The 72,089-nt window shown below is 35.4% G+C and overlaps 1 protein-coding gene across 1 annotated transcript; it reads left to right on the top strand.

Moving 5' to 3' along the window:
- Positions 1 to 20,747: 20,747 nt before the first annotated feature.
- On the top strand, positions 20,748 to 54,151 carry LOC131806800 (uncharacterized). Its single transcript, XM_059131486.1, has 3 exons — positions 20,748 to 20,907; positions 43,993 to 44,115; positions 51,288 to 54,151. The coding sequence occupies exon 3, from the start codon at positions 51,941 to 51,943 to the stop codon at positions 53,705 to 53,707; it is 1,767 nt and encodes a 588-aa protein (XP_058987469.1). The 5' UTR covers positions 20,748 to 20,907; positions 43,993 to 44,115; positions 51,288 to 51,940; the 3' UTR covers positions 53,708 to 54,151.
- Positions 54,152 to 72,089: the final 17,938 nt, after the last annotated feature.

Below are 72,089 nucleotides of genomic sequence, written 5' to 3'. Positions count from 1 at the left end.
GTGGACGGATCATTCCACAATCTCGTCAAGATTTTGCTGCAGATATGAGTGTGGGTGGATCATGTGCACATTTCCTGCTGATATAATGCAAATTTATTTTGAATCCCAAGTCACAAGTAAATAGCTTGTGGTTAGAATAAAACTTGGCTTGAGATAAGTGTAGTATTTTTATGAGCTACATTGCTGAGGGATGGGGGGTATTCTCTCTTCAAATAGAAATAGTTCAACCACATTTTTCAACATTGGTTATAATTGTTGGTTTCGAGGTTTTCATTTCACTTTTTGTGGTTTTTACCGAAAAACTTCAGAGCCACGAAAGGGGGCATTTGCGCAAAACGAATTTTTTGAGGCAGCAATTTCAATATTTCTAAGAATCCTATTTTGCACATAAACAAATTTAGGATTGATATTTGGTGAACTCTTTGAAAATAATGTAGTTACAGGGTGAGATGAAAAAAACTGCAACCAACTTCAGACTGCTGTTAAAATTATTTCAATGACAGCTCATTACATTGTTTACAAGCGTACAAAAGTATTTTGGTGAGAATTTTCCAAAAAAAAAAAAGTTATTCGTGATGGAATTCAAGCGTGATAGAGTGATTTCTTTTTATTTGGCTGGAAAACCACAAGTGGCTATCGTTAGAGCACTCCAGCATTTAAATGTGAATAAATCTTTCGCTCGTTACCGTGATACTGGTAGCGCAACCCGACGTCAAGGAAGCAGCGTTCGAAAATAAACAGTACACTAACATAGTGTACTGTACCGGTACAGTATCACTAAAAAAATTTTAGCGGTAGTGTACCGGTACACTACCACTAAAAAATATTTAGTGATACTGTACCGGAACACAACGATAATCGTACTGTACCGCAGTCGGAGCACTAAAAAATCGTAGTGTACCGCAGTCGGAGCACTAAAAAATCGTAGTGTTCCGGAGTCGGAGCACTAAAAAACGTAGTGTTCCGCAATCGGAGCACTAAAAAATCGTAGTGTACCACATTAAAAAAATGTACTGGCATCAATACGCTTTTTTATGATTTGGGAAAATAATATTAAAGGTTTGATTTTTTAGTATGTAGCATTGCAAATGAATAAAATGATTATAATAAAATAAATTAAAGATTATCCAACCTTGCAAAATTACACAAAATTCGATATTAGTATCACTCTTTGTATAAGTGGAAATTAAAGAACAAATAAAACAACGTACTGTCATATGTCAATGAAACATACTTAATACTGATTTATTTATAAGTATTTAATTGTTATTACATAAATGTATTTTTTAATAAAAATTGAATTAATTAAACAAGTTAAATATAATAAACATAATATAAATAGAAAGTAAAAAAGGAAATGTAATAAACTAAAAATATAAGTACACCAGTAAGAACATTAATCTGATCCCAATTGGTAATTAAAAATCCCATTGGCTTTTACCATTAATATATGCTCCAAATTTAACGGTGACAATCGATTGCGCTGATCGGATAACATATATTTCATAGCTGAAAATAAGCGTTCCACGCTTACTTGTGTTGATGGTATTGCCAGTAAAATATTCGCAATGCCACTAATAATGTTTGAAGAGTCCCAATATTGTAAAACATTTGCATTTAGTGGCAATCTAGATTTTCTTTCATAAGTGGATAGATCGGATTCAAAATTATCAATGTTTGAAGAACTCTGTGTAGGCGTGGTAGGATCTAAAGTTTGCAGGTAATCGGAAAAGGATTTCGGTGTGCATGCATTACTTGTTGATGGAGTTTCTTCCAGTATTGTGCAGGCCGTATTGTCTGTTGTAGAATCTGAAGAAATAAGGGTAATAGTTAAAAACATATGTATGTATTTTTGGTATTAATATAGCAAACGTACCTTCTTTTGAGTATATTCGCTTATATAACGACACTATGTACATCTGCGCTCTAGTTTTCTGTTCGCTTGTCATACAGACTGTAATACGTGGATCCAAATACACGGCTGCGTTGAAAAGTTCGTTATCAAAAAGTTTATCCATTCTTGTCTTCAATGATTCTTTCAGTATCACTTTCATTTCGGTATTTGGTAAAGCATCTATTTGGAATGTAATATCCATTATTACAACATATATATATCGCTATAACACAGCTGTTCAGTTTGTAGTTTCATTGTAGCTGTGTAAATAGGTTTAAATATTCCAACAAATTCACTTGCGAAAGACCAGTCAGCAGAACTAATGAATAATTTCGAATTATCCTTGCTTAATGTAGTTACAACTTCTCTTATTTCCTGCAGTCTTTCAATCATATTGTATGTTGAATTCCATCTTGTTATACAGTCAATTATAGGTTTCTTGTGGAGCCCATTTTTAAAAATACTCATATACGTTTTACTTCGAAGTTTTTTCACTACGAGTCTTAGGTTTTCAGTTTTTTCTTTTATTGTAGGCTGTTTTAGGACATCATTTACACACAGCTGCAGCGTATGGGCACCACAACGAATGTTAGTAATATGGTTTGAGGATATATTAAAGTCGATTGACTCAATTTTATAAATCGATATTTCACAATCAACTTCTTCTTCGCTATCCTGAGATTCCTCTTCCATAAGCATTTGTAACTCCGAATTCAGCACTTTTACCGTTTTTAACATGTTAGATCCATTGTCGGTTGTAATGGTAAAAATGTTGCGTACATCAACACCATATTCTCTTAGAACTTCCAATATAATAGATTTTATATATTCACCGGTATGACTTGATTTCAGCTCTTTTACTGCCAATGTTTTAACAATGATTTTACCATTTTTGATGTATTGAACATTTATACCGAGCATGCTCAAATCCCACCTGGTTGCTACATCAATCTTAAGAGAAAACAATGTCCCTTTTAAATCATTAGATATTTCCGTTTTAATATTTGTGGAAAATGCGATAATTCGCTCCATTATATTATGCTCATTGACTGTTATTCCGAGCAAACTTAAAACTGGTTCCATAAGAATTTTGAAGGCCCTATCTTCGGCCATATGCAGAGGGCGTCCATTTTTGGTGAATAGTTCCACTATTGCTAGTTCGATGTTCCTCGGATTTACATTTCTTCGCAGTAATACTTCGTTAACACAATTTTGTAATTTCATTGCACGTTTTTGTTCAATATAGTTTGCATATTGCTCAGGATGTGATCTCTTTAAGTGTCTTTCTATATTTCCGGAATGTACACTTAAAATCTTGTTCTTACAACTTTGCAAATTACACACAACTTCGTTTGATTCATTTGTATTGAACATATCTAAAAGAATAATATTTTTAGGTCGCGGCATTTTTGTAATTATTTGCTGAACGTTTGAGAAGAACTAAACAGCAGGATATCGGCTTTTTGCATATATTGTAACAAATATTGTTCTTAATAATAAAAGACTACCTGTACTCCGATGCGAAATTGTGGCAAACTATATTCTGGATATCAGCACATATTTTGATGTGGTACCTGTACAATGTTTGGTTTTATTTAAAGCTAAATCATAAAACTGATTTTAAACCCTCAGCCATACTTTAAAAAATATTTAATTTTTTGCACCTAAATTCACGGATAATTCGGTACCACAAAGTAACAGGTACATAATCTGCATAAAAAACATTCATTGATTTCATTTCATATATAACGCAATAGGCCGAATTTCAGGCGTATCCATAAAGACTTGTGGCAACCACTAAAATACCCTTTTTCACGGAGAATTTAAATTTTCAATTTAATTTTCCTTTTTATCCTTTCTACCTAATCTCATATTTTTATACTTTCTTCAATTTCGCAAAGAAAATAAATCCAGCAATTATTTTCATAATATTGAATTGTATTATTTATATTTACATTATAAAAAACATCAAACATTCAATTTTTCCCAAATCGTAAACAACACACATGTGGTACACTACCGGTACATTATTTTTTTAATGTTCCGCAATGTGGTACACTACGATTTTGTAGTGCTCCGACTGCGGAACACTACGATTTTGTAGTGCTCCGACTGCGGAACACTACGTTTTTTAGTGCTCCGACTGCGGTACAGTACGATTATCGTTGTGCTCCGGTACAGTATCACTAAAATATTTTTTAAGGGTTGTGTTCCGGTACGGTACACTATCGTAGTGTACCACTCCACCTCGGTACGGTACAGAACACTATGGTACTGTACCATAATGTTTATTTTCGAACGCTGCAAGGAAGTGGACGTAAGAAAACAGCAGAAATGGTTCCAAAAGTAAAGAAGCGACTTGATCGAAACCCGCATCGCAGTGGCCGAAAAATGGGTCGTGAACTGAACATATCACAATATAAAATTCGGCAAATATTGAAAAATGAGCTTGAGGTAAAGCCATTGAAATTCCAATAAGTGGAAGAACTTACACCACAACAGAAAGAAAATAGACTCAAAAAAGCTAAAGAGTTGCTTCGTTTGGCCGAAAGTGGTGAACTGCCGAATTTGATTTTTTCCGTTGCGAAAACATTCGTTGTCGAGCAGTTTGTAAACAAACAAAATGATCGTGTTTACGTGCCAAAGAGTTCAGCCGGCCATAGTGATAGTGTGGGCCGCCGTAACAGCCGACGGTCGCTCTCCGCTCGTATTAATCGTTCTGGAGGGTTGATTAAAGCCTTGGGCACGCAAACATTTTGTCCGCAGACCTTGGACATTCCAACCAAGAATGGTTAAAAAATGAGGTTCCTCGCTTCATTTCCAGCACACAATGGCCACCAAAATCTCCGGATACCAATCCGTTGGACTATTGTGTCTGGAGTATTTTGGAAAGCAAGGTTGGCACTAAAAAATACCAAAGTGTCGATCACCTCAAGCAAGCGCTTCGCCGGGAATGGGCCAAAATACCTCAGAGAAACATTCGGGCAGCGTGTGACGGTTTCATTGGCCGTTTGAAGGCCATCATTCGAGCCAAAGGTGACCAATTCGTACAAATCATAACTTATTCTAAAATTTGATGCTATTTCCGTCATTTTTTGCTTTCATTCAATAAAATTAAAAAAAAAAAAATGTAAAAATTATGGCGTTTGACTTTGGTGCAGTTTTTCTTATCTCACTCAAAATTGTCTATTCAGGTCCAGGTTTTCGTATAGCCCCCATATAACGGTACGTCCCTACATTCGGTATTTTGATGATTTTTTTCTATAATATTCACCGGATTTTTTTCATGTTTCGTATTTGAATATTGTAATTGCTTATGACTTCGTATAAACACGAATATAACGGCTATATTCGTTATTTTTGTTAAAATTTTCCAAGTTCGTTTCAAGTGGTGAAGGGTATTCAAAGTTCGATCCGGCCGAAATTACTACTTTTTTAGTTGTTTTTTTTTTTGAGTCAGCAATTTCTAATATTTCTACGAATCTTACATCACACATAAATAAGTTCATGACTGGTGAATTCTTTGAAAATAATAATTTTAATTCGGAAAGTCAAATTTCAAACTATAACTTGAAATGCATTTATCTCTAAACAGAATTTTTTGAGATGCGACTCTTTTTTAACGGATGTCGTCTATCTACTTCAACATTGCAATTATATCTTTTTCTTTTATCGAATTCTTTATTGCATCAATGCTATTACATATTTTCCACCTTTATATGTTTGTTTTCTTAATTGTCATCGTTCGAGGCATGTTTGCGATGTAATCAAATTTATCTCTCCTATCGGATGCATTGTTTGCTGTTCGATATCTTGTAACAACAAAACACCCCAGCTGTGTTGCAATGATAAAAAAAATCATTTACTTTAACATTTTGAGGTGGCAATGAATACGCTTACTTTGGGGGCGTGAACAATTCGTCTAACGTTGGTGTACATTCAATAGGTCCTAAGCATGATTGCTAAACAAACAACGATTCCAATGATATACTCAGTTTTGGGTAAAGCCAAGAATGGATATAGAATTGGTATGCGCCGAGGAGAGAAAGTCTGAATCATGGTAGCAGATACAAACAAACGTATTCCCAAAAAAAGGATATCCTAAAAGAAGGCAGCTAGTTTCGGTGGGCCCAACTTTTAATATCCTTTTACCATTTCGAGGGAATTTGAAAAATTTCAAAAAATTCCGAAAAATACCGTTTAAATTATGATTTTTATACGGGCGCTGTACCAAGACGTGGACCTGCATAAGTCATTTTTTGCCACAAGCTGTAGTACCCATTAAGATATTCAAATACGACATTTGAAACCATTCTGGCGAATAATGTCGCTAAAATCATCAAAATGCTGAATAAAGGGACGTACCGTTATATATGGGGGCTATAGGAAGACGAGAAACTGCATACGAAATATTTAAGCATAGGCTGTAGTACCCATTACGAACTTCTAATACGAAATTTGAAACAATTCTGGTGAATAATGTCGCTAAAATTATCAAAATAGCGAATATCAGGAGGTACCGTTATATGGGGGCTATACGAAGACGTGATCCTCCATACGAAATATTTAAGTATAGGCTGTAGTACCCGTTACGAACTTCTAATACGAAATTTGAAACATCTGCAGTGAGTAGTGTCCTTAAAATCGTCAAAAAATCGAATATAGGATGTACCGTTGTATGTGGTGTATCGTGGACCTATCTATTTCTCTTCCAGCGGGTAAAGTGCTTAGAAATAATTTTTAGTATGGATTTTAAGACAATCCCTTTGAAAAATGTAGCTAAAATCATCAAAATACCGAATATAGGGAGGTACCTTGATCTGGGGGATATACGATATCGTGGACCTATATAGACAATACTCTTCCAGGGGGTAAAGTAATCAGAAGGAAATCCTTCTGTGAATTTTCAGGCAATTTCATTGAAAAATTTGGATACATCATTAAAATACTGAATATCGGGGGGTACCGTTATATATGGGCTATCGTGGACCGATATAAGAGAAAAAAGACAGATAAGTGCAAAAGTTTAGTCTCCTATCTTCATTTGTTTTGACTCTAGCATGATTACAACAGATGGACGTGCGGACAAGGCTAAATCGTCTTATCGAGAATATATATACTTTGTTAGGTCTAAAATTATTATTTCGATGAGTTACAACCGGAATGACGATCTTAATATTCCCCCAAATACTAAGTATGGTGGAGTGTATGAAAACGAAGTTCAGTTCGCTCGGGCCGAATATTTAATACTCTTAAAATCCCTAAAATTTGGAAGTAAAGTAATATGGGAGCTATTCATATATTGAATATTTTTTGAAAGGTGTTTCTTCACCACCCCACAAAGATCGCAATATATAAAACTAACAAGCAACTGCTACTTCGTTGGCAAAAAGTCCACCTTAAAATTTTAGATTCATTCCAACAGTACGTGTTAGAACTTTGCAGTTCTCAAAATACAAAATTTGTTTATGTGTTTGTTTTCTCTTTCGAGACGAGCTTAATGATCTGAAATTTGCAGTGAAAAGGAAAGCCAGATAGACACTATCACACACTCACCACTATGCGACGCGTTTCGCCGTTGGTTAAGCGGCTCATCAGGCATATTTGGTGTGGATGATGGCTTACAAGGGCCGTTCTCTGGAAAGTAGTATATATTTCGAACTTATTGCAAATTAGCATATGCGAATTATACACTAGAAACTCTCCAGGTTCGACTCAAGTTCTATTGGCAGATTTTTTTCACAGCAAAGTTTTGTTTTTGTAGTGATGGATTTTTTGTCCACAACAACTACATTGCTTCCAATGCATACACTTGTTTTAGTGCTGCTTTAGGAAGACGGGTTAATGGCTCTGAACGTAGAGACGGCAACTTCTAGTTGACCTTTTCACTGCAAATTTCAGATCATTAAGCTCGTCTCGAAAGAGAAAACAGACCATAAATCATAAAACATATGATCTTCGCCTTAACAAGGCAAAACTCAAAATTTGTTTAGTTTAAAAAATATTTTTAATCAAAACTTCATACATCATGCTAAATTTGAAAATTTTCAAAGTTTTATATATTATTCAAGAATTTCCTTCTTCAGAAAGAATAATAGGAAAATTACCAAAAAGAAAAACCATTACACAAAGGACCCACAACCAATTTTTCTGACCAAAACTTTACCTACGTCTCCAAATGTAAACCCTAGAAACCAACAGTGACATCAATATTAAATTTTATCCCTTCACCCAATATCAAAGTTAGCACGCATATCCAAAACAACCTACACTTCTCCATCATAGATACCAACATTTATCCAAAATTGGTACCATTTAGTACTTTTCGAACAATTATAGTAAGCATTTCCAAAGCCACCTCCATATCTCAATTTCAGATACCAACAGAGACCTCAATATCAAATTTAAGGATTCCTAGGCAAGGCCCTTTCCCCTGTAACAAATTTAGTACCATTAAGTACTTTTCGTTCAAATATAGGACTCACTTTTTTCAAACTGCCGCCAAATCTTAAATACAGATACCATAAGTAATCTAAGTATCAAATTTCAGAATTTTATCTCTATATCTTCACCTAATACGAAATAAAGTATCATCCAGTATTTTTCATACGACTACAGTACACAATTCTGAAACCACCCCCATATGTTCAGGCTACACATGATCAGCGTCCCCAATACCAAATTTCAGATTTCAAGCACTATTTGTTCACCCACTGCCAAATTGTACCAAATATAGTACTATTTGTGTACTTTTCGTGAACGTTTCCAAAGCACCTCTTTATCACAAACCTACCGCCAATTTGGGACTCCACTACAATTTTTTTTAATTTCAGTTTCATCCGCTCACCCTAAAGCAAACTTTTCCAAATTTAGTACCATTTAGAACAGTTGGCACACTTAGTACACATTCCAAAACCACCTTCATATTTCAAACGTACTTTCCAATCTTGATACTCATATCAAATTTCAAGTTTTTAGCTCTATCTCTTCACATAATACTAAATGGTACCAAGTTTAGTACCATTTCAGAACTTTTCATAACCTTGGAATTGGAATTTCCCAAAAAGAATTTATTCTGCATTCCATCAGTGTCTCTCATTTCAAATTTCTGAATTCCATTCTCAATACAAAGTTTTAAATTTTTAGTACATTTTTCGTACTTTTTTAGTATGGATTTCCAAAAACACACTCGCCTATGCACGAAGACTGACCCGCGTGCACAATTTCAAGATTCTAGCTTTAGACGTTTCATATGGACCATGTACGGTATATATCATTTGATGCGACCGAAACGTGCCTCACCGAAATAACGGGTTTAGACACATTTGGAGTCGATTTAGCGATGTTCGTCCGTCCATCCCTCTGTCTGTCTGGCTGGTGCGCACGATTACTCTCGAGGGTAGTATCCGATTTGGTCCAAACTTAATACATCGTAATATTATTGTCAAACTCAGATCAAGTTCGGAAATGGCAAAAATCGGTCCACTTCGTCTGGTACCTCCCCCACAAAAAATATATTTTACTACACAGAAAGAGGAAGGATAATTCGATTTTGCTTCAACTTTGCAATTCCCAATATTTGCATCAGTGCTAGGTCAGGTGCGGAAATGACAATGTCGGTCCCATCCATCAAGTACCTACTCCACAAAGGGTCAAAATTTTTAATAATTAAAACTCTTATAAAATTTGATGTAAGAGTCCGATTGTCTTCAAATAACACACACATCACATATTTTAAGGTCTGGTGTGAAGATGGAATATATCGGTCCACTCCTTCTGGTACCTTCCCCACAAAGGGTCAAAATTTTGAATACCCATGAAGCGAAATTAACATCCGACTCCATTCAGACTTGACAAACCTCAATATTACTACCAACACAAGATCTGTTATAAAGATGGTAGAGATCGGGCCATTCCTTCTGGTAACTCTCAACAACGGAACTTACTCAATAGAGGGTCAACAATTTGAATAATCATAACACAAGTTAAAATATTTTTAAATAATCGAAAATTGGCTGAGGGTTTAATATAACTTGTCTAACCATATTTTGAAAAGAAAAAAACGGTTCCATGTAATATTGCGGGTAATAAAATTAATGCAGGATTAGTTTTTTCTCTCCTGCAAATTAAAGGGGGGAAAATTTGGTTTTTATTGCAAAGGTGCATAATATCCTTCAAACTGCCGACCTCTAGTTGATTGGCATATAAAAATACCAGTAAAGAAGGTCTTAAAGTCGGGCGGGGCCGACTTTATGATACCCTACACCACTTTGCTAATTTAGTAGAGCTCCGCATAACAATAAAAAGTTTTTATGAGAGAATTCACTCATACACGCTATGATTATAATTATAATTTAAAGTTCAAAGCACTAAATATGCCGAAGCATTTGTATCTTTTAAACTCGGACTTGTATTGCCCATTTGGTGCACATTTAATTTGAAATCGGATAAAGATATATATGGGAGCTATATCCAAATCGGAACCGATCTCGATAAAATTTGGCAAAGATATTTCTGAGCTGTATTTGATATATTTCCCTGAATAACGTTGTTACGAAGTGCATATTATGGCTGTGGGTAACAAATATAACAAATAGGATGAACAGTATATAAGGGAGCTATAGCTATATCTGAACCGATCTTCACCAAATTTGACATACTAGCTTCAACTTTCAATTCGGTTGTAAGTGCCAAATTTCATCCCATTTGGACAAATATCAGACGTTTCGTGCACAATAAAAGGTAAATCGGACGAAGTTATATATGGGAGCTATACCCAAATCTGAACCGATCTCGATAAAATTTAGCAAATGTATTTCTGAGCTGTATCTAATATATTTCCCCAAATATTGTTGTTACAGAGTGCATATTACGGCTGCGGGGGGACAAAAATAACAAATCGGATGAACAATATATATGGGTGCTATACCTATATCTGAACCGATTCCGATCAAATTTGGCATACTTATTTTTAAGCCTAATTTGGTTGTATGTGCAAAATTCCATACTATTCGGGCTGATATTGCACGTTTGGTGGCTAATTAAAGGCAAATCGGACGAAGATATATATGGGAGCTATATCTAAATTTTGACCGATTATCTCCAATTTCAATAGGGTTCGTCCTTGGGCCAAACAAATGATTTGTACAAAATTTCATCTGGATAGGGCAATAAATGCGAACTGTACTTTGTTTACAAAAATACATGGACAGACGGACGGACAGACATGCATAAATCGACTCAGAATGTGATTCTATGCAGATCATCAAAAGGAACTATGGGTCTATCTCGTTTCCTTTTGCCTGTTACAAACAAATGCACAAAGACATAACACCCTTACCACTATGTGGTGTAGGGTATAATAAGCCATTCCAATACCCCTAAGTTTTTTCTCACATATTTTCATTTATCTCTGACAGACATGCCATATATTTTGAAGTGCCAGTTATCGGTAGCTGCAATCAAAAGTATTTGTTTAAGACTTAACCTAAAACACTTTCGCTAGTCGTAGTAAAACTTATTGCATAGTTTGTTGATGGCAATAAATTTTTGATAAGATAGGTACGCAAATGTAAATATTTAATTAAAACATTTCGTCATTTCTTTAAAGATAATTACAATTTAAAAAAAAAAAATATTGACAAACTATGATTTTTATTGAAAAACTAAATTTAGAATTTTGTTTATGGCAATGCTAACATCCATGGGATGGCAGAATTTCGTTGTGATTTTACCAGAAACACCCAAGTCATTTCAAAACGACACAAATATAAACTTAAATTGAAATGTAACAATTAACAAATAAATATTGTCTGTAATGCATGCAAAAGCCGTAAACGTCATATTAAAACAAGAAAAAAAACATTAAGTTCGGCCGTTCGGCAATCTTTTAATACCATCCACCTTAGGGTAAAGGAATCTTTAGAAAAAATGTGGCAAAAACCATTAAAATGCCGAATATCGGGAGGTACCTTTATATGGGGGCTATACCAAAACGTGGACCTATACATGCAATGTCTCGCTACCGGAGCTGGAACCCGTTATGACCTACAAATACCAATTTTCAGACAAATCCGTCATCTCATCTCATTTTCAAAACCAACCATCCTAGCCATAATACAAATTGCTTTGCTAAATTTTGGCGCACTACGTCAAATAATGTGGGCTGTATCGTGATTTCAACAGACAGACGACAGACAGATGGACATCGTTAAATCCACATAGAATTTTATGCTGATTATGAATATATATACTTAATGGGGTCTACGACGAATATTTAAGGTGGAGGGTATAAAAATATATTGGAAGGGGGAGTTTGAAATATTATCTTATGTTCCAACGTAGAAAATTTTGCAACAACTGCAGAACGTGTGGCAATATCTCGGTATAATGCGTTTTTCTTTGTTAATCCGTATCAGACGAATAATAAATTACAGTAAAGGAATATCTAATTACAAAGCAACGAGTTGAAAAGTATCAGTCGATTTTCCCCACAGATGTATACCCTCATCCAGTGTTCGATGATTTAAATATGTTTTGAATTCTGTTATGATTATTCAAATTGTTGACCCTATATGGAGTGGGTTCCGAAGGAATGGTCCAATATTGTCCATTTCGCATCGGACCTAAATAAATATGATATAAATATTTTTCACGTACCAGGTTCGGACATATTGGTTACTTCCTTCACTATGAATGAGATATAAAATGATTTTCAGAAAATGTTAAAATATGCGTTAAAAATATGCGCACGAGAGGCATTCCATTTTCAAACTGCGTATAATACAGATAAAAATATTGTATGGTCAAAATTACAAGAAAATGGAACATTTATATCCAATCATAAATTCCATATTCATCTCAGGTTACTGGAAATGAAATTGTTGGTTATGAAATTGTTATTGAAAATTGGGACCCTTTTTGGAAGAGGTATCAGAAGGGGATCGCAGATATATATCATTAGTAAAAATGTTTGTGTGTGTGAAATTTAAAGAGTGTTGTATGCTCATTTTGATTTCTTCGAGCGTTTTGTTTTAAAATTTTGAACCCTATGTGGGCGAGGTACCAGAAGAAATGGTCCGATCTCTACCATCTTTATACCAAATCTTGTGTTGATGGAAATATTGAGATGTACTAATTCTGGATGGAATCGGATGTTAATTTCACGCATTATGAGTTTCATGGTTACTCAAAATTTTGACCCTTTGTGAGGAAAGTACCAGAAGGAGTGCGCCGATAAATTCCAATTTCACACCGGACCTTGAGTTAATAAAAATATTGTAATGTGTGTAATTTCCAAAGAAAAGTATGCAAAACTTTGACTTTTTGTGGGGGATTTGCCAGAAGGAATGGTCCGATCTGTACCATCTTTATAACAGATCTTCTGTTTATGGAAATATTGAGATGTGCCAAGTCTGAATGGAATCGGATGTTAATTTTATATTTAAAATTTTGACCATTTGTGGGGGAGGTACTAGAAGGAACGGACCGATATATTTCATCTTCACACCACACCTTAGCTTAATAAAAATATTGTGATGTGTGTCAATTAAAGACAATCGGAATCTCTATTCACATTTCATAATTATTCATTATACTTGATGGAGTGGACCGATATTGTCCATTTTGGCACCTGACCTAGAACTGATGCAAATATTAGGATTTGCAAATTTGGAGCAAAATCTGATTATCCTTTTTCTTTTAGTGCTTATAAATATATATATTTTTTGAAAATGTCCACCCTTTTTGGGGGAGGTACCAGAAGGAGTGGGCCGATATTGCCCATCTCCGAATTCGATTTAAATATGATAATAATATTACGATGTACCAAGTTTGGACCAAATCGGATATTCCCTTCGAGAGTTAACATTTTATCTTTGCATATATTACACTACTCAGCGTGTTATATATTTGATATATATTTGATTATACAATCCATTTTGTTTTCAATGTCAGGTAGCATCGACTTAATTACCCACAATTATTTATTTAGTACCACTTTTTCCGTTCCCACCTACCAACCCGTCAAATGGGCAATTGCTGCAACGTTAAGCGGTTGCTTATGTTATTCGTGCCTTTGTTTTGTTTATTCTATTTATTAATATGTCTATTTAAGTGATAACAAATTATAGCTGTCAAATTATATCTACCATCTTTGACACCGCGCTGTGTGTGTAATCGTATGTCAGAGTTAGACAGCCGCTATGGGGCGCGAAACAAATTGTTGTTGATTTCAAAAAGCATTTTTTTAGGAAAGAAGTCAATTTTTCTATGCAATCTGGATTAGTAATAGTAAATCAAATATTTGTTGTCAATTATCGGATGGGCGGAGCATGAAAGAAGTCCGATGCTCACTTCTCGTTTTGTAAGCTTTATGTTTATTTAAAATTGGGGAGACACCAGGGGGAGTAGACCGTTCTTTCCGATCTTCATGTCAGATCTTGTGTTGGTTGAAACATTGAAATGTAAATCAGACACTTATTTCATACTTTACAAGGGTTATAATAATTCATGTTTTTTTCCTTTCTATGTGTGGAGGGTACTTGATGGCATGGGCTGGTAATGTCAATTTTCGCACCTGAAAAAACTGTTAGGACTTGTATTTGGTTCAAATAGATGTAGGGTCTAAAATCTAGAATTTCGATGAGGCACGTTTTGGCTGTATCAAATTATATATCCTTTGTAACTATATGGCTGAGGGTATAATAAAATGTTTACTTAGCACTAGAACTTATAAAGATTCTCATTGATAACATTCGGTCCAAAAAGTGGACCGACATGACCCATTTTTATACCCTGAGCTATATGGTAGGGAGGATATACATAATTTGATCCGACCAAAAAGTGCCTTATCGAAATAACGGTTTTAGACCTTTATTTTGGATTAAATCTGTTTTAGGACATTTGGAGTCGATCTAACGATGCCCATGCATGAGTATCTGATTTGATTCAAACTTGGTACATCGTAATATTATTGTCAAACTTAGATAGAGTTCGGAGATGGGCAATTTCGATCCACGCCTTCTGGTGCCTCCCCCACAAAATGTCGACATTTTCAAAGAAAATAATTTACTGCACATAAAGAGAAAGAATAATCTGATTTTTCTCAAACTTTACAAATCCTAATATTTGTATTAGTGATAGGTCAGGTGCGAAAATAGACAATATCAGTCCACTCCATCAATTTCCTCCCAAAGGGTCAAAATGTTGAATAATAATAACTCTTATAAAATGTGATGTAAGTGTCCGATTGTCTTCAAATTTCACACATCCCAATAATTTTATTAACGCAAGGTTTGGTGCTAAGGTGGAATACATCGGTCCACTCCTTATGGTACCTTCCGCACAAAAGGTCGAAATTTTCAAAAGAAAAAAAAAAAAAAAAAAAAAAAAACAAAAACAAATATTTTCTGCACAGAAACAGAAGTAATAATCCGATTTTGATCCAACTTTGGGAATCCTAGTATTTGCGTCAGTTCTAGGTCAGTTGCAAAAATGGGTAATATCGGTCCACTCCATCAAGGGCAAAAATTTTTAATAATTATAACTCTTATAAAATGTGATGTAATAATCCGATTGTCTTAAAATTGCACACATCCCAATAATTTTAAAAACCCAAGATCTGGTGTTAAAATGGAATATATCGGTAATCTCTTCTGTTACCTCTGCCACAAAAGGTCAAAATTTGCAAAAAAAAAAAAAAAAAAAATTGCATCAATGCTACGTCAGATGCGAAAATGGGCGCACTTTATCCAGTACTTCCCCCACAGAGGGTCAAAATTTTTCATAATTATAACTCTTATAAACATCACAAGTGTCCGATTTTTCTTCAAATTACGCACATCACAATATTTTTATTAACCCAAGGTCTGGTGTGAGGATATATCGGTCCACTCCTTCTGGTACCTCCCCCACAAAAGGTCAAAGTTTTGATGTCCGTCAAGATAAATTTAAATTTAATTAGCAAAGACACAAACCAAGGTTATTTTTTCTCCGGTTCGCAAAGGGTAAATAAAGAGAGAGAGGGAGAAAGAGAAAGAGAGAGAGGGAGAGATAGAGATAGGGAGAGGGTGTCGGTGTCGAGGCTGGACACAAATGAAAGGTCTCGAGGAGTACTTTCCGAATCTGTAGACCTTATAGTCAAAAAAAATTTCAGACTTAGGAATTTTTTGCATTTTCTGAAGAATTATCGCTCCATTTTAGGGAAATTGCAGATAAAAGCGTCGACAGAACAGAAACTAAAAATGAAGCGTTGTCGAGGCTGGGCACAAATGAAAGGTCTCGAGGATAACTTTCCGAATCTGTGTACCTTATAGTCAAAAAGAATTTCAGACTTAGGAATTGTTTGCATTTTCTGAAGAATTATGGCTCAATTTTAGGGATATTGCAGATAAAAGCGTCCACAGAACATAAACTAAAAATGAAGCGGAGTCGAATTTCAGACTTAGGAATTGTTTGCATTTTCTGAAGAATTATGGCTCAATTTTAGGGAAATTGCAGATAAAAGCGTCCACAGAACAAAAACTAAAAATGAAGCGGTTCGAGGCTGGGCACAAATGAAAGGTCTCGAGGAGTACTTTTTGAATCTGTTGACCTTATAGTCAAAAAGAATTTCAGACTTAGGAATTTTTTGCATTTTCTGAAGAATTATCGCTCAATTTTAGGGAAATTGCAGATAAAAGGGTCCACAGAACATGCACATTTTTACATTTTCTAAAAATTATCACATATCTCATATAAAGTGAAGGTCCTACACGAAATGGACCATATTTGTACATTCGATCGGAACCTACTCCATAGAGGGTCAAATATTTGAATAATCATAACAAAAGTCAAAATATTGTTAAATAATCGAACATTGGATGAGAGTACACATCTGTCGGCAAAACCGACTGATACTTTTTAACTTGTTAAACCAAAAAGTAATTCAAAACTCCATATTCTTCTATAAGATGGAATTGTTTTTTTTTTGAAATGTGTTCAGTACTTTAATTCAGGGTAAAATATATTTCTGAGTATAAAATATATTCACTTACCGCATTCATTTTTAATACGAGGATATTCCAAGCACACACCCATAAGTTGTCGTGGGGGTGATTTCGAGACCAGTGTTAAAATTTTCCAGGCACTTCATTCATAAAAATAAAATAAAACCAAAAAAAACTGTTAATATTTACATAAAATATGGCATGCCACAGGAACATAATGCATTTGTGGATATGTCCCGCCAAAACTAAAAACAACAACGAAAAGCAGAGAACAAAGTCCTTACATTTAGATTTATGAAGTAGACGAAGGAGGAGAGAGCTGCAGGGGTGGTTGGATGGAAGTAGCAAACAAAGCTCATAAAATACAATTTCTGTTTCCACCCAAAGGCCTGAAATTTAAATGCGTGTGCGTGACTGGTTTTCAAAAATTATGATTTGTCGTTTGTTCAGTCATTCATTCAGTTACATACATATTTATTGGTGTGTGCAAGTGTATGTATGTATGCAGCTACATAGTGTGTCATAAAAGTGTGCACACTTCTGTTGATTGTTTTCGAATAATTTTTTTTATTACAAATTTCGTGGACGAGTTGCAGTTTTTTTTATTTATTTTGAATCATTTAACATATGTCCTTTAGCCTTGATGTTTAGCTTCGAGTTCAGAAAGAAAAACTGTGCAACAACCTTTGGAATTATTAAAAGATGGGACCGTTTACGTTTGAGCCATATTTAACCGCTGATTTTGTGAAATTTGGTATAATTACCTGAGAATATAGGATAACGGTGTTTATCTACTGTAGATAGAGTAGATGAGCTAAAATACTTATATTTTAATATAGATGAACTCATAGACCATCCTTCGTAGAGTAGATGAGAAATTCTTTAAAAACCTGCTACATGGAGCTCCAAAAAGTTTATTATTTAAAAACCTACGCCTTAGGCAGCAGAAAAATCCTACAAAAATTGTTTGAAAATCTACGTCACGGAAGGAGGAAGCGGCCTACAAAAATTCTTAAAAAATTCATGCCTTTGCCAGGGGAAGAGGTCTTTAAAAAATCTTTAAAAATCCATGCCTTGGCCAGAGGAAGAGGCCTTCAAAAATTCTTTAAAAATTCATGCCTTGGCCAGAGAAAGACGCCTTCAAAAATTATTTTAAAAACCCATGCCTTGGCCAGAGAAAGGCGCCTTCAAAAATTCTTTAAAAATCCACAACTTGGGCTGATGAGGAGGCCTCCAAAAATTCTATAAAAATCCACGCCTTTGCTGATGAAGAGGTCTTCAACAATTCTTTAAAAAACCACGCCTTGGCCAGAGGAAGAGGTCCCCAAAAATTTTTTAAAAATCCACGACTTGGCCTGATGAGGGCGCCTCCAAAAGAAGGAGGAGTGATATTCCCCATCTTCAGAGCAGATCTTGTGTTAGTAGAAATAATGGGATTTGTGAAATATTAAGGGAACCACATGCTTATTTCGGATTTGTTATCATTTTGGTTATTCAAAATGTTGACTCTTTGTGGGTGAGGTTCCAGAAGGAGTGGACCATTTTCATACTAGACCGTGGGTTAATAAGAATATTGTGATCTGTGTAATTTAAAGACAATATAATTATTCATAATGTTTACCCTCTGTGGGGAATTACTTGATGGAGTGGACCGATACTATCCATTTTAGCACCAGATCTAGAACTGACGCAAATATTAGGATTTGCAATGTTGGAGCACAATCGGATTATCGCTTTTTCTTCTGTGCAGTAAAAAAATAATTTTTTTTTTAAATTGCGACCTTTTTGAGGGTGTTATCAGAAGGAGTGGATCGATATATTCCATCTAAACGCCAAACCTTGGGTTAATAAAAATATTGGGATGTGTGAAATTTGAAGACAATCGGACTCTAACATCACATTTTATAAAAGTTATAATTATTGTACTTGACGGGGTGGAACAATATTGTCCGTTTTCGCACCTGGCCTAGCACTGGCGCAAATATTAGGATTTGCAAAGTTGGAGCAAAATCTGATTATCGTTTCTGTTTCTGTGCTGAAATATATTTTTTGAAAATTTCGACCATTTGTGGGGGACCGATGTTTCCTATCTCCGAACTCGATATAAGTTGGACAAAAATATTACGATGTACCAAGTTTGGACCAAATATTACGATGTACCAAGTTTGGACCAAACACCAGCCAGACCGACTCCAAATGTCCTGCAACGGATTTGGTCCAAAGAGACCTAGGGTCTAAAACCGTTATTTCGACTATGCACATTTTGATCGTATCAAATGGTATATACCCCTCTAGCCATATGGTTGAGGGTATAAAAATCTACGCATACTGTAGAGTAAACTGATCCCTGCTTTCATCTACTGTGGAGTAGATGAGCTCTGTGGTCATCTACTATGGAGTAGATGAGCTCTGTGGTCATCTACTGTGGAGTAGATGAGCTCTGTGGTCATCTACTGTGGAGTAGATGAGCTCTGTGGTCATCTACTGTGGAGTAGATGAGCTCTGTGGTCATCTACTGTGGAGTAGATGAGCTCTGTGGTCATCTACTGTGGAGTAGATGAGCTCTGTGGTCATTTACTGTGGAGTAGATGAGCTCTGTGGTCATCTACTGTGGAGTAGATGAGCTCTGTGGTCATCTACTCTGGAGTAAATGAGCTCTGCGGTCATCTACTGTGGAGTAGATGAGCTCTGTGGTCATCTACTGTGGAGTAGATGAGCCGATGTCATTTGTATAGATCACTGGTTTAACAACCATAATCTCCAAATAAAATTTTAATCTTTATATTAAAAAATAATGATTTGAACAATACCAACCCGCATTTCTTCAATCCCCAAAATACTTTGATAAAATTCCAATGCAAGTATGACATTAAATGCAGAATAAAAGACCTCCACCATGGATTAAAGAACAACGCTATCATAACGGTCTTCATACATCTTTCTGTTCATTTCTATTGAATTGAGCGAAGAATTATTTTATGTAGTGTTGAAAAGAAGCAGTGACTACCATAATATGGTATTATTCTGCAGTGATAAATCCCCTCATTCTGCTGATAGCGGAAAAGGAGAATAAGGTGGCGGGACACAATTTCCATTTTTGTTCGTGCATTACTTGGTGGATATATATGGCTGGGCTTGTTTGTTTGTTGCTTTTCTTTTCATTTAGACTTTAATGTGGGGTCTGTCGCCCACAACATATTCACCGTCATAGTCTGACAGTGTTTGCTTGATACACAAACAAACAGACAGACAAACAGTCAGACAGACTGTGTGACTACCATTATGGTCTGTCTAGCGGTTAGCCACCCCATGTTTGTTCTGTAAGTCGGAACAAATTAGGCATGAGGCGCGTGCCATTTTTAATAATTTGCCAAAAAAAAAAAATGAAAACAAAAACAAAACAAATTACCCATTGTAATTAAAATTATTATTTTTTTTTCATTGAGGCAGGTGTACGGTTTATAGGGGCATTTATTAGCTCAGAGATTGGGGATTTATTTCTCAATTTTATTTTCATATAGAAAATGTTTTCTTAACATGATAATATTTTTTTTAGTTTGTTTTGGGTAAAAGACTAAATGAATTTTAAAGAAACTACGCGATGACATTTACTGCCAGAATTCATTCATTCCTCATCACGACACATTGAAATTGTATCAATATTCCAAATATAGATTTTGTGAAGCTTTCCACAATCGGGTAATCTGCAGGAAATAATGCTTCCAAAAGCCCCCTTTGGAAAGGTTCGTCCCTAGCCTTCTTTTTTGCGAATATTTTTTTTCTTTTTTTCTAAAAAATATTTCTTTTAATGCTACAACAAAAACTTTTATCTCTTTTCAGGTCTATCCACATGCTGACCTCAAAATCTTTAACCTCTCTACAATAATTTGGCTTCCTTAAACAATTTCGGCTTTCTGAAATAACATCAATGACATTTTAAAAGGTCGGCTTTGAACTGCAACTCTTGAAAAGATTTCGGCAAAGTTTTAGTTCAGACAAACGAGGGAAGGCGAGAAAGCATATCTGGTAAGTTGAGCAATACCTTTTTGGTCCAATTTCCTATTGAAGGAAATAAATAACGATTTTGACCCTGTAAAAGGTAAAAACCCGTTTAAATGCAAAAGAAAAACGGTGAGGATACCCTACACCACTATGCATATTTAGTAGAGCTTCCGTAACAAAAGAATTTATTTGAAGTAGATCATACCACCTATCAACATTTGGCTTTAGAGCAGTTATAATTTGGTTTCAGAGAGAATAGGAGGCATATCTTATTCTGAATCGATTTTCACTAAATTTGACAGAGACATTTTTATCTTTTATACCAAATAACATTGTCATAGAGTGTATGATATCATTTCGAGAAGGATTATATTAAAATAATATATATCGGAGATGAGTTTCATCAAATGGAAACGTACGTCCCGAAATTCACTGCATTTGGGCTGACATTAGCCATTATTAGCACAATATACCTGAAATCGGATTGAGGATATATGTGGGAGCTATAAGCCAATCTTAGCCATCTTGATAAAATTTGGCAAAGGTATTTCCGGGCTCTATAAGATATCTGGTACCAAATATCATTCTTGTGGAGTGCATATTACGAATGTGAGGGACATAAGCACCAAATCGGTTGAAACATATATATGCGAGCTAAAACTATATCTGAAACGATTTTCACCAAATTTAATGTACTTGCTTCTAAAATCCAAAATTCAGATCATTTCGACTGATATATCGTATACAATATACCATATACAAATCTGAACCGATCTTGATACAATTTGGCAGAGGTATTTCTGCGCTATATCTAATATCTGATACCAAATTCTTGGGGGATGCACGTATTATTACGAACGTACACTGAGGGAAAAATCCCGTTGCGAAATCAAGCACGTATGTTGTCATTTTCGCAACGACCCGTTGTTATATTTTTCAACAACGGCTGTTGGTGAATTGTGCACGAACGTGCTCAAATTGACACCGAGACGTGGTCAACTTTCGGTACCAACAACAGCCGTACTTAATTTGTCCATTTGTAATATTGGTAATTGCAGCCGATTACACACGAGTAAAAAATGACAACGGTGGTGCATGATTCACACACGGTCGTTGTCAATATGACACCGGTCGTGTATGAATTATGCACCACCACCTGCATAATGATGCACCACCGTTGTTACTTTGTACACCGACGTGCATGAATCGTACACGATCGTTGCCATTTTAGCAACTACCGTGTATGAATCATGCACCACCGTTGTCATTTTTTTTACTCGTGTGCAATCGGCTGCATATTTACCATTTTTTCCGTGTTATTGAAAGAGAAAGGACGCATTGTGCAAAAAATTTATTGAAAATGAATAATAATTCGCAAGATCCTCAAAATATCATTGGTGAGTTGTTAGAAATCGATGGCAATATTGTTGTGGTTCGCGATACAAACCATTGCAGCAGTCAAGATGCGGAAAACAATGAGGACGATTATATGTTAAGGGAGTTCTTAAAAGGAATAAATATGGAGTCGCTTTTTGAACAATTAAAAGGTAAGTAAATAAAAATGAATTTTTCAGTTAATCAGTGTAATTAACAAAGAATTTTCTTTTTTGTTCTTTTAGCATCACATGTAACATTTCGCAGCTTGCAGTACTTGAAAAAAGAAGATTTAAAGGAAGCAGTGCCACCATTGGGACTGCGTGTTGAATTCAGAGAAAAGCTCTTTGCTTGGAAAAAACGAAAGGTACGTATTATTTGTTTTACAGAGTTGAACTCAGTATTAATATTGTCATAACAATAGCTCGGGATTGATGACGAAACTATGTCAGTTCCATCTAAAATAGGTGAATGGTGGAAACGCAACGAGACACCTGCAAGTACTCCTGGTACTCCCGACACTACAGGTTCGAACTGCTCAAAAGCCAAAGGAATTTTGTCAGAGGTAAGGTAAGAGTAATATTTGTGTAAGCATAGTTAATGTAGTTTTTTTATTTAATATAGGATCTAACGGAATTGTTAACACATACCTCGAAGGGGAAACTAGCGCTTGAATGTAGTAGCGTTAATAAGAAATTAAGTGACGAGCAAAGAGATGATATAATTAATATAATTATTGAAGATATTTTAACCAACAATGTTACTCTTTACACTCAAGACTATATGCGCATATTGGATGAAATTTGTTCCGTTTTTCCTCTTGAAAACGAAATGAGGGTAAGATTAACAATATAAACACGTATCTGATTATGTAGTTTCTTAACTTATAATATGTCTTTATTTTTAGGATTATTATTACATTTCAAGAAAAGGAAAGAACAACGCAAGCGGAAAACTTTATGCCAAGTATAGAAACAAGAAGTCCAAAAGAATAAAGCTTTTGATTTCCGAGCCTAGCACAAGCAAAGCAGCAACTCACACATCTCCTAATTTTTGTAACAAAGATGTTCCCGAAATTGATGAATCAGTTGAAAATTCATTGAAAGCTTCCTTACTAAGAGAATGTAATGATTGGGGATCGATCTGCGAAAAATGGAAAAGATCTTTTAACATACGGCAAAGAGATATAAAAAATTTAAGTAGCCATACATTTCTCCTTGAATGGACGAAGTTGTCCGATGCAAGAGCTTCAGAATTGGTAAGTAGCCATGAGCTATTTATTTGTATATGGATACTAATGTTTCGTTTTAGGTCAACATTGATTTCGATATTATGTATCCACAGAAAGGCAATCTTCTACTTTCTAAATGGGACCAATTTAAGAAAAAAATTTACAATTATTATGGGAAAAATATTCATAACGAACATTGCAAACAACTCTTCGCAAATGTTTTGACGGCAAGCAGCATAGGTAAATTTTAATTCCTGATTTATCATAAACATTAAAAGTAATATTTATTTTATATTTCGGTTGCAGATGCTCAAGATTATATATACGCAATACTGTTGAATTCAGTTTTACCATCACCTGCTAGGTTTAAATGTGGAAACGGTAAATTACGAAAAAAAAGTAACAATAGCTGATTCGCAGGAAAGTTTCGTACTGCGACTACCGACAATTAACGATTATAAAAGGCAAATTGATACAGTCACTGAAAAGTATTACAATGCTGGATTAACTATACAGCCATTTATAATTGTGGAGGGTTTGTCCGATTTCAATATAAAAGGTTTTTATGTTTTTTTTAACCACAATTTGTTAAAATTTCAATCGTTCCTCGAATGTTTAGATACATGTTTTAAAATTTTTCATGCACTTTCTTTAAAATATCCAAATGCCTGCCAAATTCCATGGATTTTTATCCAAAAATATTTTTATGAAATTAATACTGTATATGATATAAAATCAGTTAATTTGACTTCACTTATTAATTTCTGCAACAATAATTAAAGTACAATTCAAAATGTATATTTGCTTTCGTTGCCGTAAGCATTTTGATAAGGCAAATCTTTTAATAGCTCATTTGAAAACAGACCATTTAATGTCCACTAAATTTTTAAAAGTACAATGCGTTCAGGACAACTGTAAGCAAACATTTACAAAATTTACGTCATTCAGAATTCATTTAGAAAAACTTCACAAGAATCACACAAAAGCTCCACCAATGGTTAAAGCCATTAATGTGCCAGTTGAAATGTCATCATCAAAGAAAATGATTATACAAACAGTGAAACTGTTATTAACAACAATACAATAGAAAAGGATTTAAATGTTTTGAAAAAGAAAACCTTATATCTGTCTTTACAATTACATGGTCAAAGCTATATGCCTAGAAATCATGTTATAGAAATACAACATTCTGTTTCAATTCTGCTTTCATCCATTTCATGTACAATTGAAAAATATATAACTGATCATCCAAATTATGAAGACTTAAGGTACTTACTAAACTTTTGTAAAAATCCTTTCGAAGAAACTAGAACGGAATATAGACTTTTAAAAATTTTAAAAGAACTAAACTTTTATGATGATCCAAAGGTTTATGTAATTAGCAATCAAGTCTCGGAAATTGTTATCAGCGGAAATCCCAGTTTAGGTCCAAAGTTATCCAATATTTATATAATGCCACTGAAATTCATGATAAGTGCCCTTTTTAAAATTCCAAATCTCTTAGATTTGACATTAGAAAACTCCAAAAAATTCCTAAATTCACCTGTTTTACAAAATTTTACAAACGGTGAGTTATATAAAACTAAATTATTAAAATATCAGTACAATTTAGTTATTCCCTATGTCCTTTACATGGATGATTTTCAAATTAATAATCCTCTTGGAACCCATACATTTTCCATATGTGGTTGTTATATTAGCTTTCCTTCAATGCCACAGCACTTGTTGTCAAAACTTGATTATATATTAACTGCTGCGTTTATACCATCAAAGGATTTAAAAGAACGTGGAAATGAAGTTTCATTTCACAATCTTGTAGAAGAGTTAAAAATTCTAGAAGAAGGGGTTGAAATTTGTGTTCAACAAAGTGTTCAGAAGGTGCATTTTATTTTAGGTGTAATTATTGGAGATAATTTAGCAGTTAATAGTATTTTAGGCTACGTGCAATCATTTAACTCTAAAAGATTTTGCCGGGTATGTAGAAGAAAAAAGTCCCAAATGCAATTCGACGCAATTCAGCATTTAGATAGTTTAAGAAACCAAGAGAATTACAACTCAAATGTATTGGAAAATAATTTTCAAGAAACAGGTATTAAAAACAAGTGTATCTTCGAATCTTTACCAAATTTTAACGTCACTGAAAATTTTTGTTTTGATATTATGCATGACATTTTCGAGGGCATATGTGTCTACGATATGTCTAATGTAATTCTCGGGCTGATTCAAGAAAATATTGTTACGTTAGATTGTATTAACAGCAGAAAATCTTTATTCCAATTTGGAGAAATTGAAGTGGGAAATAAATCTGGACCACTAGATTTATGTAGATTGAAAAACTATAACTTAAAAATGACAGCTAGTGAAACTATGTGTTTTACTAATTTTTTACCTTTAATGGTAGGCGATTTAATTCCTTTCTCCAACGATCACTGGAAAGTTTTTATAATATTATTACAAATAATCGATTTACTTTTAAGACCAAGTTATATAGAAGACGATTTAATAAAATTGGAAGAATTAATTAGAGATCACCATTCACTTTATATAACATTATACGGTTCGTTAAAACCGAAACACCACTTTCTTGTCCACTATCCCACAGCTATCCGAAAATGTGGTCCCCTTAAATATCTCTGGAGCATGAGATTCGAAGCTAAACACAAGGAAGCAAAAGCCTATTAGGAAATACTACATCAAGAGTAAATCCCTGTCGTTCATTATCTATTAAGTCTGGATTGAAATTTTCCAATTTTTTTATTAAAACACGAAGATAACTTAGAACCAAATGTTATCATTAATACGCATACCATCGAAGATTTGGCAAAAGAGGAATATTGTTACAAAAAAAGTAAGCCAGTTTTAAATTACCAAAATTGCAAAGTGTCTGATGACATTTTTTTTAAGGGAACTAGGTATAAAAAAAACTATTATTTAGCAACAAATAACGCCGCAATTGAACTTTTCAAAATTAAACATTTAATAATTGAAAATGAAAATGTTTACATTTTATGTAACCAAGTAAAAGTTAAAAACTTTGATTACCATTTACAATCGTATGAAGTTGGTTCTCTGAATGAGGATACAATTTTTTTAATACCAATTTTAGATTTTATTACTTACCCATTTCACTTATATCCTATGAATAATGGAAAAGTTTATTTCAGATTTAAGTTAATTTAATTTGTTTCTATACATTGAATATATGTAATTCGAATTGTTTTGTTAAATCAAATATGTATTTATATTGAATTTATGTAATTGGTTTCGTTCAATAAAATACTTTTCAAAAAATGTCGTTTCTTCTACTAAGGGTATAAAATGGAAAAGGAACGGATATCAAAAAATGACCACCATTGATTTCAATCTGACAACGGGCGTTGACAATCCGACAACGGAGCGTTGACAATCTGACAACGAAGCGTTGACGATCTGACAACGAAGCGTTGACAATCTGACAACGGGGCGTGCTCGAAATGACCACGTATGTGCTCATTTCATGCACATCTGTTGTTGAAATCGTTGCCAAAATCTCGGTGTCAAAATGACAACAGCGTGCTCATTTTGACACCAAACGTGGTTGATACACTATCATACACGGATGTGGTCATTTCATACACGGATGTTGTCATTTTTTCTCTGGGTGTATGGTACTTAAATCGGATGATACATATATGTGAGAGCTATAGATATATCTGAACCGATTTTCACCAAATTTGATATATTTGCCTCTAGATTGTAGTCGGTCGGATGTGCCAAAATCCAGGTAATTTGGACTGATACTGGCCATTTGGTGCACAATTAACCCGAAATCGGTTGAAGATATACAGGGTGAGATAAATGAACTTCAACAAAGTCAAACGCCATAATGTATTTTTACATTTTTTTAATTTTATTGAATGAAAGCAAAAAATGTCGGAAATAGCATCAAATTTTAGAAGGTTTGTTCAAATTGGTCACCTTTGGCACGAATTATGGCCTTCAAACGGCAAATGAAACCGTCACATGCTGCCCGAATATTGCTCTGCGGTATTTTGGTCCATTCCCGCCGAAGCGCTTCCTTGAGGTGATGGACACTTTGGTAGTTTTTAGTGCCAAACTTCTTGGGAGGCGCGTGCTGAGTGCGGTGGTGCTGAGTCCTGTGAATGTCCAAGGTCTGCGGCCAAAATGTTTGCGTGCCCAAGGCTTTAATAAACCCCCCAGAATACTTTTGCGATAATATTTAGCATTTATTCTGACCATATAGCGACCATCGGCTGTTATGGCGGCCCACACCATCACCATGGCCGTCGCTTGAGTTCTGGTGGCCAAACGGTGGTGGTGCACATTTTCACCTGACCTCTTTGGCAAGTAAACACGATCATTTTGTTTGTTTGCAAACTGCTGGACAACGAATGTTTTCTCATCGGAGAAACCCAAATTCGGCAGTTTACCACTTTCGGCCTAGCGAAGCAACTCTTTAGCTCTTTTGAGTCTATTTTCTTTCAGTTGCGGTGTAAGTTCTTGCACTTTTTGGAATTTCAATGGCTTTACCCCCAGCTCATTTTTCAATATTTGCCAAATGGAATATTACGATATGTTCAGCTCACGAGCCATTTTTCGGCCACTGCGACGCTGCAGTCGCTTCTTTACTTTTCGACTCAGAAAGTGATTCTGTAAAGATCCTCAAAAGTAACTATGGGTCTATCTCGCTTCCTTTTCCATGCTACAAAAAGTTCACAAAGACATAATATAATTAAACACCCCATTAAAACTGGAATACCCTTCCCACTGACATAATATTTCAATTAGAACAAACAAATAATTTTACAATACTTATATTTTATTTAAATTGCTTCGACTAATAGGTCCTCACATCATTCACGCCTGTCTGGTCTGGTCGGATCGGGTCTGGCCGGCCATACACCATTGTGGTGTAAATTGCTTGTTATCCAATATCCAAGAGGTGCATTTTACATTTGAACATTTGAATAAATAATACTTTGTGGTTCTAGCTACCGCTTCACGGCAAGTGGTTGTGTGTCTCGTGTCAGCTGTGAGCGTATTGACTATGAGATATTTACAATTGTTTTATTTTGGCTTTTAGCCAACAAATTTCAGAAGAAGCGAAAGCGAGAGAAAAAAGAAAACTAACAGCTACTTACAACCGACAGATAGATACTCATGCCAAGTGATGGTTTATTGTGGAAACTATGGCCCTACACAAAGTGACAGCATTTGTAAGATAATCGCAATGAATTGCATAGACGGTCAGGCGAGCTGGTGTGTAGACAATAAGGAATACTTATTGCATGCTAAATACGTGTGGATCTAAATATACTGTTATGTATATATAAATATATTAAGTGTGTGTGTGAACATTGCGATGTTTTGAAATGGGGATTTTTCTATGAACTTGAAATTGGAAAAGTATTATGCAGATCTTGAAAAAGCCTTGTGTAGTAAATTTTATATAGGTTTCTTCTTTCCTTTTAAAAAAATAGAACTACTATTTACAGAACATTGACAGACATTGACAATTTAAGTTATCGAATTTATTATAGACGTCTTTTATAGATAAATACCTCACATGGGCCTTCAAAAGATAGACGTAATGAAAGAAGACATTTACAGATATGGGACTTTATAGAAGTCTACTGTGATAGGAATCCTTATACAACTTTGTAAAAGCAGAAGCCCCTTAACAAAGTTCCAAATAATATAAGATCTCCTATAGATAGATAACCTAAGAGAGTTTTCCTTCATACGAAAGGCCTACACCCAGAGAAAAAATGACAACATCCGTGTATGAAATGACCACATCCGTGTATGATAGTGTATCAACCACGTTTGGTGTCAAAATGAGCACGCTGTTGTCATTTTGACACCGAGATTTTGGCAACGATTTCAACAACAGATGTGCATGAAATGAGCACATACGTGGTCATTTCGAGCACGCCCCGTTGTCAGATTGTCAACGCTTCGTTGTCAGATCGTCAACGCTTCGTTGTCAGATTGTCAACGCTCCGTTGTCGGATTGTCAACGCCCGTTGTCAGATTGAAATCAATGGTGGTCATTTTTTGATATCCGTTCCTTTTCCATTTTATACCCTTAGTAGAAGAAACGACATTTTTTGAAAAGTATTTTATTGAACGAAACCAATTACATAAATTCAATATAAATACATATTTGATTTAACAAAACAATTCGAATTACATATATTCAATGTATAGAAACAAATTAAATTAACTTAAATCTGAAATAAACTTTTCCATTATTCATAGGATATAAGTGAAATGGGTAAGTAATAAAATCTAAAATTGGTATTAAAAAAATTGTATCCTCATTCAGAGAACCAACTTCATACGATTGTAAATGGTAATCAAAGTTTTTAACTTTTACTTGGTTACATAAAATGTAAACATTTTCATTTTCAATTATTAAATGTTTAATTTTGAAAAGTTCAATTGCGGCATTATTTGTTGCTAAATAATAGTTTTTTTTATACCTAGTTCCCTTAAAAAAAATGTCATCAGACACTTTGCAATTTTGGTAATTTAAAACTGGCTTACTTTTTTTGTAACAATATTCCTCTTTTGCCAAATCTTCGATGGTATGCGTATTAATGATAACATTTGGTTCTAAGTTATCTTCGTGTTTTAATAAAAAATTGGAAAATTTCAATCCAGACTTAATAGATAATGAACGACAGGGATTTACTCTTGATGTAGTATTTCCTAAATAGGCTTTTGCTTCCTTGTGTTTAGCTTCGAATCTCATGCTCCAGAGATATTTAAGGGGACCACATTTTCGGATAGCTGTGGGATAGTGGACAAGAAAGTGGTGTTTCGGTTTTAACGAACCGTATAATGTTATATAAAGTGAATGGTGATCTCTAATTAATTCTTCCAATTTTATTAAATCGTCTTCTATATAACTTGGTCTTAAAAGTAAATCGATTATTTGTAATAATATTATAAAAACTTTCCAGTGATCGTTGGAGAAAGGAATTAAATCGCCTACCATTAAAGGTAAAAAATTAGTAAAACACATAGTTTCACTAGCTGTCATTTTTAAGTTATAGTTTTTCAATCTACATAAATCTAGTGGTCCAGATTTATTTCCCACTTCAATTTCTCCAAATTGGAATAAAGATTTTCTGCTGTTAATACAATCTAACGTAACAATATTTTCTTGAATCAGCCCGAGAATTACATTAGACATATCGTAGACACATATGCCCTCGAAAATGTCATGCATAATATCAAAACAAAAATTTTCAGTGACGTTAAAATTTGGTAAAGATTCGAAGATACACTTGTTTTTAATACCTGTTTCTTGAAAATTATTTTCCAATACATTTGAGTTGTAATTCTCTTGGTTTCTTAAACTATCTAAATGCTGAATTGCGTCGAATTGCATTTGGGACTTTTTTCTTCTACATACCCGGCAAAATCTTTTAGAGTTAAATGATTGCACGTAGCCTAAAATACTATTAACTGCTAAATTATCTCCAATAATTACACCTAAAATAAAATGCACCTTCTGAACACTTTGTTGAACACAAATTTCAACCCCTTCTTCTAGAATTTTTAACTCTTCTACAAGATTGTGAAATGAAACTTCATTTCCACGTTCTTTTAAATCCTTTGATGGTATAAACGCAGCAGTTAATATATAATCAAGTTTTGACAACAAGTGCTGTGGCATTGAAGGAAAGCTAATATAACAACCACATATGGAAAATGTATGGGTTCCAAGAGGATTATTAATTTGAAAATCATCCATGTAAAGGACATAGGGAATAACTAAATTGTACTGATATTTTAATAATTTAGTTTTATATAACTCACCGTTTGTAAAATTTTGTAAAACAGGTGAATTTAGGAATTTTTTGGAGTTTTCTAATGTCAAATCTAAGAGATTTGGAATTTTAAAAAGGGCACTTATCATGAATTTCAGTGGCATTATATAAATATTGGATAACTTTGGACCTAAACTGGGATTTCCGCTGATAACAATTTCCGAGACTTGATTGCTAATTACATAAACCTTTGGATCATCATAAAAGTTTAGTTCTTTTAAAATTTTTAAAAGTCTATATTCCGTTCTAGTTTCTTCGAAAGGATTTTTACAAAAGTTTAGTAAGTACCTTAAGTCTTCATAATTTGGATGATCAGTTATATATTTTTCAATTGTACATGAAATGGATGAAAGCAGAATTGAAACAGAATGTTGTATTTCTATAACATGATTTCTAGGCATATAGCTTTGACCATGTAATTGTAAAGACAGATATAAGGTTTTCTTTTTCAAAACATTTAAATCCTTTTCTATTGTATTGTTGTTAATAACAGTTTCACTGTTTGTATAATCATTTTCTTTTGATGATGACATTTCAACTGGCACATTAATGGCTTTAACCATTGGTGGAGCTTTTGTGTGATTCTTGTGAAGTTTTTCTAAATGAATTCTGAATGACGTAAATTTTGTAAATGTTTGCTTACAGTTGTCCTGAACGCATTGTACTTTTAAAAATTTAGTGGACATTAAATGGTCTGTTTTCAAATGAGCTATTAAAAGATTTGCCTTATCAAAATGCTTACGGCAACGAAAGCAAATATACATTTTGAATTGTACTTTAATTATTGTTGCAGAAATTAATAAGTGAAGTCAAATTAACTGATTTTATATCATATACAGTATTAATTTCATAAAAATATTTTTGGATAAAAATCCATGGAATTTGGCAGGCATTTGGATATTTTAAAGAAAGTGCATGAAAAATTTTAAAACATGTATCTAAACATTCGAGGAACGATTGAAATTTTAACAAATTGTGGTTAAAAAAAACATAAAAACCTTTTATATTGAAATCGGACAAACCCTCCACAATTATAAATGGCTGTATAGTTAATCCAGCATTGTAATACTTTTCAGTGACTGTATCAATTTGCCTTTTATAATCGTTAATTGTCGGTAGTCGCAGTACGAAACTTTCCTGCGAATCAGCTATTGTTACTTTTTTTCGTAATTTACCGTTTCCACATTTAAACCTAGCAGGTGATGGTAAAACTGAATTCAACAGTATTGCGTATATATAATCTTGAGCATCTGCAACCGAAATATAAAATAAATATTACTTTTAATGTTTATGATAAATCAGGAATTAAAATTTACCTATGCTGCTTGCCGTCAAAACATTTGCGAAGAGTTGTTTGCAATGTTCGTTATGAATATTTTTCCCATAATAATTGTAAATTTTTTTCTTAAATTGGTCCCATTTAGAAAGTAGAAGATTGCCTTTCTGTGGATACATAATATCGAAATCAATGTTGACCTAAAACGAAACATTAGTATCCATATACAAATAAATAGCTCATGGCTACTTACCAATTCTGAAGCTCTTGCATCGGACAACTTCGTCCATTCAAGGAGAAATGTATGGCTACTTAAATTTTTTATATCTCTTTGCCGTATGTTAAAAGATCTTTTCCATTTTTCGCAGATCGATCCCCAATCATTACATTCTCTTAGTAAGGAAGCTTTCAATGAATTTTCAACTGATTCATCAATTTCGGGAACATCTTTGTTACAAAAATTAGGAGATGTGTGAGTTGCTGCTTTGCTTGTGCTAGGCTCGGAAATCAAAAGCTTTATTCTTTTGGACTTCTTGTTTCTATACTTGGCATAAAGTTTTCCGCTTGCGTTGTTCTTTCCTTTTCTTGAAATGTAATAATAATCCTAAAAATAAAGACATATTATAAGTTAAGAAACTACATAATCAGATACGTTGTTTATATTGTTAATCTTACCCTCATTTCGTTTTCAAGAGGAAAAACGGAACAAATTTCATCCAATATGCGCATATAGTCTTGAGTGTAAAGAGTAACATTGTTGGTTAAAATATCTTCAATAATTATATTAATTATATCATCTCTTTGCTCGTCACTTAATTTCTTATTAACGCTACTACATTCAAGCGCTAGTTTCCCCTTCGAGGTATGTGTTAACAATTCCGTTAGATCCTATATTAAATAAAAAAACTACATTAACTATGCTTACACAAATATTACTCTTACCTTACCTCTGACAAAATTCCTTTGGCTTTTGAGCAGTTCGAACCTGTAGTGTCGGGAGTACCAGGAGTACTTGCAGGTGTCTCGTTGCGTTTCCACCATTCACCTATTTTAGATGGAACTGACATAGTTTCGTCATCAATCCCGAGCTATTGTTATGACAATATTAATACTGAGTTCAACTCTGTAAAACAAATAATACGTACCTTTCGTTTTTTCCAAGCAAAGAGCTTTTCTCTGAATTCAACACGCAGTCCCAATGGTGGCACTGCTTCCTTTAAATCTTCTTTTTTCAAGTACTGCAAGCTGCGAAATGTTACATGTGATGCTAAAAGAACAAAAAAGAAAATTCTTTGTTAATTACACTGATTAACTGAAAAATTCATTTTTATTTACTTACCTTTTAATTGTTCAAAAAGCGACTCCATATTTATTCCTTTTAAGAACTCCCTTAACATATAATCGTCCTCATTGTTTTCCGCATCTTGACTGCTGCAATGGTTTGTATCGCGAACCACAACAATATTGCCATCGATTTCTAACAACTCACCAATGATATTTTGAGGATCTTGCGAATTATTATTCATTTTCAATAAATTTTTTGCACAATGCGTCCTTTCTCTTTCAATAACACGGAAAAAAATGGTAAATATGCAGCCGATTGCACACGAGTAAAAAAATGACAACGGTGGTGCATGATTCATACACGGTAGTTGCTAAAATGGCAACGATCGTGTACGATTCATGCACGTCGGTGTACAAAGTAACAACGGTGGTGCATCATTATGCAGGTGGTGGTGCATAATTCATACACGACCGGTGTCATATTGACAACGACCGTGTGTGAATCATGCACCACCGTTGTCATTTTTTACTCGTGTGTAATCGGCTGCAATTACCAATATTACAAATGGACAAATTAAGCACGGCTGTTGTTGGTACCGAAAGTTGACCACGTCTCGGTGTCAATTTGAGCACGTTCGTGCACAATTCACCAACAGCCGTTGTTGAAAAATATAACAACGGGTCGTTGCGAAAATGACAACATACGTGCTTGATTTCGCAACGGGATTTTTCCCTCAGTGTACACAACCCTTTTTATACCCTACACCACAAGGTGGTCAGGGTATTATGTCTTTGTGCATTTGTTTGTAACAGGCAAAAGGAAACGAAATAGACCCATATTTTCTTTTGATGATCTGTATAGAATCACATTCTGAGTCGATTTATGCATATCCGTCCGTCCGTCTGTCCATGTATTTTTGTAAACAAAGTACAGGTCGCATTTATTGCCCGATCCAGATTAAAATTTGCATAGATCATTTGCTTGGCCCAAGGACGAACCCTATTGAAATTGGAGATAATCGGTCAAAATTTAGATATAGCTCCCATATATATCTTCGTCCGATTTGCTTTTTATTGTGCACCAAACGTGTAATATCAGCCCGAATAGTATAGAATTTTGCATATACACCCAAATTAGGCCTAAAAATAAATATGCCAAATTTGATCGAAATCGGTTCAGATATAGCTATAGCTCCCATATATATTGTTCATCCGATTTGTTATTTTTGTCCTCCGCAGCCGTAATATGCACTCTGCAACAACAATATTTGGGGAAATATTTTAAACATAGCTCAGAAATGTCTTTGCTAAATTTTATCGAGATCGGTTCAGATTTGGATATAGCTCCCATATATAATTTCGTCCGATTTATCTTTTATTGTGCAAACGTCTAATATTTATCTAAATGGGATGGAATTTGGCACTTACGGCCGAATTGAGTCTAGAAGCTAGTATGTCAAATTTGGTGAAGATCGGTTCAGATATAGCTATAGCTCCCATATATATTGTTCATCCGATTCGTTATATTTGTTACCCACAGCCGTAATATGCACTCCGTAACGACGATATTCAGTGAAATATATCAAATACAGCTCAGAAATATCTTTGTCAAATTCTATCGAGATCGGTTCCGATTTGGATATAGCTCCCATATATATCTTTATCTGATTTTAAATTAATTGTGCACCAAATGGGCAATACAAGTCCGAATTTAAAAGATACAAATGCTTCGACATATTTAGTCCCTTAAACCTTAAATTATAATTATGATCATAGCGTGTATGATTAAGTTCTCCCATAAAAACTTTTAATTGTTATGCGCAGCTCTACTAAATTAGCAAAGTGGTGTAGGGTATCATAAAGTCGGCCCCGCCCGACTTTAAGGCTTTCTTTACTGGTTTTAGTTAGAAGACGTTATAAAGCTCTCATATATATAGTAGGTTTTATGTATGTCTCGTACAGCTAGAAGATATTATACAGGTCTTCTATATATTGGATACCTTATGGACATCTCCCATAAATATAAGACCACATACAGATATTCTATAGATAAAATAACGTCTTGCAGGTCTCCTATGGATAGAAAGCTCAATACAGGGTACAGAAGTATCCTATGGGACTGAAAGACCTCATACAGAAATGATATAGATAGAAGATCTTATAAAGGTCTTTCTTATGTGAAATACCATATACGGGTCTCATATTGAAGTCTTAACTAGTCAGATACAGGGTGAGATAAAAAAAACTGCAACAAAATCAAACGCCATAATGTTTAAATTTTTTCTTTAATTTTATTGAATGAAAGCAAAAGATGTCGGAAATAACATCAAAATTTAGAATAAGTTTAGATTTTTTCGAATTGGTCACCAATAAAACCACACACGCTGCCCGAATGTTGCTCTGCGGTATTTTGGCCATTCCCCGGCGAAACGCTTGCTTGAGGTGATCGACTCTATGGTATTTTTTAGTGCCAACCTTGCTTTCCAAAATACTCCAGATACAATAGTCCAACGGATTGGTATCCGGAGTTTTTGGGTGGCCATTGTGCGCTGGAAATGAAGCGAGGAATCTCATTTTGTAACCATTCTTGGGTGTTGGAATGTCCAAGGTCTGCGGCCAAAATGTTTGCGTGCCCAAGGCTTTAATACACCCTCCAGAATATTTTCGCGATAATATTCGGTATTTATTTTCGATTAATACGAGCGGAGAGCCACCATCCGCTGTTATGGCGGCCCATACCATCACCATGGCCGCCGCTTGAGTTCTGGTGGCCAACAGAAGGTGCACATTTTCAGCTGACCTCTTTTGTAAATAAACTCGATCAATTTGTTTGTTTAAAAACTGCTGGACAACAAATGTTTTCTCATCGGAGAAAACCAAAATTAAATTCAGCAGTTCAACACTTTCGGCCAAGCGAAGCAGCTCTACAGCTCTTTTGAGTCTATTTTCTTTCAGTTGCGGTGTAAGTTCTTTAACTTTTTGGAATTTCAATGGTTACCTCGAGCTCATTTTTTAATATTTGCCGAATGAAATATTGCGATATGTTCAGCTCATGAGCCATTTTTCGGCCACTGTGACGCGTGTTTCGATCAAGTTGCCCAGATCGCTGACGTCGGACTACGCTACCAGTATCATGGTAGCGAGCGTTAATACGAGACACAAAAGATTTATTCACATTTAAATGCTGGAGTGCTCTAACGATAGCCACTTGTGGTTTTCCATCCAAATGTAAAGAAATCACACTGTCACGCTTGAATTCCATCACGAATACCTTTTTTTTGGAAAATTCTCACCAAAATGCTTTTGTGTGCTTGTAAACAATATAAGGAGCTGTCACTGGAATAATTTTAACAGCTGTCGGACGAGTGGCTTAGAAATGACAGCAATCTAAAGTTGGTTGAAGTTTTTTCATCTCACCCTGTACTGGCAATGCAGAAGTTAGTTTGTTTATATTTACTGGTAATGGGTTATTCGCCCGGAACAGACCCTAATGTTTGCTGGGAACTCGATTTAAGACCAAGTTTGGACCAAATCGAATATTCTCTTTGAGAATTATTCTACCTCACATACGGCCTGACAGAAAGACGGATCCACAGTTGAACCGACCACAAATGCCATGAAACAGACTTACATAGGGTCTGAAACCGTTATAGCGATAATACATTTTTGTCAGTATCATATGATATGTAGACACACAGGGCGGGAGCCTTGGGGTTACGATCCCTCCGATATGGCCATTTTTTGCATATTTCACATCTATCTATGTCCGAAATGATTTCGAAATGCTTTTAAGTGTACATCCTGCCTGAATCGGAGACTTTCGTTATAAATCCAAATTTCCTGAAATGGATTTTCAATCAGGCGCATTTTTTGGAACCAGCTAGTGAACCAACCAACCAAACCGTGATAGAAAGAGTCCTATGAAGCCCTAACATCGGCCCCAAATTCTTACCATTTTGCATAATTTATGGCTGTTCTTAGCCAAAGGAAAAATTGGTCATATTTCACACTAACAAGACAGCCAGTCGAGATGGCAATAGTCATTTGGAAAACTGCAATTGGGGCTATGACCAAGTTTTATTTGTTTGCTCCGGCCCAAAGAGGATCCATAAACAAACCAACAGCAGAATGTTGTTCACAACTAAAAGTTTTCTTTCTTCATTTTTTTTTTGGGTTTGTCTGTGCAGTGGGGCTTATCAAATTATTTACATATGTACATTCGTGGCGGATGTGCGAATGTGTGTGTGTGTGTGTGAGAGAGTGAGTGCGTTTAAAAGGCACTTAACGGACGTCCCCTAAGTGCTGTCTATTGAGAAAAACAAAGCAAACAAAGTTTCGTCCCTCCAACCAACCAACCAACCAGGTTAACCTAACAGCTAAAATTTTTTGTTTTTTAAAAACTATTTCAAAAAAAAAAAAAAGTAGAACAAAAACATGCGACATGTTGTTTAGTGCTACTGTCACTACCACTACATCTACTACTATTACAAGTACAACTACAACTACTTATGCCAAAGTGGCGGATCCTTGTTATTGTATTCTTTTGTTTGCTCTAAACGCAATTTTCTTAAAGGTCAACAGCGCGACGACTAAGTGCTTCTTCTTCTTCTTCGGCTTTCAGCAGTAGCTGCCATGATATGGCGCGAACTTTTTGCCCACATAGCGTGTCGTTGGTTATTGTTGCATTTTGCAAAAGTTTCTTCTTTTTTTTTTCTACCCGTCAGGGTCATGACTTTTATAGGCATATACGATGAGCTTAACGATAGAAAAAAAAAACAAAAATGAAATAATTACACCCCAGGCTAGCTAACATTCTGCCAACGGCTATGTCTTGTGTCTAGGATAATTTCCATTGAATTACACATGTGTACTTTCCATATATTATCTAAAAGGACTCATTCTTAGTCTAATATACATATGGACTGTGAGATTCCCATAGCTTGTATTGGCAAGAAATTAATCAATATTTGCAAATTGTTAGAGGTTTTCCTTATTGCGATGAGTGAGCGATTGACACAGATATCAACAGCCACGAGAAACTAAAGTATTCGACTGCATTCGAATATGTGAGTCACGGAGCTTTGTTAATTCCAATTTGAAAGATACAAAATGTACTCAAACTTCAAAATACTGTTCCGTGTTATATAGCAGGGTCGTTCAAAATGAGATCGGACAAAAATGCATGTGTATGATAAAAAGAGAATGTTCATGCAAAGGTATGAGTGAATGTTTGGTCATTCAAAGTGGTTGAACACAAAGTACTCTTTTTTATACCCTCAGCTACGTTGCTAGTTATACCTTTAGCCATATGGTTAGGGAGTGTATACAGGGTGAGATGAAAAAACTGCAACCAATTCAGACTGCTGTCATTTCTAAGCCTGTCGTCCGACAGCTGTTAAAATTATTCCAGTGACAGCTTATTATATTGTTTACAAGCGTACAAAAGCATTTTGGTGAGAATTTCCCAGAAAAAAAGTTATTCGTGATGGAATTCAAGCGTGATAGTGTGATTTCTTTATATTTGCCTGGAAAACGACAAGCGGATATCGTTAGAGCACTCCAGCATTTAAATGTGAATAAATCTTTTGTGTCTCGTACCATCGCTCGTTACCGTGATACTGGTAGCGTAGCCCGACGTCAAGGAAGTGGACGGAAGAAAACATATTCTGGAGGGTGTACTAAAGTATTGGCCACGCAAACATTTTGAAGGCAGACCTTGACCAACCAACAGGAAACAGCACCATCGCACTCAGCCCGCGCCACACAAAAATGGTTATTTCCAGCGCACCATGGCCACCAAAATCTCCGGATACCAACACATTGGACTTTTGTGTCTGGAGTATTTTGGAAAGCAAGGTTGGCACCAAAAAATACCAAAGTGTCGATCACCTCAAGTAAGAACTTCGCCGGGAATGGCCAAAATACCGCAAAGCAACATTTGGGCAGCGTGTGACGGTTTCATTGGCTGTTTGGAGGCCATAATTCGTGCCAAAGATGACCAATTCGAACAAATCTAAACTTATTCTAAAATTTGATGCTATTTCCGACATTTTTGCTTCCATTCAATAAAATAAAAAAAAATTGTAAAAATTATGGCTTTTGACTTTGTTGCAGTTTTTTTTATCTGTATAGCCCAGATACAGCGGTACGCTCCGATATTCGATATTTTGACGATTTTAGGGACTTTATTCACAGGAATTATTTCCAATTTCGTTTTTTAGAATTCGTAATGGGTACTACAGCCATTGACAAAAAATTGCATATACAGGCAGGCCCACGTCTTCGTAACGTGGTATAACGGTACCTCCCAAAATTCGGTTTTTTGATGATTTTAGCAACATTATTCACCGGAGTTGTTTCAAATTTCGTATTTAGATTTCATAGAAACTACAGTTTAGGCCAGAAAATTGGCTATGCAGGTCCAGGTCTTCGTATAAGCACCATACATATATTGTAATGGCTTATGATAAAAATTGCCTATGCAGGTCCACGTCTTCGTATAGACTCCAATATAATGACCATATTCGGTATTTTTAAGATTTTAACATTTTTTTAATTCGTTCAAAAATTTCCAAATCGTTCCAAATGCTGGATGGTATTCAAAGTTCTGTACGACCGTACCTACTGCTTTATACTTGTTTTTATTTATTAACTATTTCATTTGTATGTTTTTGTCACTCAAACCAACAGAGACAGCCTTGAATAATACGCACCACGGTCCTTCTTTCCTTCAATCAAGCCGGTAAAGACATTCACCATTAAACATTTATAAAGTTGTTCGTTTTTCTATTTCATATTTCATTAGCCCGTCCCGATAGACATCAAACACTTAATCAATTTTTAAAACTCTTTCTACGAAGGAGGGTGGTTTTTCTTCATTATTATTGTTGTTATTGTTACAAGGCCTAAGGATATATTTCGACGACTTTAAAACCCCTTGCATTTGTACACACAAATCTATACGCACATAAAACTGTCCCTACGGTGTCTCTAACCAGTTCCATCCCCCGTAACCAGTCCCATTTTTTTGTGGCATTGTTGCGTGTGGTTAATTAAATGTTCTGTTCAATTTAATTGGTTTTCTTAGCTTAGTTCTCATTTCCTCGGGTTTACAGGGAAGGTTTATTATAGTTCTGGGAATAGGGATGGCAGAGAATGAAATATGTATTTTCTTTTTAAAATTATTTCAAATGAATTATTAAGAAGTGTGGTAAATACTGCAGCGGTTTAAACAACTATTTTTAAGTCTTTGAAACGGATGATATTTAAATGGTCGAAGTTGATTGCAAACAGATTGCATAATTTTTATATTTTCCATCAAATCACTCAAGGCTAAAAAAAGATTGTCAATAAATTAGAGCCAATTTTGAAACAATAATTTTTAAGGACTTTTTCTATTGAGTCTCGGTTCAATTGGGTTTTTATGACAAATGAAATTTACAATAATATTTTAATAAATTGCCAAAAACAATTTTTCATTCTAACTATAAACTAAATCAATGGCCATATTCGAAGTTAAAAACGAAAACACCGTTCCATAGCTTTGCCATAAACGCTTGTCTGTCAGTTGGGTGGAAAACCCGTTCGTTCATACAACGGTGTTAAGACCTTACATGTTTCGTTTAACCTTTAAAGTAGTTGGCTAGTCTACGTTGCTCACATTTATAGCATAGTTCAAAAAGAATGGTATTTTATAGACAAGTTGGCTACGACTAATATTTTGAAATTGAGGCCAAAATTTTTTAAATAATTTCCAAAAAAAGATTAAAAAGTATGAATCGGTTTTGCCGACAGATGTATACCCTCAGCCAATGTTCGATTATTTTATTATATTTTGACTTGTGTTATGATTATCCAAATTGTTGACCCTCTATGGTGTAGGTTCCGAAGGAATTGACCAATATTGACCATTTCGTATCGGACCTAAATAAATATAATATAAATATTGTGACGTGCCAGATTTGGACAATATTTTTAGAAAATTTTAAGATGTGGGTGGGGTATAGTCGACCGAAGTATTCAATTTTTATAATTCATCAAATACACATAAAAAAATTGGTATGGGAAAATTTTCAAAAAAAAATCGAAGATTTATTGTAAAATTTATGCGAAATCATAAATTTTATATTCATCTTAGGTTTGCAGTTGAGAGAAATATTTGGATATAGAAAGTTACACATAATCGCTGACTCGTTTCGCAAGTTAGAACATGTATACATAAGTATTGGAATTTGTGACCGTTTGTGGGTGAGGTACCAGAAGTGGTTCGCAGATATATATCATCTTCAAAACAGATCTTGTGTTAGCGAAAATGTTTGTAGGTGTGAAATTTGGAGAGAGTTGGATGCTTATTTCGCTTTCTTTGAGCGTTTTGGTTTTCAAAATCTTGAACTCGCCTGATAATCTTTATAACAGTACTTGTGTTGATGCAAATATTGAGATATGCCAAGTCTGAATGGAATATGATGTTAATTCCGTGTTTTATGAACTTCATGGTATTCAAAATTTTGAACTTTTGTGGGGAAGGTACCTGAAGGAGTGGATCGATATATCCCATCTTTATAGTAGACCTTGTGTCAGAAGAAATAGTGCGAAGTGTAATATGAAGAGAACTGGATGTTTATATCAGATTTTATAATCGTTTAGGTTATTCAAAACATTGACCCTTTGTGGGGGAGGTACCAGAAGGAGTGGTCTGATCTCTACCATATTTAAAACTTGTGGAAATATTGAGATGTGCCAAGTCTGAATGGAATCGGATGATAGTTTGGTATTTTATGAGCTTCATGAATGTTCAAATTTTTTACCCTTTGGAGGTATCAGAAGGGGTGGACCGATACATTCCACACCTTGGATTAATAAAAATATTGTGATATGTGTAATTTGAAGACAATCGGGACACGTATATCACATTCTATAAGAGTTATAATTATGACAGTGGACCGATATTGTCCATTTTCTCACATGTTCTCACATCTTCCAAAGTTGGAGCAAAATCGGATTATCCTTTCTATTTCTGTGCAGTAAATTATTTTCTTTGAAAATTTCGACCATTTGTGGGAGAGGTACCAGAAGGATTGGACCGATATTGCCCATCTCCGGGCTCGATCTATGTTTGATAATAATATTAGAAAGAGTTATCGTACGTACATCCCTAGACCAACTCCAAATGTCCTGAATCGAAATTGGTCCAAAGAGACCTAGTGTCTAAAAAATGATATATACCCTCTCTATTCATATGGCGGAGGGTATAAAAACGGGCATTGATTTAGCGCTTAAGGGAGTTATAATTGTTCACAAGTTTGTCCTTCGATCCTAACCATATATTATTTAAATATTATGATGTGCCAATTTTAAACTATATCGGGTGCTCCCCGAATATTATAATTTTGTGGGGACACCTCTGAAAGAGTGGATAGGCTGATGAGAATCAGACATGAATTTGACATTCGAGAAAGCTATTATTATTTCAAATGTTGACCCTTTGTTGGTTAGGCACAAAAAGTAGTGGCCCAATTTTGTAAATTTTTGTACCTGCCTTATGACGATGTAGCGATTTTATATCGGCTGCTCCTAAAGCTCAATGTGATACTTTTAAACTTTTATTGGAGAAGTGGCATAATTAGTGGTCTGATTCGATGTAAGTTCATTGCTAGATCGACTCCAAATGTCCTGAAACGGATTTCGTCCAAAGAATCTTAGTGTCTAAAATTTAAATTTCAATATGGCACATTCTAGCCGAATCAAATTATATACATATATCTGTAGAATTGTACCTGAGGGTATAAAAAGATCTTAGGTTCGGCCGGGTCGAAGCTTAAATACCCTCGCACATAAGCAAAAAGGCATTTGAAAACATCTATACCAAGATTCAGTATTCGAGTGAGTTCCTTTGCTGCTGAAAGGAACGAGCTTGGTTTCATTGGCGTAGAAAGAAGACGTGCTTTCTATCCTTAAAAATGTAGAATTACGGTAATCTTGTGCGATTTTCCTAGTTGTTACTTCGTCCAATTTTTCCCAAGTTGTAAATCTTAGTTTGAAACAATAAAAAAGTTCCAATTAATCTAACCTAATGTGTTTTTTTTTTGTTCGTTTATTTTCAGACTCTTTGAATAAACCAAAAAAAAACTTATAAAAATATCATGAAGATTATAACGGAAACATTATATCAGATGTTGGAATTGGATTACATACTTTCTATAAAGACTCCAATTTGATATTCAAGTGTAAGTATAACCCATACGATATTATTGAGTGGCACATAAGATAAAAATAACACTGAGGTAAAAGTATTCAAAAGAAGTTCGCCGATAGGCTGTGAATTCGAAATGTTAAATTACAACATTTTCTCCGGCCGGTTTTTCGTGCCCGTTAGTTCGGATTTCCAAAAAATCTATTTGAAAAATTATTTCGGGTTAATTGTGCACTAAATGGTCAATATCAGTCCAAATGGCCTGAAATTTGACACTTCCGATGGAGTTTAACATAGAAGTAAGTATAGGCAACAAAGTCCAGCGCTATAATTTTTACATTTTTTTTACATTTTTGAACGTCGGAAATAGCATCAAATTTTAGAATAAGTTTAGATTTGTTCGAATTGGTAACCTTTGGCACGAATTATGGCCTTCAAACGGCCAATGAAACCGTCACACGCTGCCCGAATGTTGCTCTGCGGTATTTTGGTCCATTCCCGGCGAAGCGCTTGGTTGAGGTGATCGATACTTTGGTGCCAGCCTCGCTTTCCAAATTACTCCAGACACAATAGTCCAACGGATTTGTATCCCGAGATTTTGGTGGCCCTTATGCGCTGGAAATGAAGCGAGGAACCTCATTTTGTAACCATTCTTGGGTGGCGCGTGCTGATTGCGATGATGCTGAGTTCTTTTAAAATGTCCAAGGTCTGCGGCCAAAATGTTTGCGTGCCCAAGGCTTTAATACACCCTCCAGAATATTTTCGCGATAGTATTCGTCATTTATTATGATGCCACGGTCGGCGGCCCACACCATCACCATGGCCGGCGCTTGAGTTCTGGTTGCCAATCGAAGGTGCGCATTTTCAACTGACCTCTTTGGCAAGTAAACACGATCATTTTGTTTGTTTACAAACTGCCAGATAACAAATGTTTTTTCATCGGAGAAAACCAAATTCGGCAGTTCACCAATTTCGGCTAAGCAAAGCAACTCTTTAGCTCTTTTGAGTCTATTTTCTTTCTGTTGCGGTGTAAGTTCTTGCACTTTTTGGAATTTCAATGGCTTTACCCCGAGCTCATTTTTCAATATTTGCCGAATGGAAAATTGCGATATAATTAGCTCACGAGCCATTTTTCGGCGATTTATTTACATTTAAATGCTGGAGTGCTCTAACGATAGTCACTTGTGGATTTCCAGCCAAATATAAAGAAATCACACTATCACGCTTGAACTCCATCACGAATAACTTTTTTTCTGGCAAAATGTTCAACAATTTGCTTTTGTACGCTTGGAAACAATATAATGAGCTGACACTAGAATAGTTTTAACAGCTGTCGGATGAGTGGCTTAAAAATGTCTACAGTCTGAGGTTGGTTGCAGTTTTTCATCACCCTACATATCGCATTGGGTGCATCAAATATGTAAAATCGGCCGAAAATATATATGGGGGCTATATCTAAATCGTAACCGATTTCAGTAAAATTTGGCAGTTTTTTTTGTACCAGATTTCGTCGCTCTGTCCGAATTTCATTGGAATCGGGAATACGTATCGTGTTTGGTTCATCAAATATATGAAATGGGCCGAAAATATTTCTGGGAGCTATATCCAAATCTGAACCGATATCAATATAATTTGGCGAATTCATTTTTGTTTCAAATTCCGTAACGCATTCTATATTTGGAGACTGTATCTGTAATCGATCAATAGATATGTGCATATAAAATCTAAATGTTTGGGAAGTACCTAAGATTCTGATGCTATGCCTCCAGTTCCAAGTGGAATTTCAAAAATGTATATAGCCTATGTTACTTTCAGGCGATGTTGTAGTACAATTGGAAATTTTCAGGAAAATCTGTTCAGGGGTTTCGAGCCCATAAATTACAAACAAACATGCAACCATTTTCCTCTTTTATAGTAATAGATACCCTTCCGGGGGCTAAAGTGCTCAGAAGGAACTCCTTTTGTGGATTTTCAAACAATTTCATTGAAAAATTTGACTACAATCATCAAAATACCAAATAACGGGGGTACCGTTATATGGGGGATATACGATATCGTGGACCGATATAGCCCATCTTAGAACTTGACTTGGCTACAGACAAAAGACTGATCTGTGCAAAACGACGCAAGTCGGGGCTCTAGTGTACTTTGTTATGTCTAATATACCCCCCATACTATGTATGGTGGAGGGTATAAAAAGGCTAAAATTGATGAAGCCCACTTCACATAATACAATATTTCATGCATTAAGTACTTCTGGTACCTTCATAGTCCCTAAACTCAGCCTAGTATTTTTAGCTCGGCAAAGGTATATCTCATTTCCGTTCATCCAAAATTATTTCCCCCTCCCCCCATTTCATGTTCATGCTGAAGTGGCAAATTGTCGCGTCGGCAAAGAGCTTTTTGTGGTCCCTAGTTTTTCCCCATACCTGCAAATTATTGCATGCCAATTTATTACTAATTCCTAATACCTTTGATGCAATTGAGACACATAAATCAGAATTATTCCATAATACGATTACGGTCAATATGATGGCACACAAGGTTGTAAAAAAATTATCCTCTTTATGCTTTTGCAGCATCCCACCTATTGGTCATAATCTATTTAGCCACTAATTACCAATCATATGGGAGGTGATGTGATGTGACGTGCACTCACATCTCCCCGTGGTGGCCACAAATTGACCATGAATTGATTATATAAACATTGTCATGGTATTAGTTGCAGACTTCAGTGTTTGGTTTTTGTTTGTTTGCTAATATCACATTCATTCATTTATTCGTGCACTCACTAGTTCTGGAGGTACCAACCACCGCCACCACTGCCACCTGATGATTTGCAATCGATGTTTGTATGCACATGCATGTGCCTTAGTGTGGTCAAATAGTTTTTTCGCCATCGTTTACAAATGTCATTTAAAGTGCTCAATTTGAATGAATATTTAATGGAACACAATTTAATTACATAAAACAAGGAAAGGGACGGATGAGGATACAAAGTATAGGTGAATTGGGTCTAAAGAAAGTTTGTGTAATTTTGTTTGTATTGTAGAATCGATTGGAATTGAAACGGTTCATTAAATTTACATAAAAATAACGGGTTTAGCCCTAGGCTTCTTTGGACGAAATCCGTTTCAGGAAATTTGGAGTCGATCTAGGAGTGTCCGTCCGTCTCTCTCTCTCTCTCTCTGGCTGGTACGCACGATTACTCTAAAGGGATGTGGCCTAAACTAGGTAGATTGTAATATTATTATCAGATTTTGATCAAGTTCGGAGATGGGCAATATTAGGCCACTACTTCTGGTACCTACGATGGTACGCACGATTATTCTAAAGGGACGTGGCCGAAACTTGATAGATTGTAATATTTTTTTTTATCAAACTTAGATCAAGTTCGAAGATGGGTAATATTGGTCCACTACTTCTGGTATCTACTCCACATCTCATAAAACAAGGAAGAGTAATCCGATTTTGTTCAAACTTTGCAAATCCCAATATTTATATCAGTGCTGGGTCAGATGATATATAGATAAAATTGACAATATGGACCCACTCCGTCTAGTACCACCCTCCCCCACAGAGGGTTAAATTTGGAATAAGCAAAACTTTTAGGAAATGTGAGATATTTCAACACAAGATCTGGTGAGAAGATCGAATATGGCGGGCCACTCCTTCTGCTACCTCTTCCACAAAGAATCAACATTTTGAATAACCATAACGCTCATAAAATGTAAAACAAGCATCCGACTCTTTTCAAACTTCTCACAAGATCTATTGGGAAGATGGGATGAAGCGGACCACATAATTCTGGTACCTCCTCCACAAGGGGTCAACATTTTGAGTATTTACAACCCTTAAAAAGACCCACCAAGTAGGCTTCGCAAGTCCATAACAACAGAGCTCTGGCAACGCAAGTCAGTTTTGAGATCTTGAGCGATTTCACGGATCAAACGTTGGAAGGGCAATTTGCGGATCAACAATTCAGTACTCTTCTGGTAACGACGGATTTCACGCAAAGCAACTGTACCAGGATGGAAGCGATGAGGCTTCTTGCGAAACATGTCACTAATTCTCTTTAAATTAAGTATATTTTAATGTTTCCTCAACCAGAGACTGCCTTTGATACCTCCGTCACAAGGAGTCAAACTTTTAAATAAATACGTTCACTTTTGGCGGGTGTGTCAATAATCACCCTATTTGGTTTGGTATTACACAGTTTGTGTAGAACAAACGTGAAATCGGACTAAGATAGTGCTTTAAGTACAGGGTGAGATTAAAAACGCATCAAAGTCATACGCCATAATTTTTATATATATATTTTTTTATTTTATTGAATGAAGGCAAAAAATGTCGGAAATAGCATCAAATTTTAGAATAAGTTTAGATTTGATCGAATTGGTCACCTTTGGCACGAACTATGGCCTTCAAACGGCCAATGGTATTTTTTAGTGCTAACTTTTTTGTCCAAAATACTCCAGACACAATAGTCCAACGGATTGGTATCCGGAGATTTTGGTGGCCATTGTGCGCTGGAAATGAAGTGAGGAACCTCAGTTTGTAACCATTCTTGGGTGGCGCGTGCTGAGTCCTGTTGGAATGTCGAAGGTATGCGGCCAAAATGTTTGCGTGCCCAAGGCTTTAATACATCCTCCAGAATATTTTCGCGATAATAGTCGGCATTTATTCTGATGCCTTGGTCGATTAATACGAGCGCTATAGTTCCATATGTATGTTTCATCCGATTTGGTGTTTAAGTCCGTCTCATTCGTAATATGCACTCCACAAGAATGATATTTGGCACTAGATATCAGATGCAGCCCAGAAATATATCTGCCAAATTTTATTAAGATTTTGGCACATCCCACCGACTTTAATCTAGAGGCAAATATATCAAATTTGGTGAAAATCGGGTCAGATATAGCTATAGCTCCCAAATATGTATATGTATCACATTCGTAATATGCATTCAACAACAATGATATTTGGTACCAGATATCTTTGCAAAATTTAATCGAGATCGGCTAAGACTTAGTTATAGATTCCTTAAATATTCTTTATCCGATTTCAAGTTTATTGTGCAAACTTCGGCTACAACAACCTACAACACTATGTGTTGGGGGTATTATAAGTTTGATTGGGCCAGAATTTATGTAACACCTCGAAATATTGGTTTCCCATATAGGAAAGTATATATGGGTCTTCCTAGCTCGCCGAGCTGAGTCGATCTAGCTATGTATGTCCGTCCGTCCGTCTGTCCGTCTGTCCATGTTAATTTGTAATCACTCTACAGGTCGCAATTATGGCCCGATCTTCACGAAATTTAAAATGTAGGTGGGGTTAATGTCAGAATAGAACCCTATTTCTTTTGGAGATGATCGCCAAATGTTTAGGGGTTGAAATGGACCAAATACTGAAAAAATGTCGGATTTTGCAGTAGCTATACACGTCGCAATTATAGACCAATCGACGCGGAATTTCGCATGTAGCTAGAGTTTAGGGCGGGGAAGAAGCCTACCAATTTAGGTGGTCATCGGATTATATTTAGCGGGTAAAATAGACCATATCTTTTGTATTGAAAAACTTCGAAATTTTTCATAAAACCGCGAATATTTTAAATCCCGGCGAAATCACAAAGCCATGACAGGGTTACTTCTGATCTTTACATTGATGTTAACATCCAATAAATCGTATATATAGCAAAATATGTGCGATATATATGTCTATCAAAGAAGATATGCTTGAAAGATCTCTTATATGTCGAGAACGGCTGAACTGATTTCGACAGTTCTCATTAATTCAAAATGGCCTCTTAGCAAGAAACAAAATACGTCTAAAAAAATCGCATAAAAATATCTCTCTAAAGATGAAAATATTGATTTTATAATATTTTCTCATAGTTTTTCAATTTTGTCATATTTTTGGCATATTTTCATTTTGAATTAAACATTTGGTAATATTTCTACAGCTAAGAAAACTAAGTAGTTAGGATATCAGGATATCATATACAGATCGCATTTATGGCCCGATCCTTACGAAATTTTGCATGGGGATAAGATGAGGGTCAGAATAGAAGCCTACTCTTTTTGGAGATGATCGAAAACTGCAAAATTGTCAGCAGGTCGTAATTATCGTCCGATCCTCAGGCACATTTGAATGGGGGTTATCGGACATTGCAAAAGCCAAGCAGTTTTGGATGGCCATCCAAAAATATTCAATGTGCGAAATAGTTTGCCAACTTTTGTAGACAAAATACTTGGAGAATTCACAAATACAGGAAAGACGCACTTCTGACTATTTCGTTGACGCTGATTTAGTTGAAGAATATAGTCAAATGGCTGTATCTCATATAGATGCGTTTCAGTCTAAAAACAAAAAATAAATGTTAATCTTTTGCCACTTCTGAGAGATTAATGGTCTTTGTGAAATATTGGTTCCGGATCTAGGAAGACCATTTACGTGCAACATCTACCAATAAATTGGAAATGAGCAAATTAGTTTAAGTTGCTATTATTGGAAAATTAGAGAACTAAACCTGATGGTTTTCTTTTATTATTTGTCACAATATCTTGTGAAATTCTTTCGAGTATCTCGCCTATATAAACTGTATCGTTTATTATAGTGTTGTAGGGTATTCAACGGTCGGCCCCGCTCGACTGTAGCCTTTGCTTACTTGTTTTTAATATAATTCCTCTTGAAGTGATTTCATGCACTCTATATCACTGTCTTTTGGTATAAAAGATAAAATTGTCTCCGTCAAATTTAGTGAAAAATGATTCAGAATTGGATATGCCTCCCATATATTAGTTCCCTCTAAAAGCAAATTATAACTGGTGGTATGATCTACTTTAAATAAATTCTTTTGTTACGGGAGCTCTACTAGGTATTCATAGTGGCGTAGGGTATCATATAGCCGGTTCCTCCCGACTTTGGAATTTTCCTTACTGGTTTTACCTGTATTAAATGAAGTATGAAAATGAATACTTCGATCAACTATATTTGGTACCTCACGCACATTTTAACATTGTCTTAAAATTATCACAATCCAATACGAAATGGACAAAATTGGCTCATCTGTCGGTAAAACCGACTTCTTTTTTTTAAATGGCATAATAAAACCAACAACATCGATCACAACACTAGCACTCCTTTTACTTTTACCAAAATTTCTCCAATAATACCTTGTTTTTTTTCTTCTTTTACTTGCAGTACCTCAGTAAAACATTTCTCCTTCTTTAACCGGAAGACCAAAGCTCTCACACACACACCTTCAGACACAAAGGCCACGCACACACAACCAAACAGAACAAGAAAGCAGAAGGGACACTGCAACAAACTGCAATGCGGTACCAGAAAACTCGTAAAAAATATTCCAATTACAACAACAACAACAATCGAAGCAGCAGCAAAAACAACTACAGCACCAACAAAATTACTAATTATAGCACATCATTAGCAATAAATTTCAACAAATATCGACTAAAGAGTTTAAGTAAACAAACAAAAACAACAGCAACAACAACTACAGCCACAAATCATTTTTATCATCGCACAGCAACAACAACTAGAAAAAGACGAACAGCAACAACAAATTAAGTACAAAACTAAAGCATACTTAGTAGTAATTAATTTCCATTAGCGGCTAGACTAGAATCAAATCAAAAAAGAAAACAGGATTACCCCAAATAACTATTTCGTCGTATAGCACGGAACAGCATCCATCGCCAAGATCCTCCAAAGAGGTTAAAAAATTAATCTTCGGTTACATTTTTTTTTAATTTCAACAACAAGGACAACTGAAAGAAGCTCCTGAACACAAATAAAACGGACCGACAACAGAGCGTTTCTTTTTCAAAAGGGTCATGTTTGAAAAACCGCCCATTTGGGTTATAGTTGTGGGCCTATATGTCTGCATTTTGATATGGTTGATCTCAGTCCAGGAACCGGTTATGTATGATGCCTCATCCGCCATTATAAGCAGTGGAAGCATCAACAGCAACAACAACAGATATAATTTACAACAACTCAATGATGTTCCTCCATCGTTACAGCAACGTGTTGGCCGGGGTGATCGTGATGTCAAGGAGATAGGTCCCCCCTTTTCGGGCAGACATTTGTCATTTAGTGATCTAAATGCCTCCAGCACTATCACAACTACCTTGAATTGGAATGTAAGCAACGGTAACAGCAGCAGCAGCAGCCAAACAACATCATCCAATCGTACTGGGGAGGCCATACAGAGTACCACCACGGTTACTGATCTCCTAGCCAATATTCATTCATTAACTTCTAGTCTGGGAACGGGTGTTCTCGAAACGATACAAAGACCCACACCATCATGGATAAAAATGACTGCTGTTTCTTCAGCACTGCCGGAAGAAGACTTCAATCATTTGATAGATTTAAACGACTTCCATTATCTTGTGCCTCAGCCGGTGTGTAGCTCAAATGTGGAAGCCCTAATACTGGTGCACTCGGCACCGCACAACCAACCGAAACGGCAAATAATACGCGAAACATGGGCCAGCATTGGTCGCCATATGGTCGATGCACCCATTCGGGTGCTATTTCTATTGGGTGCTGTCCAAGAGGAATCTTTGCAGCATGACGTCATCAGGGAGAACACTGAATATGGCGACATCATTCAAGGTTCTTTTATGGATGATTATCGCAATATGACCTATAAGCATGTCATGGCTTTTAAATGGTTCCTCTACAATTGCCCTGATGCCCAGATCTTGATCAAGGTGGATGATGATGTCTATGTAAATACACCGCAATTAATTAAATATCTCAAGGCTGAGCAGCAAAATGATAATGCCACAACAGCCCCAAAACATGCTGCGGATAAGGGACTGGGAGCGTCGGCGACGGCCGAAGAGGAGGAACAACAAGAAGCAAATAAACCCACCATTATAACTCTTAATGATACAACCAAAAAGACAAAATCCACCAAAAAATCTCTTTACGAGTCATTGAAAAATTTTGCAAATTCATTCAGTTCATCATTGTCATCCGCATCCGAATCGAGAGAAAATTTTACCGCCTCGACGAGGCTCTTTCACCGACCACAAAATCTACTGTTTTGCCAGAAGATCACCGGTTCATTGGTTAAACGTTCCTATCGTTCCAAGTGGCGTGTCAGCTTCAAAGAATATTCCGAACGTTATTATCCACCCTATTGTCCCGGCTATGCCATTATCTATTCACCGGATGTGGTGCTACGTCTGTATAATGCCGCTCAAAATTTTAAATACTTTTGGATCGATGATGTCCACATAACCGGTGTTCTGGCCCAGCAAACCAACACAACTATAACCACCTCATCACATTATGTTCTCTACAGTGACGAATGTGAACGTCTATTGACGGGCAAGACTGATCTCCAAGATACGGAATTTTTGTTCGCCTGGCACAGTATATCGGCGCAGCAAATTAAAGCCATTTGGCATCTGCAAATGATGTCGCTCACCTCGCCGGATGATTTGCTCTACACCAGAAGCACTAACCATAACAGCAGCCACAGACGAAAGAAGTCAAGGATACGCCAAGAAATCTCCAAGAATTCAAGATTAGCCTACAATATCACTACCAACAATTTGATAACGACGGCGGAAGGCTTCAGATAGTAGACCCTCTCTCTCTTTCTCTCCAAGCATCAAATGGTGGCCCACCTGCACCAGCGAACGAACGACAAGGAAGCAGAAGTATAAAGAAACGCTTACATTAGTTTAGGTTTATTACTATGATTATAATTACATATTATAAATATATATATAAACAAATATTGGTTCTTATTTTGTTTAATTTTAATTTGTTTTTTTTTTTTTTCCTGTGTCATTGTAAACTGAAGAAACCCACAAAATACTGGCTTTATTTTAAATATTTTACCTAAAATAAATTAAAAAAATATATATATTATTTATTTGAGAAGAAATGAAATTAAAAATAGAAACAAAAAGAAAAAAAAAACTAAACGTAATGACATTTGCATTGTAATGTATTTAATATATAATTTTAATAAATTTACTCAGATGTGCCCCTGTGGTATGGTAAAATTTGTTAAATGTAAATATATCTCCTTGAGTGTTTATTTTGTCGTTTCATAGGGTGGGTTTGGGCTGGTTATTGGAAAAATATTTTTAAGATCAATGGAAAATAATACTTTAGTTCCAAAAATATATTTTTTTTTTTGAATTATCTGAAGGTTTTTCTGCTATATCCGATCTTTACGCCAGATCTTGTGATAGTAACATATGTTGGGACTTGCGAAGATCGAAAAGAATCGTATGCTTATCTTGCCATTATATTAAGGTCTATACCACGACGTGAACCTGCCTAGGCAACTGTTGTCATAAGCCATTACAATATTCAAATGCGAAATTTAAAAAAAATCGGTGAATAATGTTGCTAAAATCATCAAAATACCGAATATTGGAAGATGCCATTATATAGGGGCTATAAAAACGGCACACCCAATTTTCTGTTTGGGCTGAAGTATTCATTACGAACTTTAAATACCAAATTTGAAACATTTCCGGTGAATAATGTCACTTAAATCGCCAAAATACCGAAAATAGTACCCTTCTATTTTCTCATTATATGGTGGCTATACCAAAACGTGGAACTGCACAGACAATTTTCTGTCGTAGGATGTAGTATCGAGCTTCAAATACCAAATTTGATACAATTCCCGTGAATTATGTGGCTAAAATCAACAAAATACCGAATTTTGGGAGGTACCGTTATACCGGGGCTATACGAAGACCTGGACCTGCATAGACAATTTTCTTCCTTAGGCTGTAGTATCCATTACGAACTTCAAATACCAAATTTGAAACATTTCCGGATAATAATGTCGCTAAAATCGTCAGAATACCAAATATCGGGAGGTACCGTTATGTGGGCGCTATACGGAGACGTGGACCTACATGACCCATTTTCAATACCAAAAGTATTGATATAATATGCATTTGAGTTAAATTTTATCAATTTCGTTCGGAAGCTAGAGTGATTTCCAAAGACGGACGGACATCTCTAAATCGCCATTCAATTTTATGCTGATCAAGTTATGCTTTGTGGGATCTAAAATGTATATTTCGAGGTGTTATAAACGGAATGACAAACTTAATATAGCCTCCATACTATGGTAGAGGGCATAAAAATGACCGATTTGGAGGAAGTACCAAAATGAGTGGTCCGTTTTATCATATCTTCATACCAGGCCTAGAGTTGGTAGAAATATTGGGATGTGCGAAATTTGAAGACAATCGGACTCTTATTTCACATTTTGATTATGCAGAAGTAGCGGGTCGGTACTGTCCATTTTCTCACCTGAACTAGCACTGATATAAATATTAGGATGTGAAGATACAAAAAGATGTCAACCTATATTGCTTATATCCGAACTCAATATAAGCTTGATACTAATATTGTATATATTGTTAAATTTGGACGAAGTCGCATTGGCCGGACGTAAGGACAATCCTCACCTCGACTTCAAAAGTCATTATAATTAATGCCATTAATCGGATTTCATCAAAAGATGGATATTTTCCTCTTCTTCTATTCCACCTGATCCAGTTTCTTTGCAAAACAAACCTAATTTGAAGAAGAGCATCTCGCTATTACGTTGATGTCACATATTGCTTAACAAATCTGTTATAAATATTTAAAAAATTGTCAATTTTTTATGACAATTCGCTTGAGAAAGTAGTTGGTAGTTTTGAATAAAATGACATGATTTTAAGAGCGACAGTCTTGACCACTTGGTTACATTTTCTTACCGAAATGTGGACCAACTCTAGATTAGTAAAAACTCATCTATTTTTTCGAATTTTTTTCCAGAAGTAGGTAATTTTACCCTGATTCAGGAAATCATGTTTTCCTTTGGGGGCGGACCCGTAACCCCAGATTTTTGACCCGGGTTCAAGATCCGGTCTAGACAATATAGGTATCGCTTGAAAGCTTATGAAAATACCTATCCAGGTGGCCACATGATGGGGTTATTTATAAGCGGTACGGAAGTCGAATTATAGATTTTTTGGATTCGTTTTTTTATAAAACCACCAAAAAGTCGAAAACACACCCATTATGGGGGTCAACAAAAGTGATGCCAAATTATAGGTGACACTCTTACCTTTCCAAAATGCTACAATTTCTGCTAATAACTTTTTCTGGTCTAAAGATATTCTCTTCTAGGTATGTTCAACCGGTTACGCGAACTAATGTTTTCTACATTTAACAGTTGTTGTAAGAAGCCGGATATGGACAGGGGCTTGAGAGTTTCTACTCTGGGTATGTCCCACACCGGCTAACGCGAATGACAGATTTCTAAATTCGATATTTTTGTAAGTAGCGGGACTTGAGATGTTGCCCTCTGGGTATATCCCAAACAGGCTAATGCGAATAAAAGTTTTTTAAATTTGATTCTTTTGCAAGTCCAACGGCGGCTACACGAAATAAGGGTTTTTTTTTATTAAAAACATAATTTTAATGAACTGGTTAAAATCGAGTTATGAGGGTGGAAATACCCATATCTCTAGACCCAGAAAAGGTTTAGCACAAATTGTAACATTTTGGAAATATATTTTATATTGTATATATTATATAAGAATGTCAGCAATAATTTTGCACTTTTCTACGGGTTTTTAGGCTTTTTTTTATTGAAAACATAATTTTAATGAACTGATGATAAAAAATGCCTATATCGGGTAAGTGGATCCGAGTCTAGTGCGGGAGTTGAACCAGGACTTTCTTTTCAAAGATCTGTGGTCCCAGGTCCGTCCCCCAAGATCCCTACCATTGGAAAAAATGTCGAAAAAAGAGTTTTTACTAAACTAGAGTCAAGCCGCAATTTTATTTAATGTGCCAATGTCGAGTGTTTCTATGTACATAAATTTAATTTTTTTTTGTTTTGGAAGATCATCTTACTCTTACAAAATAGCGGACATATGTCAAATAGAAAGTCAAAATATGTGAAATTTTTAGTGTTATAGCTATTCCTGCTTTCATGGGCACAGCTTCTGAAAAAAAAACTCAGTATCGAAACAAATCTTCCACTTTAAAAAAAAGAAACATTTATTTTGCAACGCTGTGCAGGATGTCATTGTAATATCTCAAAAATTGAAATATTTAATTTTTAGAATTCAGTGGTGTGGACTAATGCTTGCTGTCATTTGAAAGATAATTTCTTTCTCTTTAAGACAGTTGGAATATCTTATTCCACAAAAGAATTGGTGGTAGTGAAAATGTTTTACTTTTACTTTTTTGATCTTCAAAAGGAAATCAGGCCAGGTTTTAAATTCTCAAGACAATATTTAAGTCCATAATAGCGCCTCACAGTATGCTTCATATTTTCCATAAATCATTTCAATGCATTTCAAACTGTATTTTATTTCATATCATAGACACAAACCACATATTTCGCAGACGCAAACAAATAAATGAGTGACATTTTCGTATTTATATTTTTATATTTCAATTTTCTTTTCTTTTCTTTTTATATTTCACTGAAATGAGACACAGTGGTTCTACACATTGTTGAAATTGCGTTAAAGTATGAATAAATTTTGGCTGATATAAATTCTTAGGACCTGTTATTGTATGACAAAAGAAAACGAAGGTCAAAACAAAAAAACATCGATTGTATTTATATCTATATTTATATTTATATTTGATATTGATATTTATATTTTAATACAACTAAAAATATTGACAGGCAGTAGTTCTGTTCCAGAACCTCCTAGTTTTGCAATTTTCTTCGATTTCATAAAGGGAAAATCGGTTATCGTAGTAATATATCTTACATTCTTGCAGTTCTGGAACAGAACATTGGAAACCGAACAAAGTTTTTATACCCTCCACCAAAGTATAATATGTTATTTTCCAACCGTAACGTGTAGAATGCTATCTCGAAATAAGATTCAGTATTTCGACATATTTGGTCTGTTCCAGAACTGCATGAATGTAAAAGCTTTTATAACCGATTTTCCCTTTATGAACAGAGCATATGACACTAGCATTATTAACAATAGCAATTTTCTATGTAGTTGTTGTAGTATTGCTTCTACCTTCTAGTAAGTCTACCATGCGTGAAAACGGCAAAATATTTGGTTGAAATGAAATATAATTTTTTGCCAGTCCATATCTAATGAAGAGATATAAAAAATAAATTTGACAAAGGACATCAATTAACAAATATACAGGGTGAGATGAAAAAAAAAAAAACTGCAACCAACTTCAGACTGCTGTCATTTCTAAGCCACTCATCCGACAGCTGTTAGCATTATTCCAGTGACAGCTCATTATATTGTTTACAAGCGTACAAAAGCATTTTGGTGAGAATTTTCCACAAAAAAGTTATTGGTGATGGAATTTCTTTATATTTGACTGGAAAACCATGGCCATGGTGATGGTGTGGTGTGCGTATTAATCGACCGTGGTATCAGAATAAATGCCGAATATTATCGCGAAAAAATTCTGGAGGATGTATTAAAGCCTTCGGCACGTAGACATTTTGGCTGCAGACCTTGGACAGTCCAACAGGACTCAGCACGCACCACCCAAGAATGGTTACAAAATGACATTCCTCGCTTCATTTCCAGCGCACAATGGCTACCAAAATCTCCGGATACCAATCAGTTGGACTATTGTGTCTGGAGTATTTTGGAAAGCAAGGTTGGCACTAAAAAATACCAATGTATCGATCACCTTAAGCAAGCGCCTCGCCAAGAATGGGTCAAAATACAGCAGAGCAACATTCAGACATGGTTTGGCGGTTTCATTGGTCATTGTTTGTGCCAAAGTTGACCAATCCGAACAAATCTTAACTTATTCTAAAATTTGATGCTATTTCCGACATTTTTTTGCTTTCATTCAATGAAATTTAAAAAAAAATGTAAAAATTATGGCTTTAGACTTTGTTGCAGTTTTTAATCTCACCCTGTATATATATTCTTGGTCAGCGTGAAATTCTAAGACGATTTTGCCCTGTCCGTCCGTCCGTCTGTTGTAATCGCGCTAGAGTCAAAACGAATAAAGATAAGAAGCTAAAATTTTGCACAGATCAGGCTTTTGTCTGCAGGCAGGTCACATCGGTTCACGATATCGTATAGTCCCCATATAACGGTAACCCCCTGATATTCGGTATTTTGACGATTGTAACCAACATTTTCAATGAAATTCTCTGAAAAAACACAAAAGGGGTTCCTTTTCAGTACTTTACCCCCTGGAAGAGTATTGTCTATATAGGTCAACGATTTTGTATATTTCCCATATCACGGTATTCGGTATTTGATGATTTTAGCTATATTTTTCAATGGAATAGTCTAAATATACTACAAGTTCTTTCTAAGCACATTACCTTATGGAAGAGAAATGTCTATATAAGTCCACGATATCGTAAAGCCAACATACAACGGTATCCCCCGATATTCGATATTTTGACGATTTTAGGGACATTATTCGCCGAAGTTGTTTCAAATCTCGTATTTAGAGTTTGTAATGGGAACGCCCTGATATTCACTATTTTCATGTATCAGCGACAGTATTCACCGGAATTGTTTCAAATTTCGTATTTGAAGTTCTTAATGGGTACTACAACCTATGGTCGAAAACTGCAGGTCAGCTTTTTGCATAGGCCACATATAATGCTTTTTATTTGAGCGGTATTTTTCGACGGAGTTATTTCAAATTCCTTCCCAATGGTGAAAGGTATAAAAAGTTCGGCCTGACATGCCTCATGTAAAGATAACCTTTAAATTTTAAGAATTTTGGGGCCAATTGATTTGAAAAACGTTCGGCCCCGCCTCACACAAAACCTCTTTCAGATTTTGGTGGCCATTGTTCTCTACCTATTTTTGGCACCCACAGTTTTGTTAAAAAAAGCCATTGCTTGAAAATTTCGAAAATTATCAGCTACGAATTAAGAATAGAATACACACAAAAAACGTCTAGAATACATTTCGAAAGTCACGTGTTATTTAAATGACCGTTGTCTAGACCAATGTTCAAATCGCTCGACATAATTATCTGCAAAGTGACTAAATTTCGAGCTTTTTTTGTGAAATGAGCAAAAATCAAATAATGTTTTTTTTTTTTTTGTATTCATTTGACATCTCGTGACAGACGGATGTGAATCAACTACATTAATATACATATGCACAGGTGTTTGTATGTAGCTATGCATAGGACTAAACTGCTTAAATTAAAGCTGTGTTGTCGTCACGTGATCTGTGATAATGTTAAAAAACATATTTGTGACAGCAATCACGTCATAGATGTCACTATTTGTATTGCTTTGAGTTATTAATAGATAGTGATAGAGTGGTAGCCGTGGGACTCATTTAATGCCCCATGTGGGCACATTTGCACATTGATGTGTATAGTTTGATAGGCATTGACGTTATACAATAAAATATAATATTTTCAGTCCTGTAGCATTTTTCTATTTATAGAAGGCCTTCAACACGTCCAATACTTATAGGAGTCCTTTGAAACGGAGTCTGTTACATTTTTGGTAGGGTTTTTAGACCCGATTTTAAATTCTTTAGTTGTATATATAGATTACTTTCTAAGGTATTGAACATTTATGCTATGGGTTCGAAATGAAACCACGTATTTTAAAAGATCCTGGTGGAGAGTATAAAACTTCTGCCTTGCTGATCTTTACGCCTTCTCTAATTATTTTTCTATAAATGTTTCTGTGGCCTCCAATAGTCTGGAAACACTCCATTATTTTTATTTACAAGTTAGACGAACTTTTTTTAGTTATAAATGAAATTCGAATAGTTCTTATTTAAGCAAGTAATAACCAGTAAGAAAAATTCAAAAGTTGGACGGGACCGACTATATGATACCCTATACCACTGTGCGTATTTACTTGACCTATACATACAATGTTTCGCCACAAACACAACACAAATTGTTCCGCTAAATTTTGACACTCTACGTCAAATTATGTAAGCTGTATTATAATTTCAACAGACAGTCAGTCGCACATCGTTAAATCGACTTAGAATTTTTTTCTGATTATGAATATACAGGGTTATCTCAGCCACTACAACATTTTTTTAATTTTATTGAATGAAAGCAAAAAATGTCGGAAATAGCACCAAATTTTAGAATGAGTTTAGGTTTGTTCGAATTGGTCACATTTGGCACGAATTATGGCCTTCAAACGGCCAATGAAACCGCCACACACCCTGCGGTATTTTGGCCCATTCCCGGCGAAGCGCTTGCTTGAGGTGATCGACACTTGGTATTTTTTAGTGCCAAACCTTGCTTTCCAAAATACTCCAGACACAATAGTCCAACGGATTGGTATCCGGAGATTTTGGTGGCCATTGTGCGCTGGAAAAGAAGCAAGGAAACTCATCCCATTCTTGTGTGACGTGTGCTGAGTGCTATGGTGCTGAGTCCTGTTGGAATGTCCAAGGTCTGCGGCTAAAATGTTTCCGTGCCCAAGGCCTAAATACACCCTCCAGAATATTTTCGCGATAATATTCGGCATTTATTCTGATGCCACGGTCGATTAATACTAGCGGAGAGCGACCATCGGCTTTTATGGCTGCCCACACCATCACCATGGCCGGCGCTTGAGTTCTGGTGGCCAACCGAAGGTGCACATTTTCAGCTGACCTCTTTCTTTGTTTACAAACCACTGGATAACGAATGTTTTCTCGTAGAAGAAACCCAAATTCGGCAATTCACCACTTTCGGCTAAGCGAAGCAACTCTTTAGCTCTTTTGAGTCTATTTCTTTCTGTTGCGGTGTAAGTTCTTGCATTTTAGGAATTTCAACGGCTTTACCCCGACCTTACTCACGAGCCATTTTTCGGCCACTGCAACGCGGTTTCGAACTATTTCTGCTGGTGTTGCTGTTTTCTTCCGTCTACGTCCTTGACGTCGGGCTACGCTACCAGCATCACGATAATGAGCGATGGTACGAGACACAAAAGATTTTTTCACATTTAAATGCTAGAGTGCTCTAACTATAGCCACTTGTGGTTTTCCAGCCAAATATAAAGAAATCACACTATCTCCCTTGAATTCCATCACGTATAACTTCTTTTTCTGGAAAATTCTCACCAAAATGCTTTTGTACGCTTGTAAACAATGTAATCAGCTGTCACTGGGATAATTCTAACAGCTGTCGGAAGAGTGGCTTAGAAATGACAGCAGTCTGGAATTGGTTGCAATTTTTTCATCTTACCCTGTATATGGGAGCTAAAGATATATCTGAACCGATTTTCAACAAATTTGATGTACTTCCCTTAAGACTTAAATTGGTCAGGTTGCGCCAAAATTCAGGCTTTTTGGACTGATATTGACCATTTGGTGCACAATTAACCCGAAATCGGTTAAAGATATATGTGGGAGCTATATCCAAATCTGAACCCATCTTGATACAATTTGGCAGAGGTATTTCTGGGCTGTATCTGATACCAGGCATCATTCTTGTGGGGTGCATATTACGAATGTTGGCGACTTAAACACCAAATCGGATGAAATATATATATCGGAGCTATAGCAACCTGCACAGACTTTCTCCAAATTTTATGTACTTAGAGTGAATTCGGTCGGATGTGCCAAAATTCAGTAATTTGGACTGATATTGGAAATTTGGTGCACAATTAATCCGAAATCGGTTGAAGATATACAGCTGCGGTCAAAAAAAAAGCAGCGCAATGCATTGAAATATTCCTACTTAAGAAACCCAATTTTTTCTTTGAAATGGCGTAATGTTCGTTGCAATATTTAATGGTATTACATTATCATTTATTATTTATATTGTAATAAAACCGAAAAGTTTTGTTTTTTCAAAATATTGTGTTAAATAGAACTCATTTTCGAAATGAAGTCGGTCAAAAAAATAGCAGTTGTAATAAAAACTTAACATAAATTCATTTAATTTCCTTCTATTAAACTGTAAACCTTATTATTAATGTAAAGTGCATTATTCCCTAGAAATTAATACTTTGTTGCAAAACCTTTGTTGCGTATCACTGCTTCACAGCGACGTTTCATTGAAGTGACCAAATGTTGGCATCTTTCGCATGGAATTTTTAGCCAGGCTCCTTGAATTACGCTCCATAGTTCATTATTATTTTTGGGTTTGGCTATGGCCACCTCCTTTTTTATATCGCACCACAAATTTTCAATTGGATTTAGATCCGGTGACTGAGCGGGCCATTCCATGAGATCTATCTTGTTGTCCTGAAACCACTGTTTTGCTAAGCGGCTGGTGTGTTTTGGATCGTTATCCTGTTGAAATGTCCATTTTAAAGGCATTTCATCTTCCGCATATGGAAGCATAATATTTTGCAATATTTCAACGTATTGAGTGGCATTCATTGTATTTTTGATCCAAAAAATTGGCCCTACTCCGTAGTACGAGAAACATGCCCAAACCATCACATTTGATCCGCCATGTTTGACCGTTTTAGTTGTATATCTAGGATCATATTCTTTATTTTGTGGACGTCTTACATACTGTCGGGAACCAGTACCACCATATAAAACAATTTTTGACTCATCCGACCATAATATGTTTCTCCATTTTTCAATTGGCCATTCAATATGTGATTTTGCAAACTTCAATCGCTTTGTGACGTGTATTTTTTTCAATAGTGGCACCTTTCTCGGACTCCGTGCATACAGATTGTTTTCGCGTAATACTCTGCGAACAGTTTCTACACTAACAGAAGGACAAACACTGTCTCTTATTTCTGTGGCGGGCACTAACGGATTTTTGGTGCTAGCATTTTTTATCATCCGTCTGGTTTTTTCTGACACCACAGACTTTCTACCTCTAGTTTCGATTTTCTTTTCATATATTTTTGCGTTTCTGATCATTTTGGCAGAACAGTTCAACAAATGTTGTATTTCTTTGTAAGTTTTCCCTTCTAATATTAATTTTTTTATCAAACGCCGGGTATCTTCACTGCAGTGCTTTCCTCGTCCCACTTACCAAGAAAAAAAAACTAATTATATTTAAAAACACAACAATTTGTATATTTCCTTACTTTTTAATTCGATTGATTAAGAAAAATTTGAGATTTTAAAGATATTTTCTGATTTTGATAACCTGCTGCTATTTTTTAGACTGCATTAATAAGTGGACTATTTGAAACTATCCAATAATACAACAACAAGTGCAATAAAAATGTCAAAATTATTACTCGTTTTGTTTTGCACTCACATACTATAACGGTTAATACAGTAGTGGAATTAAAAAAAAGCACAGGTTAGAAAATACAAGCATGAATTATTGATGATAGGGTGCGCTGCTATTTTTTTGACCGCAACTGTATATGGGAGCTATATCTAAATTTGAACCGGTTCTCAAAAATTTCAATGGAGTTCGTTCTTGGGCCAAATAATAAATGCGACCTGCATTTTGTTTAAAAAAATACATGAACAGATCGACTCAGAAAGTGATTCGGTGAGGATCCACAAAAGTAACAGTGGGCCAATCTCGCTTCCCTCTCCCTATTACATACAAATGCACAAAGACATAATTCCCTTACCACTATGTGGTGTAGGGTGTAAAAAACGATTGCAAACAACCTAACCACTAGTTCTGATGCAAATATAACGACATTTTCGTTATTTCACACATATTGTCTTAAAAATAAAGCCGGCATTTCTGTTTGGCTGGAGAGATATCATTCCATGCTCATTATTTTCTAAATGCATATGTATATGGCAAATTTTAATGGAACATTAATTCTTTTGATTTTAAATTTAATTATGTCGCTGGCCTTGACCGAAAACTCATTTTGGGGTTTCTTATGTTTCTAGCTGCTGTTGTTTGTGCTTGTCGCCGAAAATAATTTCAGAAAGTTGAATGACATTTATGTTAATTCTATTTGAGGATCATCTAATTTGATTGATCACAGAACATTTTGGAAATTGGCAATAGAACACAAATAAGCCTGATATTATGTCCCTTTAAGCATGGTAGGCCATAGAAATCACCAGAAAATATTTTTTATACCCTACACCACAAGGTGGTCAGGGTATTATGTCTTTGTGCATTTGTTTGTAACAGGCAAAAGGAAACGAGATAGACCCATAGTTCCTTTTGATGATCTGCATAGAATCACATTCTGAGTCAATTTATGCATGTCCGTCCGTCCATCTGTCCGTCCGGCCGCCTGTCCATGTATTTTTGTAAACAAAGTACAGTTCGCATTGAAATATCCAGTTGAAATTTTGCACAAATCATTTGTTTGGCCCAAGGACGAACCCTATTGAAATTGGAGATAATCGGTAAAAAATTAGATATAGCTCCCATATATATCTTCATCCGATTTGCCTTTTATTGTGCACCAAACGTGTAATATCAACCCGAATAATATGGAATTTTGCACATACAATCAAATTAGGCCTGAAAATAAGTATGCTAAATTTGATCGAAATCGGTTCAGATATAGCTATAGCTCCCATATATATTGTTCATCCGATTTTTTATTTTTGTCCTCTGCAGCCGTAATATGCACTTTGTAACAACAATATTTGGGGAAATATATAAAATATATCTCAGAAATAAATTTGCTAAATTTTATCGAGATCGGTTCAGATTTGGATATAGCTCCCATATATAACTTCGTCCGATTTACTTTTTATTGCGCACCAAACGTCTAATATTAGTCCAAATGGGATGGAATTTGGCACTTATTTCCGAATTGAGTCCAGAAGCTAGTATGTTTAATTTGGTGAAGATCGGTTCAGATATAGCTATAGCTCCCATATATACTGTTCATCCGATTTGTTATATCTGTTCCCACAGCCGTAATATGCACTCCTTAACAACGATGTTCAGGGAAATATATCTTTCCCAAATTTTATCGGGATCGATTCCGATTTGGATATAGCTCCCACATATATGTTTATACGATTTTAAATTAATTGTGCACCAAATGGGCAATACAAGTCCGAATTTAAAAGATACAAATGCTTCGGCATATTTAGTCCTTTGAACTTTAAATTTTAATTATAATCATAGCGTGTATGATTAAATTCTCCCATAAAAATTTTAATTGTTATGTGGAGCTCTACTAAATTAGCAAAGTGGTGTAGGGTATCATAAAGTCGTTCCCACCCGATTTTAAGAATTTTTTCTTATATGGTCGAAACATTTACACAGTTTCTGTATGTGTATGCGTTGTTAAGAAAACCCAGAAGGTTTAATTTTTCAATTCTATTGTATATAGAGTGAGATGAAAAAACTGCAACCAACTTCCGACTGCTGTCATTTCTAAGCCACTCGTCCGACAGCTGTTAAAATTATTCCAGTGACAGCTCATTATATTGTTTACAAGCGAACAAAAGCATTTTGGTGAGAATTTTCCAGAAAAAAAAGTTATTTGTGATGGAATTCAAGCATGATAGTGTGATTTCTTTATATTTGGCTGGAAAACCTCAATTGGCTATCGTTAGAGCACTACAGCATTTAAATGTGAATAAATCTTTTGTGTCTCGTACCATCGCTCGTTACCGTGATACTGGTAGCCCGATGTCAAGGAAGTGGACGGAAGAAAACAGCAACATCAACAGAAATGGTTCGAAAAGTAAAGAAGCGATTTGATCGAAGCCCGCGTCGCAGTGGTCGAAAAATGGCTCGTGAGCTGAACATATCGCAATATTCCATTCGGGGCAAAGCCATTCAAATTCCAGAAAGAAAATAGACTCAAAAGAGCTAAAGAGTTGCTTCGCTTGGCCGAAAGTGGTGAGAAGACATTCGTTGCCCAGCAGTTTGTTAACAAATAAAAATGATCGTGTTTACTTGTCAAAGAGGTCAGCTGAAAATGTGCACCTTCGGTTGGCCACCAGAACTCTAGCGCCGGTCATGGCGATGGTGTGGGCCGCCATAACAGCCGAGTGTCGCTCTCCGCTTGTATTAATCGACCGTGGCATCAGAATAAATGCCGAATATTATCGCGAAAATTTTCTGAAGGTTGTATTAAAGCCTTGGGCACGGAAACATTTTGTCCGCACACTTTGAACATTCTAACAGGACTCAGCACCATCGCACCTTGCACGCGCCCCAAGAATGGTTACAAAATGAGGTTACTCGCTTCATTTCCAGCGCACAATGATCACCAAAATCTCCGGATACCGATCCGTTGGACTATTGTGTCTGGAGTATTTTTACCGCTTCGTCGGGAATGAGCCAAAATACCGCAAAGCAACATTCTGGCAGCGTGTGACGGGTTTTTATTGACCGTTTGAAGGTCATAATTCGTGCCAAAAGTAACCAATTCGAACAAATCTAAACTTATTGTAAAAATTGATGCCATATCCCACATTTTTTGCTTTCATTCAATAAAATTTAAAAAAATCTAAAAATTATGGTGTTTGACTTTGTTGCAGTTTTTTTTTTGTCTCACTCTGTCTGTAGGTGATTTCTGAAATGTGTGCTACAATTGTACGAAAAGTAATGAATGGTACTATATTTGATACTGGGTGAAGGGGTGGATATAAAATTCTAAAATTTGGTATTAAGATTACTGATGGTATTTACGTTTGCGATATGGAGATGGTTTTGCAAATGCATACTATAATTGTTCGAAAAGCACTAAGTGGTACTAAATTGTTTTTTAGATGAAGGGATAGAGTTCATGGAGCCAAAATTTGATATTGAAGTCTCTGTTAGGGTATGGAATTGAGATATGGGGATGGTTTTGGAAATGTGTGCTATAATTGTACGGAAAGTACTAAATAGTTCGACATTTGGTAGTGGGTGAAGGGATAGGGATGGAATCGTCAAATGTGAAACTGAGGTCACTGTTGGTATCTGGAATAGAGATATGGAGGTGGTTTTGGAAATACGTACCATAATTGTTCGTAAAGTACTAAATTTGGTCTAGATTGAAGGAATATGAAAAAAATATTGCGATAACTATTGGTGTCTACGATTAAGATATGAAACGGTTTTGGTCGAAAAGCACAAAATTTGTATTGGATGAATGTATAGAGCGGAATCTCGAAATTTGATATTGAGGTCTCTGTTGGTATCTGGTGTTGAGATCTGGTGGTGGTACTAAATTGCTCGAAAATTACTAAATCTGGTACTCATTTTGGGATACGGTTGGTGTCTAGGATGGAGAGATGTAGCCTGTTTTGGAGATACGTACTAAATTTAGTATTGGGTGAAATTTGATATTGAAGTCTCTCCTAGTTTCTAGGGTTTACCTATGGAGACTTCGAAATGAACAGAAAATTTGGATGTGGGTCCATTGTGCATTGATTTTACTACTATCCTCCTCGGTAAACTTCAAAATGAATTGTTTTGAAGACTTTTCCATTAGGCTTTCTGAAAAGGTAAAAACTTGACTGTCTAAAAATTTAGTACGATACATGAAGTTTTGATTAATAAATTGCCAAACTGATTGCGTTTTGATTACGAAAAAGTCCTAACAAGTCCAACGAGGTTATCTTCTTAATTCTTCTTCATATATTGAAAATCCTATGAATAAATTTGTTAAAAAGCAGGTAAATTTGAGTGGGCCGAACCTTTCACTTGCAAAATTAAAACAGTCCGCTAAAGTTTTCAAAATACCGAGTAAAATTGTGAGGACAATTCTGATAAAAAATATAGCTAGCAACATAAAAATACCGAATATAGGGAGGATCGCTAGCTGTTATACACTAATATGCGGATCTGCACAGACATTTTTTGTCATAGGAAGTAGTACCAATTGCGACAAATTCCAAATTTGAAATAGATCTGGTGAAAATGGAGTTAAAATCATCAAAAAACGTGAATCTGGGTATGAGATTTTCTGTCATTGGAAGTGTTTTCATAACGAACTCCAAATAGATAACACATACTATAAACTATAAAATCGGGGTTAGAATTATATCGGGACTATACCTAAACTTGTATCAATATGGACAGCTCCTTCCAAAGATGTTTCTACATATAGAGAACAAAAACTGCCAATTTTGAAAATTCTGTTTAAAAATACAATTAAAAATTAGAGTCTATATTGAAATGTCAATTTGCAATACTACATTGGCAAATACATGATTAAGTTAATTTTGTCCGTTATAGCTGGTATCACTACATTTTTATATTTTACCCACACACACACTTAATGGAAAAACTTATCGCCATCACCTAACACTCGAGATTTTTTCTATTTTTAAGCTAACATTTTTTCTGTGACAAGGTATGTGCGTGTATTGGTGATCACGCCCATCTTCTATAGCTTATATGCGTTCAAATTATAAATTCCTGATAAGAAATGTAGATCTTCATTTCAATGTCATACAAATCTAGAGCACCATCCATCCATTCACGGAATAGCCTCTTAAACACTTTCACCACTCGTTTCAATTAATAATTATGAATTTGACTTTTGACTTCATATTACGTTGTGAAAGTCAAAGGGTTTTTGAAAACTCGTCTCCTCGCAAATAGTTGATTTGAATTACGTTCGTCATTCATTGGTTGGGGATGCGCCAGTCATTTAAAACTCCAATGCTTTTGCAAAATTATCAAAAAGCAAGAGGGACATAAAAAGAATGTTTGAATGAAGAAGATAACGCCAAAGGCAAAAAAATCGAACGCCAATAATAAATTTCAAAATTATCTGTGATTTGTCAGTAAAACAAAGCGTAGTCAGAGAGCAAGACATTTATTGCTAATGATGGTCTTTCAGATTATTGTCGGAATCAGCTTTGATGCTGGTGTTTAACGAATGCGTCGCATGCTACATTTCTACTGAAAATCATGGTACAATTAAAGGCTATTGCAGAGCCACAACTGCTGTGTTTATACTTATTTTATCTAAAAAATCTAATTATTCTTAGCCTCAACCATATGTTTGAAAGAAAATCTAAGAACTTTATTATTATTTCCGGTTTTTAGTTAACTTTAAAAATGGAGAAAATGTAAAATAAACGTGAATAATATAATCAGGCATGTAATATTGTTATTTTCCTACAGGAATTGTCCAGCATTTCAACATTTTCTAAGGTAGAAAACTGTAAAGAGTAAATAGAGAGCATCCCTGTAAATGTTTGCAAACTGTCAGTTGATTTTGAGCAAAATATTGTATTTTACTAAAAGTGAACGAAAGAAAAAAAAAAAAAAACAAGTAAGCAAAGGCTATAGTCGTACGGGGCCGACCATGTGATAACCTACAACACTACAATTTGTTCGAAGTCCCCTTGTGTTCAAATCCATTTTGGAAGATTTCGTTTTTGAAATAATGTCAAAAATAATGTTGCTGTCCCTAAATCTCCTCTGATGCGAAATTCCGTGTCGATTAGTTTTCAATTGCTGTCTAAAGAGCGACTAAAAAATTAGAAAAATTTAATTTTTTTTAAATCTAAACCCTTAAACCCTAAATGTAAATCTTTACAACAATATGCCTTAATTCTGACCCTAACCCTACCGCCCTGCAAAATTTCGTGAGGGTCGGACGATAATTGCCACATGCATATAATACCCTCAAAACGTAGTTTTGCAGGGTGTAAAAATTAAAAAAAAATTACAATTCAAAATTGTAAGTCAAATTGAAAAAATCGCATGCGATACAAAAAAATATGACAAGAATTGAAAAAAAGAAACAGAAGATATTCACTTTTTATTGCTCTATTTTCTGGCAAGAGACCATTCCGAATTTATGGGAATTGTGAAAATCGGCCCAGCGGTTCTTCACTTATAAGCAGAATAAATAAGATCTTGTCTTTTACATATATATTGTACCTATTTGTATATTGTATTTGTGATTTTGCTAGGATTAAAAATATTCGCGGATTAGTGGAAATTTTCTTATTTCCTTGCATTAAAGTTAGGGCCTATTTTACCCGCTAAATATTGTCCGATGGCCAAATTGGTAAGCTTCTGTCCAGTCCTAAATTCTAACTCCGTGTAAATTTTCCCGTCGATTGATTCATAATTCATAATTTTAACCCTTAAATATTGTGCAATCGTCTCCAAAACAATACGGTTCTATTCTGACCATAACCCCATCTCCATTTTCAATTTCGTGAGGAACGGATCATAACTGCTAACTGTAGCTTAATTACAAATTAACATATACAGACGGACGTAGATCCCATGTGGGAAACCAATATTTCGAGGTGTTACATAATTTTTGGCACAATCAAACTTATAATACGCCCAACACATAGTGTTGTAGGGTATAACAATTGTTAGCTTGCGAATTTCAAACCATTTTTTTTTTCAAATTGCTTGAAAAATAAATTACACGATATTCAAACTCTCAGTAAAAAATGTCAATATTTTTCTGTGGAATCGCTCTTTTTTTGCCGAACTTTGGAGAACGATGATAATGTTTACCAGGATGTAAGGCAGGGACCACCTAGGTTTCGGAAAGAGCCACCAATCCCCATCAGTTCTCTTGTTTTATGTCTGGGATATTGTCCACAAATCTTACAAAATTTTAGGGTAACCAGGCAAATTTAGTATTTTCGAAACATTTGTACCGTGTGGAGAAAATTCAAAGATTAGTTCAACGATCCACGATTCTTTCTCAGGAGGTTTCTGGCAATTAATTGAAAATTCGCGTTTCATGGCCCGAAAATCCGTGAAAAATTAATTCTTGTCCAGGATATCTTTATTTTCTGAATGGACAATTTGTCCAGTTTGATAAAATTTGTTAATCAAAACTTCATGCATCGTATTAAACTTTCAGGCTTTCAGGGTTCATTATAATTATAATAGAAAAAAAATAATTATAATAGAAGAAAAAAAAATAGAAATAGTCCAACGGATTGGTATCCGGAGATTTTGGTGGCCATTGTGCACTGGAAATGAAGCGAGGAACCTCATTTTGTAACCATTTTTTGGTAGCGCGTGCTGAGTCCATTTGGAATGTCCCTCCGGAATATTTTCGCGATAATATTCGGCATTTATTCTGATGCCACAGTCGATTAATACGAGCGGAGAGGTACCATCAGCTCTTATGGCGGCCCACACCATCACCATGGCCGGCTCTGGCCAACCGAAGGTACACATTTTCAGCTGACC

This window comes from Musca domestica, unplaced genomic scaffold, assembly GCF_030504385.1.
Source record: "Musca domestica strain aabys unplaced genomic scaffold, Musca_domestica.polishedcontigs.V.1.1 892, whole genome shotgun sequence".
Taxonomy (NCBI): domain Eukaryota; kingdom Metazoa; phylum Arthropoda; class Insecta; order Diptera; family Muscidae; genus Musca; species Musca domestica.
The sequence above is the reverse complement of the archived record's forward strand: the minus strand, read 5'-3'. Positions and strand labels throughout refer to the sequence as shown.

Coding starts and splice junctions, on each gene's coding strand:
- LOC131806800 (XM_059131486.1), top strand. CDS start 51,941: ATGTTTGAAAAACCGCCCATTTGGGTTATAGTTGTGGGCCTATATGTC.